This window comes from Amblyomma mixtum, chromosome 8 (assembly GCF_055824585.1).
Source record: "Amblyomma mixtum isolate Tamu chromosome 8, ASM5582458v1, whole genome shotgun sequence".
Classification (NCBI taxonomy): domain Eukaryota; kingdom Metazoa; phylum Arthropoda; class Arachnida; order Ixodida; family Ixodidae; genus Amblyomma; species Amblyomma mixtum.
Genome location: NC_143019.1, coordinates 114,943,033 through 115,015,121, shown reverse-complemented (window position 1 = coordinate 115,015,121; position 72,089 = coordinate 114,943,033). Strand labels below are relative to the sequence as shown.

Here is a 72,089-nt window from a genome sequence, read left to right as displayed (position 1 = left end):
GTCTTGTGACGTAAAATTGAGGCCGTATCCAGTGAGACGGGAATAACTGATATTCCACGCTCTGATGTGTCAGGATATATTTATTATCACTGTGTGACAGTTAGCAACTTCTTACGAACCCTCTAGCAAGTTGGGCCCCATATGCAGCGGCTCTGCGCAGGTTTTCATTCAGGGAACGGCTCCGAGGTGAAGAAGCTACATCCGTACGACCTGGAGCTATCCTTGTGGTTCTATTTATTTCCGCGCTTTAGTAAGCGCACACTTCTTATCGCCCGAATGCTTGTGCTGTCATACCAGTACGTTGCTACCGCAAACGTGTTCTGTAAATAGTGGTAAGTTTCCATCATAGACCTCAATTCGTCGGCAGCAGAAAAGAAAATATATTTTATGGCGGAAGAAAGTTTATTGTCTCAGTACAATAAGCAACAGGATATAGAATATTCTTACAAATTGAGGTAATTGCAAGTATTGAGTAGTGGTTAACAGAGCTCTTTTTGAACGTTAAAAGGAAATGAAAGGCACTTAGAAATTCAGGTTTTCTTATCATAATAATGAAGATAGTTTAAATATGGAAGGCTCTTCATTCCCTACAGTAATACTACAGGAATGACAATTCTTGCTTGTTTAACGTAAAAGAGGAGAAATCGCGAGCGTGCACGAAACTGTCGACACAGCCTTGTTTTATCATGCAGGCTTTGAACACAAGTGAGCCCATTATCTTGTACTTACGAACTAATTCGAGCTTGTATGAAAATTGGGAGTGCGTGAATATTACGCAGTATCAGCGCCACCGTCACAACACATACTTCTTTCAAGAAGATTACCTAAAGGGAAGCACACGGTAAGTGCATGCACTGCCTACTGAATGAAAGAGAACAAGCAAATGTAGGAAATAAGGTATCTGCCCAAAAAGAGGTAATAGTTACCTATTCTTTTGTTAACGTGCTCATTCTTCACAATTAGACTGACGCCTGTGTCACGCTGACTTGAATGTAATGCAAAGTTTGTCATTGATATAAGTTAAAAGTCAACACCCGCTGTGCAATTCAGTGCTACCCCGCGGTAGTTGAGAAGTCAGCATAAACTAGCTGACATTCGAAAACATTAAGCACCCATAGATTTATAGTCATAATGATAACTTCATTTATCCGTGATTACCAACGGGCTGAGCAAAAAAATGACGAAATCAACGTGATTAGTCCCCGCTTCATACAATACTCCTGTAGAAGCAGCACATGTTTTGTTTGTGGAGCGTACTTCGTCGAACCACTCTATGGTTTTTCCTTTATGCGTATATCGGCGAGTGGCATTGTCCCGCAATGATTTCGTTAGCCTGTTAAGGCCCACTAAGGACATTACTGCAACCGCTAACCGAACCATGCTTCACAGGGGTCATACAAGATTGACTGGAACAGTGGAAAAAACAAAAGAAGGCGACCCGGGCCCCATATTACGAACAAGGCAGCTGTATCCATTCATTGGTAAGGAACACTTCACGGCAGCTGCATGCTGCATTTTTCCAGGCACATATTTACACAAATGTATGCCGACGTCAAGCGAACGCGTTTTTGTCCTTTTTCAGCTCCTTGCTATGGCTGGTGCACGAACTTCTCGATATTAAGCACTGTATTGGCATTAATTAACCCGCAAAAAGGAATTCAGATATAACTGGTACTTTTAAATTTATTAGTAAATTGTGATCGCTTTAAACTCCATATAGATGCCGTTCTCCCACGAGGTTAATGTTTACTGCAAGGGCTCAACATCAAAGGTGTTACTGAATTCTAGATTCAAAGAGTAAGGTCCTTAAATCAGTTCTCCAGGTATCCTATAAGACTTCCACGTCAAAATAGCAGTGCCGTTCAGTTCACTTCACAGTCACTGTTAACATCACGGTTTGCGTCATCAGGCCACATCTTGCCTGTACACAGCCGCAAAGCACCAGTGCGTACCTCACCATCATGTCTGTTGTCACAAATATTCGGTTGTTCATTCTTCTGCAACATTTTGGACGCCGCAAAACTCTCCTGCGCAGGTCGAATAGTTATTCAGCACTCCGCTGAATGGTGCCTTGAATGTACTATCACGACGGAGAGAAACGCGAACATTGCGGAGCCTAGGCGCTCCGCTGTTCGCATTTCTTTTAAACGCGCCTTTACCTCGATGGTAGCAAAAACATACTAGAGTTGTTTATGACGCTAGCAGGCTCTAACGTCTTTTTCTTTCCAGCCAGGTAAAATCGCTAAGAAAAAAAATTACAACAGCGGAGCGCGGAGCACCGCGTTCTTCGCATGTCTTTAAATCGCGATAGCACGTCACTAGCAGAGAGTTGTGTACCATTCGCATAGAAGAAAGAACGGCCGAACGAAATACTTCGTTCGCATAGTTTTCGTTTGCAAGACTCTGCTAATGCGACTGCGTCAAATAAATTCCAGAGGCCCGTGCACTGTGCGATGTCAGTGCACGTTAAAGAACCCCAGGTGGTCGAAATTTCCGGAGCCCTCCACTACGGCGTCTCTCATAGCCTTAGTCGCTTTGGGACGTTAAACCCCATAAACAAAACTAAACTCTAATGGAGGCGGCACGTCGACACGCGCAACTGCCGCCTAGAGGAAATGCAGTGCCTAGAAAAAAACGTCCACGTGAAGGCAACGATGCGTCTAAAATCTAAAAACTTGCCCCAGACTTAGAGTGCAGCTGGCCCCATCTAGAAGTCCTCTAAAACATTCTGTAGCAATCAAACAATAACTTTCACATACTCTATAAGAGCTGATTTCTGATTTTTTGGGGTGCTTATTACTAGAAGAAATAAGCGACGTTATATGCAAAAATGAAACACAATTAAAGAAAAGAATAAATGATAACCACATGCCTTCTGAATGATACGAGCCCGTGATCTACGCATGTATTATTCACTCTTTTATCAAATCAGCAACATTTGCGGCTATCACTCAATCTACTTTCGGGTGTATTTATGCTACACTTAGCCTAACTACAAAGAGCTCCCCATCAACAAAGTTCGCCATGTCAACCGAATGAAGCATTAAGCGGAAACGGTACTCCTCGATTTATTTTACACTTTTTCAAAATGTCACAGACAGATAGGCAGGGTTATATTTGCCACAACGTCCAAGCGCCAGCGGAAACGGCCCGGCCGGCGAACCGACTAGCGAGCGAGCTCTCGGGCGAAGAAGAGCGCGTGCTAGCCTCCTGAGCGCGACTACTAGGCGGCGCCAGTAATGCGTTGCGGCATTCCACGCAGATTCCTCCACACGAGCCTTCTTCCTCAGTGAGCGGCGATGCGCTCTTGCTTCAGCTGTCAGCTTGTCTGACATCCTTTTCTCTCGTGTAGTGTCTCTAACAGTGCCAAGCTCAACCAGACTTTGAGGCGGAAGTACCCCGAGCTCTTCAAGAACTCGCTCAAAGCTGGTGTGCCCCCTATTGAACCATAGGACAGCTAAGGCAGTAGCCATCTCCACTACGTACCTCGAGGCAAACCTCGTTTTTGGGCAAAGCGGCCATATTTTGCTGTTTAGCGACTCAGCACCATTTTGAGTCTTGCCCTGAATGCAGCGGGTCAGCAACTACTCATCTGTGAGCCGCTTGTAAATGGGAAGTAGTACTTTTCCCTGTACCTTGGGCAGTAGTGGTGTGTGTGCAGGTGCAGGCTCACCCAAGGCTTCAGCACGCTGATGTTTACACCAGGATGTTGCTCCTTCTGGGCAATAGTTATGGCTACTGGCACCATCAGATGAGCATGAATGAAGATAAGAGGCCCAAATTCCTCTATACATCCCCTGGACGCTGCCCCTGTTACTAGTAATCGCAACCTGGTAATATGTTTGCAGCTTCTGGATTACTGGCTCCTTCAATTTTTCATCCTCTTGGCAGGGGTTCTTTCAACTTCCGAAGAGCAGTTCCGAGCCGCTTGGCCACATGATTAGTGCAATCTTCTTTCTCAATTGTTGAACCATTATACACATCAGCCTCAACGACTGCTGCATAGGCTTTGGAATTTCCGAAACTACAATGGGGTATCATACAATTGACTCCTTTGCCAAATGCGCACTGAAGCTTCGGTCTCCATGGCATATGCGATGTACAGTCCACATTTTTCTCGCATACTGGGCCATGAAAAGCCTGCCAGACTTCCTCTTCCTCATCTGGCAGGGCCCTGTGCCGGCTGCATGAAAGGCAGTAGTTTGAAAGGACTTCAAAATCCAGACAAAGACCGGTGACAAGGGAAACAACAGTCCCTATGCCATTGTGGCTCTTGTGTCCTCGTTTCTGCCATGTACCATCATACATCACGGCAATTTCGTCCCCGCCGGCATCAATCTTTGTAACCTCACGCGATTTGCAGAGATTTTCGGCAACGGCACTCATTGCAGCGTTATGCACTTTGCGGCTGATTGCTGTGAATGATTTGTGATCTATAGGCTTGTGCAATCCAATAACAGTGGAGAACCGAGCCTGCTGTTTGTGGCCAGTTTCTATTGAGCGGGCAGCCACAACAGCTTCCACATTGATGGCAAAGCCTTCACGCGAGCTCCCACTGTCGTAGGCGCGGCTCGCACTCTCGCTGGCGTCCCCACTTGCCGTAACTCGCCGCGACGTGTACGCAGCAGACAGAACGCTTTCTGGGCACGCACAGTTGTCACAGTGGAGCTGCAGATACGAAGCTAGTCCCTTGCGTTTCGCGACTACTTTTCGGACGCCTTCTCGGACGCGGAGTTCCGACTGACGACACGTTGGGCAAACTGCGCCACTCACGACTATGGTCAGAGCTGTCAGATCACTAATGACGCATGACCCTTCATCACGTGCACTTTCTTCATCTTGGAAAAGCCCAATCTTCTTTTCCGACGCACTCACATACTGTAACGCCGCTTCAAATTCCCGGGAGGAATCGGCGTCGCTGTTGCTAGGCCTAGCAGCCGCGGGCGCCGCAGGTAGACTTGCCGCTGGACGAGTCTTCGCTGTCGTCTTCCGCCGACGTCCTCTGTATTTGTTCACGGAACGGCTTTTCACGGCACAATGATTGCGCTTGCTCGGTCCTGCTTTATCCATGACGAAGATAGGAACGCCGAACGATCGCCACTCCGCTGCGCACGTCGATGAAGCATGGACCCAGCAAGTAGGCTTCACCACACATACGGACGCTTCGGCCAATGGCGAGCCCCGATCCGTACCACGTGACTTAAAAGCCGGCTGCAGCGCCTGAAAAACGCGGCGGTCTCTTGCATTTTTATTAGTTCTTGCGCTGCCAGAGCGCAAGGAATTATGGTCGTTGGGAACATGCGGCTTGGCCGATCTCCTCACGCGCCACTGCGGAGCGCGTGAGGAGATCGGCCAAGCCGCATTTTCCATGGCATGGCCGCAGTGGCCCGCTCTGCGCAGTCATTGCGCAGTACAGAGGCTAGAAGGTTTTCCTAGTGTCGTGAACGGCCGCCGTTTCAAGGGGCCGCTGTGAAACCGGTTTGGATGCACAGCGTAGGTGGCGCTGCAGCTGCCAGGCGTGCGGCTTTTGGCGCGCTATGCAAGCCGCGTCGTTCGCCCAGCCAGTTGGCAAGTGCGCGCGGGCGATTTGTGACATAGAATGTGATGCCACACATCACGCAATCACATGTGCATCCAAAGGCATTCGAAAAAATGCGAGTAAACCTTGCATTTCAGCTGTTCAGTCAGGAGGTACTAAAGGGTATTTTCTTTTACCGGGACCATTTGCAAAGGGACAACGTCAGAAACATAGAACCGACAGAACGGTTTGTAAAACTAATGGAAAGTAATTTTTATAATGTCATCTAGAATCCCATCAAAAGGCCTTCGTGCTGATTCAAGAACTGCACAGTTTTTGAATGAGTTCATTTTTTTTTCTCAAGGAATGGGAGGAACATGCTGCACAGTATGGTGTCGGCTTTTTAAGTGCAAGAACTGCCCTTGGGCTGCGTGTAACGCTGCAAAGCACACTGTCGCTTGTAAAATACCTGACCACGTCGCTGCAATACAAGTACTTGTTGACTGCAAACCTAAGCCAAGACAGGATGGAGAATGTATTTGGGATTGTGCGCCAGTGCTTCGGTTGCAATAATCATCAAACTGTGGGGCATTTTTTGATAATTATCAACAACCTTTCTTTCTACAGCCTCGCAAAGCCTCCAAAAGGAGCAAACGTACCTGCAGAAGTCGTGACTGCCCTCTTGCAACCATCTGATGTTCCCAAAGAAAAAAATGAACGAATAACTGAACTTGTCGATAATTTACTGGATGGCGGAAACTTGGCTTCTAGTGCAGAGCTGCTCGAGGAGCACAGCAGCCTGAGCGATCATCAGGGCTGTGTAGACAAAAAAAAGTGACAGCAGACTAATTTTTTATGTAGCTGGGTATGTTGTAAGAAAAATCCTTAAAAGATTTCCTTGCCCCGAATGTGCAACTTGTTTCAGAACTTCGCCTCTGCAAGCCGAGTCAAACAACAATGCCTCACTTACTCGAAATTTTGACCATGGAGGCTTAGTTTATCCATCAAGGCCAATTGAACAGCTCATAGCTAAGGTTGAAGACGCATTTACGGTGTTTTTCAGCCGCAATGAGCTACACGCAGATAGCATGGTCAGCTTTCTGCATTTTCTTCAGTGACGTGAGCTTAAAGGTGTGGGCTGCGCGGAGCATGGACGTCGAATTACGACAGAAGTGGTCAAGTTTTACGCCTTGACTAGGATGTATTTCCTTGTAAAGTAGGTAAACAAAGAGCGCGGCGCGCAGCGAGAAAAGAAAAAGTTGCTGAAAATGAGGCGCTGTCAGTAGCCTCGCACAGGCCACTTCGCACAAAAAAAGGCATTAGTACGTTGTTGTCATGGAACCTTGTGTAATAAAGACGTTCCACCCTGCAATTTGTGCCGCTTCCTTTTCTCATTTCGGTATCATGTACAAAATGCGTTTTTACGCTTCTTTACGGCGCAGTAGGTGAGGCCCGACGTGACGCTTGCATTTGCTCCTGCCGCGGCAAACTGTCGGTGTTGCAGCTAGTCCGTGTCGAATCTAAATGAGAAGAGAACCTATGCCAGTGTTTGCACCGTCTTTAACACTTTAACGCCTTGTCAAAGCAGTGATAGCAACCCACACACGATCAACCGACTGAACCAGCGAGCACTACCCATAGGGGCTTCTTGCGCCCGCCCGCACGCCAGCGGGCGGCAGCGCCATCTGCCTTGAGCATAGCAAGTTATTTCAGCTGCGCCGGCCCGGTCGCGACACTAGGAAAACCTTCTAGCCTCTGTACTGCGCAGACCGCGAGATGGTCAAAGATAGCTCACTTTCCGATTTCAGACAGCCACTTAGTACTCTTTAAATGCGATTTTCCCCATTTTCTCGTCCGTATTATGCACTGATATTTACTTCCATGCAACTAGAAGGATTAAACTTGAAAAAGCAAGTAAAAACAAAAATATGACAATTATCGAGAAAAAAAACGCGCTTTTCGACCCGCATCTCCCCTTAATTCATATGAAAATACCCTCTTGTACATGAAAGAACGCATACAAATTTACTTGCGCGCAGAGCTAATTAACTACCAGAAAGAGAGAAATCTACAAATTAGTGATATCTTGCTCAGTACCCGTTGGTCCAACACTAAACGGAAATAAAGCAGCACGGGTGGCTAACTGGTTATCGTGCTTGGCTGCTGACTTGAAAGACGCCAGTATGTTCCCGTCCACGGCGGTCGCATTTCGATAGAGGCGAAATGCTAGAGGCCCGTTCACTCTGCGTTGTGAGGGCAATTTAAATGATCCCAAGTGATCGATTTTTCCCGGAACACGCCGTTGCGACGTCCCTCGTACCTTGAGGCGCTTAGGGACGTTAAAACCCATCAAAAATTAAAAAAGGCAAACACAGTTTATTTAGTACCTGGAGTACAGTTAAGAGCAACGAAAAGTTTTCGATCACGACGTCCATCAACTTGGTCGAACGTGTGATGCTTTCAGGGAAAGCGCGCGGTCTTTTAGTGACTAACTACGCTCTACTTATATGCACGGTAGTGAGAGCGCAGGAAGATGGCGTCTTGACACACACAATGTGAACAGGAGAAGGGAAAGCCTCAGGGTGCTTGGCAAAGTTTGGACAAAAGCACTTCTCCGCGGCCCATACAAAGACAAGCCTTCTTGTCAAAGCGTTCACAAGCACCCTGAGGCTTCCGCCTCCTTTGTTCAATTTGTGGGTGCCCTCTATTCATTAACAGCCGCCGTTTAAATTTAAATGCATATTTTCATGTGCTTTAATGACTGCAATCCCACTAGCATCTCCTTGTTGCAAGAATCAGTGCGACTTGTATATCTAAAAAGGCGTTTGAATATTTTCTCATAACACGCCATTGAAACCAATTCGTAAACAACATTCTGTTTGGAAGATTTACAGAAGGGGAAGAAGTACATGTTGCGTTACTGGAATGAGACCGACAAATGCTTCATCCTTCAATTATTACGACAAGGTCCTGGTAAGAGAAAATTTCACAGCATTTGCTCCCACTTTATACTTATCCTTTTCTATTGTTCCAGTTGCCTTGCAATAAAAGTATTTCAATATTTTCACGATGTTAAAGTGGTTCTATAATTCGCACGAATATCGTAACTACATGTTTTCTGCACATGCAAATACTACTAATGCAGCGCTTTGGAGAACCGTTTTTCGAATGGGATTTGGCCTCTCGGGCACGCAGTTTTCAAGAGATGCCTGAGGGACGCAAGGAATTTGATATCTCAAGATGACTTTTGAATGATACAGCGGTTCCTGGACAACTGCAAACACTTAGTAAAACTCTTACGGTGACGTGTTTGCGGCTGATTAACAGCGTACTTCTGACTTCCACATCACTGAAGCGTCATTCAGATACCCTTGCCTCAGAGAAACAAGATTTTAGTCATCTGCCGCATGACTTCTAGTGAGGTGGTTGCATTAATTTTATACGTCGCTATAGAGTATGGCGATGGTGCTCTCATTCGCTAGTAGATGACATGGTCGTATGTTTTATGAACAGGTGCTTATTTACATTTAACCTCACGTGATGCACTGCTGCTTAAATATCAGATTTTTGGTTCACAAAAATGGATGCTGTCAACTAAAACAATATCAATTTGAGATTTACAACCGGTGGCAATATATCGAAACTTTCTAGTCAGGAAATGTTCAGGCAGTTACTGAAACAAAGCCGCCACTGGTTGATTTCATGCGTGGTGTAATTATATATTTAGATTATTCATAACATGTTTACCTCAGTAGCAACGTGCTACAATACTCTAGGTCAGCCACTGCTTGCTACCATCGATGACACAACCCGAGATATATTATAATCATAACTCTAGAGTGCACATGCGGGATATTTAATCGAGCGGTTGGCTACCAAAGGTATCGAATACGGGTAACTCTACCAACAACTTCGAGCGACAATCTGAATGTCGTATTCGTTTTGAAGAATAGAGTAGAGAGGAATGTGAAAGGCCCTCTGAATGCCTGTCATCACGGCTAGAAGCGCTACCGCGAGCCGAAAGATAGATCAGGTTGTAATTGAAGACTTAGGAGCAGATAAAAAAAGCGAAGTAGATGCAGGAAAGCATTTTATTCAAATTTTCTTTTTATATTCTCCATGTTCTCACAAGGCTGAGCGCATACTTACCATGCCGCGCTGATCTTACCGCCGTTTTTTGTCATTTTTTCTCCTCTACACGCTATGTAATTGTCCAGGCCATGCACCCCGATCTCCCGTTTAAGGGTCACAAAAGCGTACATGCTACAGGAGTTTTCCGATCGCAACAAAATTTTTATAAGGGCCAGCAGGAGGGAGGAGGCAGTGCTATATCGAACGCTGACACCAGAATTGCTCGGCCGAAGCTAGGATTTGTTTTTTGCAATAAAGAACGGACATTCCTGATTTAAGAACAGTTTATTGATCTACCAACCTGTGTTATCTACCGGAGCAGCCTCGCAAAGGTACCAGTTCCTTATACGACAGCCTATTGAAGCACCCGCGATATATTGTTGGCTCATGTCAAGTTTTGCTCAACCTTCCGAACTTTTCCTTCTGACGACTATCCTAGTTTGGTTCCATATTGCTCTATAGAATAAAATGCAGCAGGTACGTGAATATATTTCAGCAGACAGGTAGATTTTTATTTTGCAGTCATATTTTATTTTGCAGTATTATAATTATAAAGAGGGCACTTAAGACTGCTTGCGGCCTGTAAAGAAGAAAGTCATCATAAGTCATCGTCTCATTGTGTGATTGTATTTGTTTCACAAGCTTTCTGGTTGATGTTCGGTCTCATGTTCACCCTAGATTCACGCTGTTCCTAGACGACGTTTGCGTGAGTTTAGGAAGGCAGAGCCAGAAACATTTCGTGTTGTAAGAAATTTTATAAGAGAGCCGTTGTTAATTTTTCACTTATTGCATCTTAAATACCACTCTAATGCAAAACCTTTATTTTGATACGACGTTTTGATCGGTATGATGTTTATTAAGGCGAAATATTATATGGGTGAAAACTATTGCATTTACAAAGATGCCAGCAATGAATAGGAAACCGGCCACGAAACAAAACACATCTAAAAAACTCACTGAAGGGAGCGCACAAACTAATGTAGAAGCACATATATTCCAACACGCTTGAGGGGAGACAATCGTAATTAAAACGTTCGTACAACACTGCTTGCAATCAGGACAGTTATTGAATCGCTTATGTCAGAAGTTAAAGGGCAAGTTGTATTCAAAATAACAGTCCATTGTACGGTTTTCCGTGGGATTCCATCACACGCTTCTGGAAAGCCATCTCAAAGCATTATAGAGAAGTACCTCATCCTAGAACTGATGAGGCAGCGTGCTCCCGTTTGATATTTATTTATTTATTTATTTATTTATTTATTTCACATACTGTCAATCCCATTGGGATTTTTACAGGATGGGCATATAGTAAGAAGGTACAAAGCGAATACAAATGGAATGGTATACATTAAAAACACTGTTATTTTCAAGTAATTACATGAGTATGGGAAAAAAATACAGATAACAGAAAATAAAACACATAACGAGAGAATATTTTTCACAGAAAAGGGTGCAATTTTATACATTGTAAGTAATATGTTCATAAAGATGCTGTTACATGCAGTGATACGAGTGGTCTGTTGTACTTGAATAATTATGATTTAATTGTCTATTTAATTATCGCTGAACTGTTCTTCTACCAAAGTTACAAATTTCTGCAAAGATGTATTAGTAGTAATAGAGGGGTTCAAACTATTCCATTCTTTTATGGCAAGCGGGAAAAATGAATATCTGAAACAGTCGGTTCGGAATGCGTACTCTTTAAGGGTTAATGGGTGCTTATGCCGGGATGGTCTGGATTCATCTACAGATATATATAACGAAGTATCTATGTTTAATGTGTTATGAACTAATTGGAGCAATAATTTTAGTCGTGCTAGTCTGGCGCGTTTCTGTAAAGTAAGAATACATGCTTGATTTAGTAGTTGGGATGGTGAATCACTGCTCCTGTATTTGTTAAAGATAAATCTAATTGCCTTTCTCTGCACTCCTTCTAGTTTGTTAATGAGTTGTTGTGTGTAGGGAAACCAAATCGTATTTCCATATTCGAGAACTGATCGTATAAATGTGTTGTATGCTAACAGTTTGGTCTCCGGTGGCACTTCTCGAAGCCGTCTTCTAAGGAAGAACAATCGTTTTAAAGCAGATGATACTATGCTGTTAATATGTGATTCCCACCTTAGATCATGTGAAATGATTAATCCAAGGTATTTGTGTTCGTGAACTCGGGTGAGCGGTATGTTATTGATGCTGTACACATATTCGGACCTTTGTTTTTTACGGGTTACAGATAAGAAGGCTGTTTTTTTAATGTTCAGTTCCATTTGCCATTTGTGACACCATATTACCACTTCTTGAAGGGCGCTGTTTAAATCATCGTGGTCATTTATAGAGTTAATTTCGTTGTAAAGGATGCAGTCATCGGCAAAAAGTTTAATTTTAACATGTATGTTAGAGGGCAGATCATTAATGAAGATGAGAAATAAAAGTGGAGCAAGGACGCACCCTTGGGGTACTCCCGACGTAACGAGCGCAATAGAAGAAATATCATTGTTAACTACAACATACTGAGATCGGTTAGTTAAGTAGTCCTCGATCCAGTTGATAATAGGGCCGTCACCTAAAGTTGATGTAAGTTTGCTAATTAGTTTTTTATGGCTTACTCTGTCAAATGCCTTAGAGAAATCAAGTGCAATCAAGTCAACTTGCTTTTGGTTATCAATGCTCTGGAATAAATCATGTGTTAGTCCGAGTAATTGGGTGATAGTTGAAAGTCCCCTTCGAAATCCATGTTGAACAGGCGATAAAATGTTATGTTGCTCAACATAACTGGTGATATGCTTTAGTATAATGTGTTCCAATAATTTTCCTACCGTGCACGTTAGTGATATTGGTCTGTAATTTGAAACGTCATCTTTGCCTCCTGTTTTGTGTATAGGAATAACTTTCGCGATTTTCCACCAAGAAAGCGATTTCATACACTGCTTATACCGGCAGTCTCACTATGAACCAAACAAAATAAATTCCTCCTGTATAGTGACAGAGCCATTTTGCACATTCCAAGAAGGATCTGATACTCTAGCCAGCCAAAGCCCCGTGAATGGTATAAGGGCGAGGGGAACCGCCCAGAAATCACATTTTTTATACAATTTCTGTATACAATTTCTTATACAAATTATTATACAGTTATACAATTTCATACAAATACAAATTATACAATTTCTGTAACACATACGGCAGCCACATATGCAGTTATCGAGTGCTCGTTTTATAGACTCGGAAGAGGGCAGATTATGAAACGCTGAATTGAAAAAAAGATTATATGACTTCATTTTGGTTAGATTGAAAATACGCATTTGAGACAGTAATTTGAGTGTTCGCGCAAAGGTAGTTGCTTCCTAAGGTAGTCCGCATAAGCAATATATTCGACCAGCGTCGTGACACCCAGTGGAAACAGCAGCTGCACTCCCTAAGTGCAGTAAAATATGTGCAGCATTCATCAGTGTAATGTAGCTGAACTGCCATACGCACCCCTGGTTGTAAAGGAAATAACGCAGCGCTCTTATCTACTGATAACGTGGGCGAGTGACACATCACGCAACCTAGCTAGATTCCAACTCCATTCTAACAAGCTCGAGTCTAACTTAAGTTAGTTTTTCTATTTTCTATTTATTTCGCATGTAAGACTGCCATCAGTTTCAATAATCATAGCTTAAGCTATCTGCACTCATTTGAAAGGAAATTCGATTAGATATCCGAATTCTATGGCACCAGACTATAACTAGATACATATTATCCGTTACGCACTTTCGTTCGTCTTTTATTGTACTTGTTGCAGTTACGTGTCATTTGGATGATTTAAAATATCAGAACTTTTGCTCAGAACTTTCAGGAAGTAAAAAGAACTAATACGTAAATGTGAATCCAAATCAAAAATGCACAAGGCAGCTAAGCTTCCCGATGCAATGGAGCACTCGGTCATCGATGGTGATGATGAGGATAAAAAGGATTTAATAAAAAATCTCTGCCTCTACCATAACCGAGAGTAGAGTAAGAATGAAATGTTTACGGGCATAACACATTGGTTGTAGATGGTACTATTCAAAATCTTGAAATGGGTCTAGTGTTCAACACACCACCGCACACCGCACCACACATACTGTGCACTGATCCATGTGGACGCACTCGTTTCCTGTGAGTGTCTGGGGAATCTCTTCCACCCTGACTCGTCACCTGTATCCGGTTTCTGTTTGCCTTTAATCTTTGTAATCTTGGTTTTCATTCCTCGGTTATTTGTACCACTTTGCCTATTTGACACTGGTGACGTCACCACAGGATTACGTCACATATAATTGATGACGATGTAGCGACAAATTACTAATTATTGACTAATTGCTGATTAATGACTAAATCCTAATTAACTTCTAAGTAATGACGCTTAAGATGCGCCTTTAAGAGTAGAACGCGACAGTGTGTTGTAGCGCTGCCAGGCAGTCCACGGAACGCCACCACCCTATCGGCGCGTTGTCTTGCCCTTTGAACGCGACGCTTTTTGAGGAAAAGATCCCGGCCGCGGCGGCTGGAATTTCTTTGGAGGAGAAATTCTAGAGGCCCGTGTACTGTGCGATGTCAGTGCACGTTAAAGAACCCCAGGTGGTCGAAATTTCCGGAGCCCTTCACTACGGCGTCTCTCATAGCCTTAGTCGCTTTGGGACGTTAAACCCTAAACCAAACCAGCTTTTTGAGGAAAAGATATTACGCAGTAATTCTCTTTTATCTCGGCGGACACCCGAACCGCACCGTACAGGAAGGGAGGAACGCCACCACCCGTTCGGCGCGATGCCTTGCCCTTTGAACGCAAGGTTTTTTGAGGAAAGGAAATGGCGCAGTAATGCTCTGTCGTACTCGGTGGACACCCCAACTGCACCATAAAAAAGGGAGGAACGCCACCACCCGTTCGGAGCAAAGCTACCGGCGCTTGTATGCCAGTCCTGTAGGAGGGCTTAGAGAGAAAAAACTTTATTGTACAAGGAATTCGGGGCACGCCCCACGGTCCCCGCACGACCCCACTGCACTCAAGTGAGGTTCTCTAGGTCCCGCGGGGGAGGGTTTGCAGGGCAGAGACGAAGGGTTCTGGGCATAGGGCGCATGCCGGAGTGGGGAAGGAGGGATGATAGTGGGCTAGGGTAATGGGTGAGGAAAGAGAGTCTGAGTCTGCGCCAGAGCGTTGCTTGTTTGTTATCTAGGGAGGAGTGGGACGGGAGGTAGAGCTGGCGTCAGGCTCTGTAGGCCTGCGTCAGCTCGCTGAATGAGTGCATGCGCTCCTTCGTGAATCCCCGATCCGAGGGCACCTGAGCCCGGTTTAAAGAACCTCGGGCTAAAAGGTTGGCGGCCTCGTTTCCGGGATTCTCGGAGTGCGCGGGCACCCATATCAGCTCCACTTGGCGGGGCGGAGGTGCATAGGGCGAGTCCGGTATGCCAAAAGCAGGGACATGGATTCGGCCTCGAGCAAAATTTCGAATCGCAGTTTTAGAATCACTTAAAATGTACCGGGCTTCCGTGAGGGTGATAGCAAGTGCAATGGCGGCTTCCTCTGCAGCTTCTAGGAAGGTGTCTGGAGGGACAGGTAGTGTTGGTGGTGGTGAAAACTTTTAATTTCTGAAATAGAGTTTGGGAGCCACAGAGTGGCCACGCTACATGGTCGGCGTCCCTAGTCCGGGACACCGCATGACAATGCCCCGTCTCTAGCCCGTTTCACCAGAGCCCTTTGGGACTCAAGCGAGGAGCAGTTGAGAAGGGCAGTCTCCCATGCCTCTCTGGAAGGGGTAGGGGAAGGGGGGAGGTGGGGATTTTGAGTACATGCCCACACCATGTGGAAGATATCACAGGTCTCCCCACAGTGTGGGCATCGCCCATCCGTGTTAGGATCGTAATGCTTTAAGATTGCAGGACAGAGTAGAGTACCTGTCTGCAGGCGCCTTAAAGTTCGCTCCTCCGTCTTACTCAGCCCCTTTGCAGGGGCCGGGAAAAGGCGGTGGATGTCGCTATAATGCGTTATAATTTCCTTGAATCGCAGCAGCGGCTGGTTAGTCTCCGAGCCAGAAGAGCTGGGATGAGGAGCCCGGTGAGTAAGCGCTCGGGCAGCCGCGTCAGCGGCCTCATTACCTCGTAAGCCCTGGTGGCCAGGAGCCCAAATGATTCTTTTGGGTGTTGGATCAGTGGCAGTCCGTCTTAGAATGCAAGCAGCTAAGGGGGAGATCTCCCCTGCCAAGTAATGATCACATGCTTTTCGGGAGTCCGTAATGATGATTCTCGAATTGGCGTGGGCGGCAGCAAGCGCTATCGCTACTTCCTCGGCTCGCATTGAATTCGGGGCTCGAAAAGAGAGTCCATCAACGTGCATTTCCTGGTGAACGACAGCGGCCGTGTAAAATCCCGTGGGCGATGGGCCTGCTACGTCTACATAATATACACCGGGTCGGGAGCCGTGTTGTCTCTCAAGAGCCCGAGCCCGCGCTTGTCGCCTGTTTACGTGCATGTCGGTGTCCATGTTACGAGGGAGCGGGGAGACCCAGAGCATATGGCGCCACAGTACTGGGATACGCTCCGCCTCCTCTGGAGTGCAGTCGTGTTGGATGTGTAAGCGGTTTAGCAGGCGGCGCCCAGGGGCCGTCTGCATGAGCCGCGTGTATTGGTTCACGAGGTGGGCCTCCCGCAGCTCCTGGTAGGAGTTTAGCACCCCCAATGCCTTGAGTTTGGCATTAGAGGTAGCCACCGGGAGATCCAGGGCTCGCTTAGTTGCCTTGCGGATGACGGCGTCTATTCGCGCCTCGTCTTGCTTAGTAGTGCGGAGATATGGCACGGCGTAGAGGATCCGGCTAGTCACGAAGGCATAGACGAGCCGAAGCGCGTCCCTGCCCCGCAGACCGCCCCGCTTGTTGGAAACGCGGCGGATCATGCGCCCTACCTGTTCGCCTACTCTCTTGAGTTTCAGAATGGTGGAGTCCGGTCTGAGTCTGTGGTGAATGAAAAGGCCCAGAATACGGAGCTCCTCCACCTCTCTAATAGGACCTCCTGACAGAGAGATGTGAATTGCTGTCCTATCCTTTGGGTTCGCTCTGACATGCAAAAGCTCTGATTTCGCTGGAGCACATTGGAGCCCACAGTCAATGGCATACGCATCGACTATGGAAGCGGCCTGCTGAAGGCGGGCCTCCATGTCCCCAAGGCTCCCCTCAGTGGTCCAAATTGTAATGTCATCTGCATACAACGCGTGTTGAATGCCTTCCACTCGGGCCAGTTGGCTTGGGAGGTGCATCATAGCTATGTTGAACAGGAGCGGTGATAACACCGCTCCCTGAGGGGTACCCCGTGTTCCCATCATGTAAGGGCCGTATTCCTCGCCCTCAATCCGAAGAAAAGCCTGGCGATTAGTCAAGAAATCTCTTACATACGCGTAGGCCCTAGCCCCACAATCGGTAGAACTCAAGTTGGCCAGGATGCTTCCGTGTTTAACATTGTCGAAAGCTCCTTTCAGATCAAGGGCGAGGATGGCTTTGTCATTGTGTTGCATAGTTGTGGGTCGTATTACATCCCTGTGCAGCTGGAGAAGGACATCCTGTGCAGACATGTGGGGGCGAAACCCGAACATGGTAACTGCAAAGAAGCCCTTACCCTCCAGGTATGGAGAGAGGCGATCCCGAACCATCGTCTCCATAAGCTTGCCCGCACATGAGGTCAGTGATATGGGCCTCAGGTTGTCCGTATTCACGGCCTTACCTGTTTTAGGGATAAACGTCACAAGTGACGTTTTCCACTCGGGAGGGAGTGGACGCCCGTCCCAGATCTGGTTGATGTATTCTAATAAATGGAGGTAGGCTGAGTCCGGTAGGTTCGCCAACAAGTTCACTGTTATGTGATCCCTTCCCGGAGCCGTACCCCGGCGCATTTTTGCTAATGCCGCCTTAAGGTCGTGCAACTCAAAAGGGGCATCAAGTGTTTCATTAGGCCTGCCAGAGTACATGTACTCAGGCCCAGGCGGGTCCTCCGTACGACAAAGATATCTGTCGCACAGAGTGTCCGCAAGTTGCGCCGTCGTACCTTGATACCCTTGCAGAGCCCGCCGGAGCTGCTTTTGCGTCTCCCCTCTCGTTTGAGAGGGGTCGATTAGACTGCGAAAGAGACGCCACGTCCCCTTCGAGCTCATCTGATGAGCTGCGGCGTCGCAGCGTGCTATCCAATTTGAATCTGAGAGTTCGGCAGCATACGCTGCAGCTTGCTCTGTGAGTTTGACTATGCGGTCGCGTAATTTGCGATTAGTTTTCTGCTTTTTCCACCGTTTAGTTAAGCTCCGGCGCGCCTCCCACAAATGCAGGAGGTGGGTGTCCACTGCGGGGATCTCTTCGGTGGTTTGTAGTGTTGTGACGTGTTGTTTCTGAATGTTGTATATGTGGTTAGCCCACTCCGCGTAGCCGCCGGAAAATAGTACGGGAGGGATAGTGTGATTTCGGAATTTGTGCCAATCGGTCAGCTTGGCCTGACCCCATTTTTTGCGCGCTGCCTTCGCCATGAGTGTAATCCGGAGAAGGAGGTGATCGCTGCCTAGAGAATCTCCCAAGTTCTCCCAAGCAGCCGCTCTAGCATTTTTGACGAGAGAAAGGTCTGGACACGTGTCGCGGGTTACCGAATTCCCCACTCGGGTGGGATACGCCGGGTCCGTGAGCAACGTGAGGCTGAGGGTGGAGATGAGCTCCGCCAGCTTACGTCCTCTTGCCTGTTCGAAGTGGTAGCCCCAATGAAGGCTGGGAGCATTGAAGTCTCCAACGATCACTAGAGGCTCTTTGGCTGCCATTTTTATCGCGCGAAGGAAGATTTCATTAAAAGTTACGCGCGGCTTATGCGGAGGGCAGTATATGTTGAGGATATGTATTGACGGGTCGCGGCGTCTGAGAGGCAGTACCCGGACCATTGTATATTCTTGCTCGGTACTCAAGTCTAAGTCGACCTGAACCCCGGTGTAAGCCTTATTCACCAGGATGCACGTAGAGGGGCCCCCCTGAAAGGTGCTGTAGCCTGATAATTTAGCGTCTATGCCGGGCTCCTGCAGGGCAACGAGTGCCGGCATGTCACCTAGGGACTGCAGGTAGAGCTGGAGGTGTGACCGTTTTTTCCAAGCCCTGAAACCCCTGCAGTTCCATTGAATGATTTGGAATTTTTCAAGGTTTTTATCATTCCTATTAGATGTGCTAGCCATGTTCTATTTATTTACGGGGGAGCGGTCTAGCTCTGGCCGGGAGCCAGCGCAACCCCAGCGAGAGGCCGCACCGACCCAACAGCTGCCGAGCCTGAACCGTGTTCCTTCGCTGCCTGGCGGGAGGCTGTCTTACGTTTGAGGTGAGGGGAATCGGAGCTAGTGGCGTTCTGAATTTGGGTGCTGACCCAGGGCTGCACGGCTTTAAGGACCGAGTCAGTGACCTGGGCCATAAGGTCGGGAAGTGCTTGCGTTAAAGCTGCCTTGAACATGTCCTGGAAGGACTCGCGGACTGCTGACATGATTTGATTCGGGAGGGCCGCCACTTGCTCCTCCAGTTGCTCGGTTTGGCGCTGCAGTGCCTCTAGGCCGGCGACGCGACCAGCTGATCCAACTACCGTATCCCCGCTCTGCCGCGAGACGCTAGTGAGGCAAGATGTTACGGATGATCCGTCATCCTCGTCATCTGGCTCAGCTTCTTGCATTGGTTCGGATGACCCGGCCTGTTTGGCCTCTAATTCCTGAATTTTGCGCGCTAGAATTTGGTTCTAGCGCCTGAGCTCCTCTACCTGCTGCTGTAGGGCGGTTTCGGTAGGGGAGGGACGGGTAGGGGAGGGACGGGTAGGGGGCCCAGAGACTGCCCTACTCCAACTGCTCACCTGTGATTGGACGGGTGCCAAGGGCGGGAAGTCCCTGGCGTTGAGGACCGGGGGCACCGCCTGGGTCGCAGACTTGACAGGTTTCGATGTGCCGGGTTTGGCCTTGATTTCCTGATCGGCTGGCGCTTTCTTGGCCTTGGGCGGAGGAGCCTGCTTGGGCCCCGTCTTTGTCTTCGGTTTCGATCCGGATGGGGAGCTCGGTTTGATGGCTTTCCGGAACCGCCCAGCACAGCCAGGAGCTCCGGTAGGGTGGCCGCCTCCGCAGATGAGGCAGCTCGGAACACAGGTAGTGTCAGGAGGGCGGATAAAGAGGAGTCCACCACAGCTGCTGTCGCTTCATCACCCGTGCAGGCAGCGTCCACCCATACGGCGTCCGGCTCGGGGCCGTACGCTCGATGGAGCGCCTTCGAACGGGCTGTGCGGCGCTGCTCATGGTGGGACGCGTGCATATTGCTCGGGAGCGGCCTGATGAGGAGCTCCTGGTGAAGGGGTCGTGGGATGGCGAGGAGGGTTGGATCGTTGGCCGGTATTTTGATTCCGAGGGAGTCCAGGATATACCGACCTGTGGAGGTTTGTGTGAGCCTGATGTATTGGGCCGGTCGATAGGCCTCCACCAGTTCCCCGATCGTGTTGTGTAGGCCCAGGCCTAGTAATCTGTCTGTGGGTGTGTTGAGGGGAAGATGAAGTGCTACCTTGAATGCATTGCGAATCAAACCATCCAAAGCATTTATGTCATGTTTGGATTGTTGTAAGTATGGAGTAGTGTACAGCACACGGCTGAGGAGAAAGGCGTGAATGAGGCGACATAGGTCGCGCTCCTTCATGCCTCTGTGATGTCCCGAAACCCTTCGGATGAGGTGCGATATCGCGCCAACAACCTGCTTGAGTTTCTTGAATATGGTGTTTTTGCCATCGTTCTGGATGTGCAGGCCCAATACACGGAGGGTGCCAACCTCAGATACCGGGTCACCATTCAGTTCAATGACAATGGGGGAGCGGGGACAGCGGTTGTTCTTAGGATGGATGAGGAGTAGTTCGGACTTCTCTGGGGAGCTAGAGAGTCCGATGGTCCGTGCATAATTTTAGGTGAGTGTGGCTGGTTCCTGTAAGGTGTTCTCTATGCCGCTGTCACTGCCGTGGATGGTCCACAGGGTGATATCGTCGGCATAAAGAGTGTGTTTCAGGTGGAGAATAGTTGCCAATTTTCGAGCGAGGGGGATGAGGGTAATGTTAAAAAGAAAGGGGGAAAGGACGGACCCTTGAGGGGTGCCGATACTCAGAAGCGTGTAGGAGGGGGTAGACAAAGGGCCGAAGTGTATCTTAGCTGTGCGGTCAGTGAGGAATGCTTGAATGTAGGCATACGTGCGCACACCCATATTCAATGGGGATAGGGCAGTCATGATCGCCTGATGTTCAATGCGATCAAAAGATTTGGAGAGATCAAAAGCTAAGACCGCCTTGGTGTGACCTGGAAGAAGCGGGTCAAAAAAGTCGTGAGTGAGTTGCAGCATGGCGTCCTGTGCGGATATAGGGGGACGGAATCCCACCATGCTATGCGGGTAAAGATGGTTGTCCGCCATGTGACTTGTGAGTCTCGCTAACACAACATGCTCGAGGAGCTTCCCGAGGCATGCGCTTAGCGAAATCGGGCGAAGGTTTTGGATGGTAAGTGGTTTGTTGGGTTTGGGTATGAATATTACGTTCGCGTGGCGCCAGGACTGCGGGAGGCTACCCTCCCTCCAGCATTGGTTGAAGTATTTCGTAATCTGGGCGATCGATCGGAGAAAAATCGTGGTTTGAGCTAGTTGGTCGATCGATCGGTCGTACCGATTACGGAGCATGGAGGTTGTGATTTGATCTGCACCAGGTGCGGAGTTCGCGCGGAGAATCAGGAGGGCCGCTCTGACTTCCGTCTCCGTGATGTCGGTGTCGAGTGTGGGATTTGCTTGTCCTGTGTAGTGGGGTAGAGGTGTGGGGGCGCCTGGAGAGGTGTGCATGGTTTGAAGTGTGTCTAGGAGGGGGTCGGGATTGTCAATGTGTTCGTGTGTGAGGCGTGTTACGTGGTGTTTTGTTGCTGATTTGGTGTGTGTGGGGTCAATGAGGTATCGGAGGAGTTGCCATGCGCGTTTGGTGGACAGGTTTCCTGCGATGCCGTCACATATCTGTCCGTCTCGTTAAATCTCGTACGGTGCCCGGATGCTCTCGTTTCAGTGCCCGGATGAGTGGAATTCAGTGCCCGGATGTTGGCTCTCCCTCTCTGCGTGACGTCACCACACTGCCGACAACGAGAGCTAAAAGCATTTCATGCTTAATATTTACAGGCAGGTTCACAGGGAAGCAGCCTCTAGTGGGCCGCTCCCCTTATAATACTAGGTGGAGTCCCTTACTCAGGGGCGCCATTGGTCTGTACCGCCACGCGAGCTCGCTGAACCAGGGCTTGTTGGGCCATTATTTCCAGGCAGCCGAGCAGCGTCGCGTCTCAGTCCTCTCGAGTAAGGAAATGGGTTGGGGGTGGAAGAGAAAGATTTTTCTGGCATGCCCAGACCATGTGGAAGGTGTCAGCCACCTCCCGACAGAAAGAGCAGAGGCCAGAGAAGGAAGGATGGAAAAGTTTGAGTACTGCTGGGCACTGTAAAGTGTTAGTATAGAGTAAGAAGTATTCTTTCGCCCGCTTTTCCTAGCTAGCCCCTTTAGAGGAGGCGGGTACTGACGGTGCAAGTCCCGGTAATCAGCGGATATATCTTTGAATGATAAAAGAGGACAGCAGTCATGATCCAGAACGGGAGGATCTACGTCGGAAGCCCGGTTTAGCGAGTGCGCGGGCAGCCAAGTTGGCGGCTTCGATCCTTGGTAAGCCCTGGTGACCTGGCATCCAAATGAGAAATCGGATCGTGAGGTCCTCATCTTGAGCTGCTCTTCGAAGTAGTCTTTGCGCTGTAGGCGTTATCCAGCCCAGCTCATAATTGCGTCAGACCCCTCGCGAGTCGGATAAGATCAATTTAGATTGAAGGTGAGAGGCAGCCAGGGCGATTGCTACCTCCTCTGCGTGGATTTCGCCAGGGGCCTTAAAAAAGAGGCAGTCCACCTGTCTCTCCTCGTGAATGGCTGCGGCCGTGTACTATCCTATTCTGGAATGGTGTGGGCTCGCAACGTCTACATAGGAAACGCTTTGTTTGGAGCCACAATGGCGGTGCAGGGAATTCGCACGCACCTGGCGCCCTCCGTTGTAGTATTCTCAATCCATTTTGGTAGGAAGAGGTGGAACACGAAGGGCGCCTCTCCATAGTTTGGGCACTCGTAGCCTTTCGTCAGTGTTATGGTCGTGTTGTATATTGTCACGCGTTCCCGTCGAACCTCCTCCACAAGACACCACGGCCGATGATAGCTTCCTTGGAGCGGTCAGCACGTCTGAGCTCGTTTCCAGACAGCGTGCCGACGCCGAGCTGCGTCTGCTCATCGAACATCTCGAAGGTGGGTGCCCTGAAATACCACGATACCTAGCTCGTGGACTATCGTCGTTTTGCCTGTGGAGAGGGGTGCTTTATAAAAAAAACTCTACTTCAAGTCCGACAACTTACCTGCTCGTCGTACCGTCTGATCTACGGGATGAAGTCCTCCTTGCCTGGTATGATGAACCAACTTCCGGCCACCTTGAAGTTACACGCACCTTATCCCGAATCCGGCAGAGCTATTACTGGCCCAACCTAACTTCAAGTGTCAAGCATTATGTCCGGACATGCCGGCAATGCCAGCGGCGGAAAAAACCCGCGCTCAAGCCTCCTGGACTGCTTCAGTGCATCGAGCCGCCACAAATACCATTCGACAAAGTCGGTATGGACCTTCTGGGGCCATTTCCTCTCTCGTCGACCTGCCACAAGTGGATCGTAGTCGCCACAGACTACTTGATCCGCTACGCTGAAACGAAGGCCCTTGCGCGAGGTACTGCCGCCGAAGTTGCCCTCTTCTTTATGCACGACATCGTGCATAGACACGGCGCCCCATCGGCCATCATTACTGACCGAGGCAAGGCGTTTACAGCCCGACTCCTACGTGACATCTTAGCGCTTAGCCATACTGCTCATCGACCAACAACAGCGTATCATCCCCAAAGCAATGGTCTAACAGAACGGCTCAACAAAACATTGGCGGACATGATCTCAATATAGGTCGATGTTGAACACCAAACCTGGGATGAGGTCTTGCCGTACGTCACCTTCGCATATAATACCGCGACGCAGGAAACCACCCAGTTCACCCCGTTCCGTCTCGTGTATGGCAGAGAGGTCCGCATGATGCTGGACGCCATGCTGCCGTGCGGGGACGCAGAGCTCCCCCCTGAAGCGAGCCACTTCGTCGAACAAGCAGAGCAGGCCCGTCAGCTGGCCCGCTTGCACATCAAGGACCAGCAATCCGCCGATGTCCGACACTATAACCTTCGGCACAGGGACGTGCACTACGAGCCGGGCGACCATGTCTGGGTGTGGACACCCGTGCTCCGCAAGGGATTGAGCGAAAAGCTTATAAAAAGGTATTTTGGCCCGTACAGAGTCCTGAGCCGCCTGAACAGCGTCAACTACGAAGTTTTCCCCCATGGAACGTTGATCGTCGGCCCACAGCGTCAACAGCCTGAAATCGTGCATGTAGTGCGCTTAAAGCCGTACTTTTCGCGTGACTGAGCGCTGTGTTCACGCTGTGTTTCGTACCTTTTTCCCCACGTGTGAACTTCATTCTCCCCGCATGTCATCTAGCGCGCATTGTATAGTTCACCTAACCCCTGATCTTCTTTTTTTTTTGCTCCTCCTCCTCTCACTCTACACATCCCATTCCACATCGAGACGATGTTTGCTTTCGCGGGGAGGAATAATGTCACGCGGTTAACGCGCCGCACGGCCTCCGCGCTGAATTGAAGACGACGACGAAGCGGCGGCGGGCTCTCGAGCCCGAGGACATCATCATCATCATCATCAGGCGCGCTGTTCTGTTCTGTGTCCTGGAACCTGGCTCTATAATTAAAAGAAGACTCCCAGTCTTGAGTTCTTCCCGACGCCTACCTGCACGGCTTCTCTGGCCGTGACAATATATAGCCGGCCCAGAAGGCGACGGCCAGACACATTCTGGGCTAAACGGATGTATTGATTAGTGAGGTGCGCCTCGCGCAGCTTCCATTAGGTGTTCACCAGAACGAATGCAAGGAGCCTCACATTGGAGGTAGAGATCGGGAGGTCGAGCGCCCTCTTGACCATCTTGCAGAGAGTAACCTCCAAGATGACTTCATCATAATTGCACAATTTCTGGTATGGAGTCGAATAAAGAATTCGACTCATCACAAAAGCATTGGTGAGTGGCACCGAATCCTTACTCCTGAGGGCCCCACGCTTGTTGGAGACGCGGCGGACCATGAGGCCAATTGGTCGCCAACTTTGGCAGGCTTGGCTAGCGTTGCGTCAGCGCGACAATTTTGGAGAATAAAGAGTCCGAGGACTCTGGTTTCAGTGGCTTCGGGTATGGGTCCAGTAGTCAGAGAGAGAGGTATTGGGGTCTTGCATCGTGGCGAGGGGCGGAGGTGCACGAATTTTGATTTTTTACGAGACCACTCGAGACAACAGTACGCAGCATAGCGATCCATTATGCCAGCCGCTGTTTGCTGGTGGTCATCCAGTTGACCAATATTGCTCTCTGTTGCTCAAATGGTGATGTCGTCAATGCATGCTGTACATCTTCAACTTCAGTCATTTGGGCAGGGAGATGAGCATTGCCAGATTAAAGAGTATTGGGGACAACACTCCGACTGTGTTTTGTAAGTCGTCACTGCCGCGAAAGGTAGCTATGACCACTGGAGAACGGGCGAGGGCTTTGATAAGACAAAGAGCGAAATTAAGCCTTAGACGTCATGCATGCTGCCTAGCAGTGTCTAAAGGAAGCATCTCCGTGTGACGGCACGTAATGCATCAAAAGCAGCCATCAGAAGCAACACAGCTAGCAAATAAGATAAATTATGCGGACCACTGACTACCGCGCAGATGCCCGTCTCTCACTTTCCCAGATTCTGCTTACACAACACCGAGCAAAAAAAAACTACATCGTTGAAGGCAAATAATCAAGGACTATAGTATAAATAACTACTAGTTCTATCACATGTAGCGTTCAAGCAACGCTGTTCCACAACTCCAAAGGTCGCTGCCGTATTTGATTTACCGTTGTGATTTACTGTTTGCGTTATGGTTGTGATAGTTCACCGCTCAAGCAGCGCTGCACCGTACTGCGCAGTCCTGTTTTGTCGTCGTGCGTTTTTCTTCCTGCTCTTTTCTGCCGCCATGCGGTTTATTCACTGTACATTTGCTAGACGCGCCTTTAATCAGCTTCATACGTGGAAGTGTTGTGACGGAGTGGAATTCACCAAATCTTGGCAGTGTCCCCGCCTCGTACGCCCCGGCGTGGTTTCGACTCGCACCTAGACATAAAATTTCTTTTCTTATTATTTCCTTATGACTGACAATTTGAGCGGGCACTTTTGCGTACAACCTCTGTCTACTATTTCTGTCCGCGCTACTCATGAGCCAAGAAATGCTTTCGCCTTAAAATAAATAACGTGCGTCGCAAAAAGCCACAACTCTCTCCTTTGCTTCGACGACAGCTGCTTGAGTAACATATACCCTTAATTCACGTCAAATATCTCCCTCTTCCCTGATGCGTTGCGCTCCAACCGCGCTGCCCTAAAGGCATGGTTAAGGTGTCCAACAAAAGCTTCACCTTGACAACCACAAATGCTGCTAGGTCAAGATAGAGAAGATCAAACGATCGAAAATGCTTGAAGCATCTTGCTCCGAGTGCTGTATCTCGCGTGCTAGCATATTTAGCCACACTTTCGCGTGTGAAGCGTGGTAATTTTGACACCATTTCTTTCCGCATCCACCTCTTTTTATCAACCGATGCGCTTTTTGTTTCAGGGATGATATGTGAGATGTACCAATGGGATGAAAAGATTGATGAGCGTTGCGCAAAAGCTTACAACCGCAATCCAGCAGAACGCCGTTGCTTTTACCGTCCTTGTGAAAATGAGTACTATAAAATATGCGATGACCCAAAGCCTGTTATAGTGTACAATGTGGTAAAGTGCAAAAATAAAAATCCACCCTTAGCGGATTAGAATGTAGTTTCTAGCATGGTCACTCACTTGTTGCGCGGCATCCTGCGAGAGTATAATGCACTGGTTTCAAGCCACACGACCAGACATGTTAAGTCACTCAAAGAGCTGGAGCGAAAGAGAGGAATAAGCTCTATTTTAGAGAGAATCCACCAAAAATACCATGCACTGCAGGTTTTTCCGGCGACAGTGATAAAGATCCCTTTAAACGTAAAATAGCGATGCCCGTCGGCGTCCTGCAGTGATATCTACCTCACAAGTGCATCTATGCAATGGAATTGAGAGTAAAGAACACTACATGTAATGCGAATGAAACGTCGCCGCATGTCTAAAATTATGTAACATTATAGAACATTTTCGAAATTTTTGTCGTAACATAAACCTAGAATCCTCGGGTTGTGAGTCAAATGCACACAGCACTGACCTCGCAGCCACCCGTGTTCTTCTTGGGAACGAGCCAAGTTTATGTGCATGTCATGTGGTCCTTCACGTTTTGTGGCACCTTATGGCTGTCTGTTAATGAGTACCTGTTTAAATAGAGAGGTTCTAATCGTGGCAGCTGTAAATAAGGGAGAAGCAGAGTGAATTTTGGAGCTTCGCGGTATCTCTCCTTTGAGTGGCATACTGGCGCTGTCATGCGGTGGCCAACTTAAAACCCACGTGATCGGATGTTCGCCGCGGCGCCAACACATGGCGCATGAGTAGTATAGAGACCTCCAGTGCGGAACCTACGTAAGAGAACAGTGGTCGTGTTTCGGAGTGATATGCGAAGAGAACGCCTGGCCTCTGAAAGGAGTCATTACCCTCAATGCTCAGCTTAAGTATCCTCCAAATTTATCAGTCTTTCGAACTGCAAGACGTATTTTATGTAAGAACTAAATCTAGCACAGCGGCACCCTTCTCCCCTTCCTCTTCATTTAGAGTCAGCTATGAAATGTGATTCGCACATCAGAAGACACAGCTAAACTGCTTTAGTAGGACGTTCTTGTGTGCTATTTCGTTCACTTGCCATGAAAATTCCTTGAAAACCTGCCTAGAAGAACTGATTTGGTTGATGAGTGAAGTAAGTTGGGCGAATTTCTGTTTATTCATAATTCAGTGCAGGAAACATGGTAGAAGGGAGAATAGAAAAGACAGGTGAATCACAAATTGGTTGCACTCCTTTTTTGGCAGATCATGTTTTCATAGAAATCATTTGGTAAGCAGGCTAAAACTCGGCCAAGATACTTAAGACTGCTTACGTGTGAGAACGCGCAAGTCCGTCCGCTCGCTTTGTGAACGCAGTCTCCGCGCGATGCGAAGTGATGCAACCCCATGGCACGCAACTGGCAATTCTACTTCTGCACTGCTCAACGCAGATGCCGCCGCAGTGCCGCTTAAAATTCGTAGATCACCTGGGATCCTCGTACCACTCGTGGCTTTCTCTGCTTGATATTCACAGATCCATGGGAATCCTTGTACTGCTCATGGCGCAGTGGTGCAGTAGTTAAGCAGTGCACCACTGCCTGCTGCTGCTGCCGTCGCAGAGATCTGTGCGATCCAGATTGTGCCGGCACTCAGATGGCAAGTGCTACCATCGGTGGGACCCCACGCGACCAATCATTAATTGAACCGCCACCTGCCAGGCTGCATGAGTAACGCCATCTTTTATGGGCACCGTCCAGTGTTAACTAACACACACACACGCACACACGCACGCACGCACACACGCACACACACACACACACACACACGCAAGCACAGACGGCTTTTCGCTGAATGGGGCAATCAAGGCTTACGCCTTAAAACTCTTTCTAGTTGGCGAGAGAAGTCTCTGCTAGGAATTGCACGTTGGCAAAAATGCAGTGCACTACATAAACACATATGCATACTAAGCAGCGAGGAAAGGGGAATGAGGGGCTCGTTATAAATATGAGAGAAGCCAACAGCCACAGAAACCAAGGGGCCCAGGGGATTTTTAATTTATTTATTTTTTGGTGTTGATCAATTTATATTACTGAATATGTTATCGCTTCAAGCTAATTGATTAGAAAAGCAGATGAAAAAACAACCAAATGCCGCCGGTGGAATTCGAACCCACGACCTCCGAATTACGCGACCGGTGCTCTACCGCTGAGCTACGGCGACGGCCGTCAAACCTTCTGCTTTCGGGGGTATTTATGTCTACAAATAACCTAACCTTGGGAGTGTTCACCAGCGCCACCCACGTTCTTAAGCGGCGGACGTAGAACGTCCTTAGTTACCGCTGATGTGGCGTAGAACGTCATCGAACGACGAGGGTGGAAGCTGTGTGAGAACCCTCTTATGCTTCCTAAGGCATCAAGGCAGCCAGAACCGAGGCCCTCGTTAAGCAATTAAGCAGACGAGGAAAGGGGAATGAGGGGCTCGTTATAAATATGAGAGAAGCCAACAGCCACAGAAACCAAGGGGATTTTTAATTTATTTATTTTTGGTGTTGATCAATTTATATTACTGAATATGTTATCGCTTAAAGCTAATTGATTAGAAAAGCAAAAGAAAAAACAACCACATGCCGCCAGTGGGATACGAACCCACGACCTCCGAATTACGCGTCCGGTGCTCTACCGCTGAGCTACGGCGACGGCTGTCAAACCTTCTCCTTTCGGGGGTATTTATGTTTACAAATAACCTAACCTTGGGAGTGTTCACCAGCGCCACCCACGTTATTAAGCGGCGGACGTAGCACGTCCTGAGTTACCGCTGATGTGACGTAGAACGTCATCGAACGACGAGGGTGGAAGCTGTGTGAGAACCCTCTTATGCTTCCTAAGGCATCAAGGCAGCCAGAACCGAGGCCCTCGTTAAGCAATTAAGCAGACGAGGAAAGGGGAATGAGGGGCTCGTTATAAATATGAGAGAAGCCAATAGCTACAGAAACCAAGGGGCCCAGGGGATTTTTAATTTATTTATATTTTGGTGTTGATGGGTGGCGCTGGTGAACGCTCCCAAGGTTAGGTTATTTGTAAACATAAATACCCCCGAAAGCAGACGGTTTGACAGCCGTCGCCGTAGCTCAGCGGTAGAGCACCGGACGCGTAATTCGGAGGTCGTGGGTTCGGATCTGACCGGCGGCATGTGGCTGTTTTTTCTGCTTTTCTAATCAATTAGCTTTAAGCGATAGCATATTCAGTAATATAAATTGATCAACACCAAAAAATAAATAAATTAAAAATCCCCTGGGCCCCTTTGTTTCTGTGGCTGTTGGCTTCTCTCACATATGCATAGTGCTAGCCGTCCACTAGTTTTGGCCAGGTCCTTTGGCATTTGAAAACGTGGTCATCTTAGTACGCAATTGTTATTCGAGATAACCAGCCGGGATTTTCTACCCGGTTAACTCAGCCTCATGCCTCATATGCCTCATTGCCACGGGCCAATATGGCCAATATGGTGACTCAAATTTCGCCGTCGCTTAGAGCACCAATATTCTAAGAGTCACACCTTTTCTCGTTCTCCTTTCATCTACTCCTGATGCCATTTTTCCGTTCTTCCCCCAACATTTTGTTTCCTACTGCCCACGCACACCATTTTTGCTCCTGTCATCGGCGCGTACAATGGAAAAAAGTGCACTTTTTATACTCAATCCCCTTTTGCTTCCAGTAACTTTCCTTCTTGTAGATCGCGTCGGCCGTATTTAGCTCATCCACCGTCTGTTCAGCTGTGACGTTGATAATTGTTCTCCAAGTGGCCTGGCTGACGTCCCAACACATACCCGTGCGACGTCAGACCCACGTGAATGCAATATTTTAAATATTGCTCGCAGCTGAATAGAAAGCGCGCTCGGGCCGAGCCACTATAAACGTCTTCTTGGGCTTCAGCACCACCGCTCCTGTTTTGGCACCACGCAAGCTTCTCTGGGTCGACGACGAGTGACGGTTCCAGCCTCAACACCACTGCTCGTCATCGTCTGCACCACTGCCTGCAGCTATGTCATTTGCTGAGCGCTGTGTCATCGCTGGAAAAGTCGACGTCATGTTTCGCGCAGTATAATTCAGCCGTCTGTCGTCCACGGTGTCACATGTTGCCTTCGTGAAGAAAGAGCATGGTGCAAGTTTTTTTTATGGACTATCTTCGTCTTATTAAATTTAAGCGTAGGGACGTTTGTCGTGCCCCGAGCACCGACGATCCTCTCTATAGTTTGCAATACGCAACATTCTTTAGGTTCATGGCTGTTCGCAATGGATTCTGCCTACCTCACATGGCTGCACATGGTTGCCCGTAGGCAGCGTTTGCCAACCCGGACTGAGTCTACGAATTCAGCGTAATTTCGTTTGCACGCTTTAACTCCGCAGAGAATGATGAATAGCTTGTTGCGCAGCCCTAAATCATATATCGATGCCCGCAATCCGGACGATATCGTCGTCTTCGCCAGTTTTCCGACGCACCCGACAAACCTGACACCTGCGTTTCTTCATCTAAACTTGAAAATATGTCGCTTCGGCACCTCTAAGCAAGTAACCCTCAGTCACGTCGTACGTAGAGATTGCGCCCTACACGACCTTGGCAAGTTTCTGACACGACCTTGAGGTTTCTCAGCCGTTCCTCACTTTCTGAAGTTCACCGCTATCAAGATATTGCCACATATCAGTGTAGTGTCCGTTCGTTCGCGCAAGGCCGCAGGAAAGGGGTGTTATCATATTTGTTCGTGACGCGAGAAGCGAAAGAACTAATCTCGATTGATCACAGCCATGCCGAGCTGCGTCTACGTGTTTCCAGATTACTCTAGGTCATCTCGACCTGTTATCTCGAAGTTTCCTTGCCGGCTTTAAATTGAACGATGCCGCGAGGAGCGGGCATTCGTAGTTCGACGACTGACGAGCACGTTTGTTGCTTACGCCGCCGCCGAGTGATTCAGTTCTTTTGCGGGCGAAAGTCAACCCAAATAAAGAGCTTCATTTGCAAGCCTTGTTGGTGTCTTTCTGACCGCTGGACTGCCGTCACTACAACGTGACATCTGGTGGAGGTGCTGAGTACCCTTCTATATTCCGGACACCCCCTACAAGTCGTGACGCCAGCCCTCTGAGTCATTCACCGCAAGAACTGACTCCAGTCCACCGCGCAATCCGACGCCTGCTAGGGGCGCACCTTAGTTCGCGACACTGCCGGACCCTACCCGGAAGCGAAAACCAGTAGCAACGTCCACCGTGAGCTTGCCCCATACGACGACTCCAATCATTCTTCACCAGCCCCGAGTACCACCAACATTCGACGCTTCGCCTGGCGCCGACCCCGAAGAACCGCTGGAACAGTTCCACCGTGTGGCTGTGTTCAACAACTGGGATGATGGTACGAAACTTAGGTACGTCTTCTTCGCCTTGGAGGGACCAGCAAGAATCTGGTTTGAAAATGAGGAAGCTAGCCTCACGAACTGGAAAACCTTCAAGGAGCAGCTTCTGAAGATTTTCACGAACGTCGTGCGAAAGAAGAGAGCCCAGCAGCTGCTACAGTCTCGCATACAACATCCAAACGAGACCGTTGCAATGTACACTGAGGAGATGAAGCGTCTCTTCCGGCGTGCCGACGCAGACATGAAGGAAGAAGAAAAAGTAAAGCTTCTTATGCGAGGAGTCAAAGAGCAACTCTTTGCGAGCCTCGTACGGAACCCACCCAAAACCGTCGCGGAATTCGTCGAAGAGGCATCCACCATGGAAAAAAACTCTTGATGCCAGAGCCCGCCAGTATGACCGCCAGCAGCGCTTTTTGTCAGCAAGCTGCATGGACACCGCTAACAACGATAACCTGCGGGAGGTTATACGTGAAATTGTGCGAGAAGCGGTCCGACGATTGCTGCCAACGGGAACGCGTCCGCACCTTTCATCGCTCACAGACGTCATCCGGGATGAGGTTCAACAGTCCTTCGGTGTGACGCCGACAACCACGCAGCCTCTGCAGCCGACAGCCATGACTTACGCCGCAGCTGTGCGCCGTCCTGCACCTCGACGACGGGACCCAAGCCCCAATCGCCCTCAGCCAGCTGCGTTGGACCGCCACCCTCTCGCCCCAACCCGCCCGTCCTACGAGCGTCGCGCACAGAAGAGGAAATGCGACGAGTGGAGAACTCCCGACCAGCGGCGCCCACTATGCGTCCACTGTGGCGAAGCCGGTAACGTCCTCCGGCAATGCCCATACAGAAGACTGGGCATCCGAGGGTTCTCTTACGACGCTCCACGACCACGACCCGGCCAGCGACCAGCCGACATCGAGGAGTTTTTGCGTCGGGAAGGATGCTCAGCGCCGAGCCGCCTATGACGTTCCCCGTCGCCATCTTCACCACGCTTTGTATCTCCTAGCCGAGGTTACACGATGCGTGGACGCTCCCCCAGCCCTCGAAGGTTAAACTGAATAAAGCAGCCTCTGGAGGTGAGGTTTCTTCTGAGCGCAAGATCAAAGATCCTTCATCGACGAAAACACAAGACTACGACGACTCAACTACGACGACAACACTGACGACGACGACGCGACCAGACTTGAACCTTATACCACCGCCAAGAGAAGTAACGTCGGAGTACGCCCACCGCAGTCTCACTGTCCGACAAAGCCGAGATCGTACACCGAAGACAACGTGCAATACGAAAACTCGAACAAGTGACCTTGAAGTTATGGTCGACGGTCACACGGTTACTGCCTTGGTGGACACCGGAGCTGACTACTCCGTCATGAGTGGGCCACTCGCTCTCTGACTCAGGAAGGCAACAACAACTTGGGATGGCCCGCTGATCCGCACCGCAGGTGGCAACCTGGTTACGCCGTCAGGACGCTGCACCGCGAGAGTTACTGTAAACGGGAGAACCTATGCGACAACCTTCCTGATCCTACAGCAATGCTCGCGAGACGTGATTTTGGGAATGGACTTCCCGAATGATCAGACTTCCCGAATGATCATCGAGCGATCATCGACCTTCGATCTAAATCGATCAAGCTTTCCACGGACAAAGCCATACCTGTTGCGACGAGCGCGACTCATCACGTTGCCTTAAACGTCCTCGACGAAGCATTGAGCGTGCCACCCCGATCAAGTGTCCTCGCCTGCATAGGTACTGGAGACATCGAAAATGCCGAAGGCGTCATCCAGGGGAACACCCAGTTACTCCTGGATCGAGGATTGGGCGTCGCATGGGGATTCGCCAAAAGCCGAAATGGCCAAGCCCAGGTGCTGCTAACCAACTTCACCGAAGTATACCGGCATCTAAACAAAGGTACGACGATTGCCTTTCTCGACGAGCTGCCAGACATCAGAGACATATTTGCCCTACCCGACCAACCCGCAGAACCATCTTACCAAGGCCATCAACCCACGTTCGACATCAACCCGGCATTAACCCGGAGCAAACAAGACCAAATACGCAGTCTTCTTCAAAGGTACAGCGATTGCTTCTCATCAGCATCGAATGTGTAACGAACCCGCCTTGCCAAGCACCGCATTGTCACAGACGAATAAGCCCGACCACTGCGGCAGAGTCCCTACCGCGTATCGCCGATAGATCGCCAAGCTATCCGCAAGCAAGTAGAGGAAATGCTACGTGACGACGTCATCCAGCCATCAAGGAGCCCCTGGGCAGCACCAGTTGTCCTAGTGAAAAAGAAAGACGGCACCCTTCACTTCTGCGTCGGTTACCGCCGCCTGAACAGCATTACGACGAAGGATGTCTACCCCCTCCCCCGCATCGACGACACATTAGATCGGCTACGCAAGGCTAAGTACTTCTCATCGATGGATCTGAAGAGCGGCTACTGGCAAATTGAAGTCGACGATAGAGATCGCGAGAAGACTGTGTTCATCACACCAGACGGACTCTTCAAGTTCAAGGTGATGCCATTCGGCCTCTGCTCTGCCCCAACGACGTTCCAGCGAGTAATGGATACAGTGCTCGCAGGCTTGAAGTGGCAAATTTGTCTAGTCTACTTAGATGACGTTGTTGTCTTCTCCTCAAGCTTTGAAGACCATCTCAGAAGGCTTCAGTAGTGCTGGAAACTATCCAGTCTTCAGGACTAACACTGAAACTTCGCCTACGAGGAGCTGCTGTTCCTTGGTCACGTCGTAATGCCGCACAACGTGTTAATGAGGTGCGTCCATTCATGCATCACTGTTGACAATAATGAAAAGGGGTTTATTGAAAGGTGCGGTGCGCCCCTTGAGTCCTTCCTGGAAATTTTGTCGTTCTGTTTGAAGTCTACAGTAATTGGTTATGGTGACCGTTTTTTCGTGTAGCGCGCAGGGGTGTGCATTGGGTCTAGGTTAGCTCCTGCTCTTAGTAGCATGTTTTAGGCTGTGTGAACAAGAAGATAGAGCTAAATTCAGCTGACCTGTTTCGGAAGGCCTTTCGGTACGTTGATGACTATTTAATCATGATCGACAACTGTGACAGCTTCGTACGCAGGGTAATAGACATCGTGAAAATGTTTCAGGATAGCCGTATGGGCCTCAAGTCCACGCACGAGATTCCAAGTGTGGGAGAGCTGCAGTTTCTGGACCTTCGATTGATTAAGAACCCGGACCATCTTTGTTGGAGTTACCGTCCGCGTTCCGCGAAAAGCTTGTTGAATTTTGCGTCAGCACATTCGAAGATCATCAAGGATGGAATCGCGGTCTCGTGTTTAAAGTCAGCAGCATCAAAGTCGTGCCACCATCGCATCAAGGAAAGCGTCGAATATCAGGTGGAAAGATGGGAAACAACGGATATTCACGCCACGGGATCGGCAGAGCCAGCAAGAAGGTTATCCGCTGGGTAAAGGGCCAGCGGAAAAACTACAAGACAGAAGAAGACAGCAAACCCGTGATTGTACCGCATGTGCATCGACTTTCACATTGGATTAAGAAAGTTGCTGGCAGGTATGGCATTCGTGTCATGTTTTCGGCTCCCAAAAAACTGTCAACGTTATGCCATGCGATAGAAGCTAAGGCAGAGCAGGGCGCGAAGAAAAGAAATGGCGGTTGTGTTGTCAGACACAGAACACCGTACGTAGCGTGCAAAGTGGGCACAGTGTACAAGGTCCCCCTGTAGTGCGGAAAAGTGTACGTAGGCCAGAGTGGTCGATGTTTGAATGTGCGGTTAATGGAACATGCCGGAGATATGGAAAAAGGTGACACTTCAAACAATATGGTTCTGCACTGTCGAAGCTGCAGCGAGAACAAGAAGAAATGTTCTCCCATTTTTTCCAAAACGGGTGTTCTTTTTCGTCACCGAGATCGTGTAACGCGAGAGATAGTTGAAGCCAATCATATCGCGGAAATGGGGCATACATGTGTTAGTGACCCGTCGGTTGGCTTGTCTAGCAATGAGATGGGTTTTCTGAAACAGCGAGGCAATCTTTTCTTGCACATCGGTCGGCATGTGGCCTGTGATTACTCTGGGTTTTGTTTTCGTTTTTGTTGTATATGTAGAAGGTTCCGAATAAAAATTCTTGTAGTTGCGAGTAAGCGCTGCGTCCCCTCTGTGTCGTTTTTAGGTTAGCGCCTGGATTTTTGACAATCACGTCGTAAGCAAGGATTAAGTTCGCCCAGACCCTCAGAAGGCGGTTGCGATCGCAGAGTTCCCACAGCCTAATGATAAGAAAGCTATACGCAGATTTCTTGGATTGTGCGCGTATTACCGGCGATTCGTCAAGAACTTTTCGCGCATCGCTGAGCCTTTGACCCAACTTACCAAGGCGGACGTGCCTTTTAAATGGAAAACGTCGCAAGCCGAAGCTTTCAAAGAGCGGAAGTGCCGCTTACAGTCCCCTCCTGTGCCCGGGAACTTTGATGAAAACGCCGAAACCGAAATCCATACCGATGCAAGCAGTGTGGGCTTAGGAGCGGTCCTCGCTCAGAAAAATGGAAGACAGGAGAAAGTTATCGCGTACGCTAGCCGTTCACTGTCGAAAGCCGAGGCCAACTATTCAACCACCGAGAAAGAATGTCTCGCCATTATTTGGGCGACGTCTAAATTTCGACCCTACCTGTACGGACGACCATTCAAGGTTGTGAGCGATCACCATGCTCTGTGCTGGCTTGACAATCTGAAAGATCCCTCCGGCCGCCTTGCTCGTTGGAGCCGGCGCCTTCAAGAATTCGACATAACTGTGGTCTACAAATCTGTCCGGAAGCATTCCGACGCAGACTGCTTGTCGCGAGCCCCCGTCGACGCAGCACCGGACGAGGAAGACGGCGACGCTTTCTTAGGACCGGTAAGCGCCAGCAGTTTCGCGCGGCAGCAGCGCTCAGATCCTGAGTTGCAAAGCCTATTTGATTATTTGAGAGGCAAGACCGCATCGCCTCCCCGAGGGTTCAAACGCCAACTGTCGTCCTTCGTCTTTCAGAATAATGTCCTCCTGAATAAGAACTTTGCGCCCAACAGGACACTGCATCTTCTTGTCGTGCCCAAAAATCTCAGGCAAGAAATTATGCAGGGCATGTCATGATGAGCCGAATGATGGGCATCCCGGGATTGCTCGCACGTTGCACCGCATCCAGGAGAAGTACTATAGGATGCGGATAGCTACCGACGTTTCCCATTACGTGAAAATGTTCCGTGAGTGTCAGCGACGAAAAACGCCTCCGACTAGTCCAGCCGGACTCCTGAACCCGATACCACCGCCAACTAAGCCCTTTCAGCAAATGGGGATGGACCTCCTCGGCCCCTTTCCGACTTCAAAATCAGGTAACATGTGGATCATCGTGGCCACCGACTACATGACCCGCTACGCCGAAGCAAAAGCGTTGCCTAGTGGTATCGCAACAGAAGTTTCAAAATTTTTTGTCGAACAAATTCTCCTGCGACACGGCGCCCCCGAAGTGCTCATCACAGATAGAGGAACGGCATTTACAGCGAAGCTGACGCAAGCCATTTTAAACTACAGCCAGACAAGCCATCGGAGGACAACTGCCTATCATCCACGAACCAACGAACTCACAGAGCGTCTGAACAAGACCATCGCAGACATGCTCTCTATGTACATCGACGCCGAACACAAGACGTGGGACTCAATTCTGCCCTACGTGATCTTCGCCTATAATACTGCCGTCCAGGAGACAACCATGTTTACCCCATTCCAGCTGGTATACAGCAGGAAGCCCAGGAGGACACTCGACGCAATGCTTCCGCACGTTTCCGACGAAGACAACCTCGACGTCGCCGCCTACTTTCATCGCGCCGAGGAAGCCCAAAAACTTGCGCGGCTTCGCATTCAAGACCAGCAGCACGCAGACGCCCGACGCTACAATCTGCGCCGACTAGACACGCATTACAAGCCAGGTGATCGTGTTTGGATATGGACGCCAGTTGGCCGCCGTGGATTGAGTGAAAAGTTGCTGCGACGCTCCTTTGGCCCGTACAGGGTTCTCCGTCGCATCGGTGACCTCGACTATGAAGTCATCCCCGACGGCACGACAGCATCCCAGCGACGCCGCACACGCCCGGAAGTCGTACATGTCGTACGCCTGAAGCCATATTATGAACGCTAAAGGACTCGAAGTTTGGATTCTCCGTGTTTATTTTCATTTTCAAGCATCGAGACGATGCTTCTTTGGGAGGGGGTAAGCCACGTATCATGGTACTGTCCGTCCGTTCGCGCAAGGCCGCAGGAAAGGGGTGTTATCATTTTTGTTCGTGACGGGAGAAGCGACCGGACAAATCTCGATTGATCAAAGCCATGCCGAGCTGCGTCAACGTGTTTCCAGGTTACTTCACATCATCTCGACCTGTTATCTCGAAGTTTCCTTGCTGGCTTTAAATTTAACGATGCCGCGAGCAGCGGGCATTCGTAGTTCGACGAATGACGAGCACGTTTGTTGCTTACGCGTACTGACGTGCTCGGTGCAGCGGCACTGCGCATGTGCTTGAATGATCAGACTTTAGTTCAACTGTTTTGTTTCGTGTTTTTGTTCCTTTCGAAAAAATACACCTCTCTTTCTACGCCGCCGCCGAGTGATTCAGTTCTTTTGCGGGCGCAAGTCAGCCCTAATAAAGAGCTTCGTTAGCAACTCTTGTTGGTGTCTTCCTGATCGCTGGACTGCCGTCACTACAACGTGACAGAAGAAGATTCTTGCGCAATACACCTATTTTCATGATTCTGTTCTCAATTTCGAGTCGATCAGAGCCCAAATGCAGCTCCTGTATAGGCATAGTGATCTACGAATAGACACCGGCGTTTTACAACGGCTTTTCTATGCTCCGCCAGGTTTTGACTTCCTTGTAGATATTGTTGTGGCCTGTAGACGCAAACGACATGCTCCGTTCGTGCATGGAGCGAAAAGAGATCGAAATTAGGTGACGATAACGAAGTTTCTTGGTGGCTCTGGGGCCAGCTTGCCCCGGATCCCAGCACTGAGTAATTACTCCCTTATTACAAATATGCGCCCCATTGGGGGATTCCACTGAGCGTTCTTCGCCCTACCATAAGCTTGCCGTCCAGGTTTTCTCAATTGGTAGAGCGACTGCTCCAGTGAAGCGACGCTTCCGGGTCCGACCCCAGGACCAGGACGAGTTTTTCTTTCACTAAGCAGTTTCTTAGAAAGCTGTGTAACATTCATTTGTAGCCGTATGGCTGTGATCGGGTGGACGTCAATAAGTAATTACTTCCTTATTACAAATCTGCGCCACCTTGGGGGATTCCCTTAAGCATTGCACCGACACAGTTTCCCCTTCGAGTTATTGATCAATTTGCTCTCTCCCTACCATAAGCTTGCCGTCCAGGTTAGCTCAACTGTTACTGCGACTGCTCCGGTGAAGCGGTGCTCACGGGTAAGAAACGCGGACCAGAACGAATTTGTCTTTAACTGCGAAGTTTCTGAGACACCTGTATAGCTTTCAATGGTAGCCGTATGGCTGAGCTTGGGTGGATGTAAATGAGTAATTACTCTATTATTACAAATCTAATCCACCTTGGTGGATTCCCCTAAGCATTTGACCAACACTGTTCCTAATTCGAGTTATCAATTCGCTCTCGCCGTACCATACGCTTGCCATCCAGGTTAGTTCAATTAGTAGAGCGACTGCTCCGGTGAAGCGGTGCTCTCGGTTTCGAACCCTGGACCAGGACGAATTCTTCTTTCACTATGAAGGTTCTGATGAAGCTGTGACGTAATGCAGTCATGCACACGCGCCTAGCCGGACAGAAGCCGCCCCCATGTCTGTTATCTAACCGCTTGCCTATATAACCGCTCGCCTTCTAGAATAAAGCGTCATTCATGCACCATGCTTCGTCGTGTCCACATGGTGTCAGAAGTGGCCGGTCAGCGACCGCGCAACGCAACCGGGCAACGTAACCGACGGCAGAAGCACGGGAATACGGGAGACCCGGGTAATCGCATCGGACCAGAGCCATGAAAGCCCCCGAGCAGCACCGCCCCCAGCCTGCCGCCCCAGTCACTTCGCTGCTGCCACCACCGAGGGCCCTGGATACAGCGGGAGATGTCCGGCATAGCTGGAAAGCATGGAGGCAAGAGGTCGAGCTGTTCTCAACTGCAACCTACTTGGACCAACAACCGAAAGAAGTACAGGCAGCCATTTTTCTCATCAGTATTGGAGAAGACGCACGCAAAACGTACAGCACTTTTGTATTTTTGACTGGAGAGGATAAAAGCGACATTGCTGTACTGTAGCGAAAGTTTGAAGCGTTCTACAAACCAGCAGTAAACCTAGCCTATCACGAGATTCTATTTGGAAAGCGGGACCAGAAGGAAGACGAACATTTTAATGATTTGTTAACGGAGCTACATGTACTAGCAAAAATCTGTGAATTCGGTGAGCTGGAAGAACGCATGCTAAGAAGCAGAATCATTCTCAGAATGAGAGAAGCAACTTCAAGAAACACTTCTTTCAGAAAATGCTTCCTTAGCCAAAACTGTTGAAATATGTCGAGCTCGGGAGCACGGCAAAGAGCAAAGTGAAGAAATACACTCCAGCAAGAACCGTCAAGTGGAGGTCAATGCAGTCCTCCAAATGAAAAGTCGCTGTAACAAATGTGCTCGTGTTCACAACAGTGAAACATGCCCTGCAACGGAACGCACGTGCTTAAAATGTGGCAAAAGAAATCATTTTGCAGCTGCGTGCAAAACGAAGCGCGCTAACCTCTGCGTGAAAGAGCAAAAAGTGGCGTCACTAGAAGCGAATTCAGACGGACAGGCAGATAATTTCTGGGTGGAAACTTTATCGCAAAGCAGCAAGAAAGACGACCGCTGGACTGCACTCGTGAAAATAGAAGAAACGCCCGTTGCCTGCAAGCTTGATACAGGAGCCAATTGCTCGGTCACATCACGCAGCCAGCTGCAGAAGATAACTCAAAAGCAACCCGAAAACTGCGCTGTCGTGCTGCACACGTTTTTTGGCTTTCAGAAAAAAGCAACGAAACGTAGTCACCTTCATGTGGCCGGACCCGAGGGAACATTTGAAACGACATTCTTCGTAATGGAAGACGACATACCCGTGACTCTTAGCGGCTCAGTTGCCGAGAAGCTGGGCTTGATTCGCCGAATTGCTTCACTGGAGCACCAAGAGATGTACGACGTAGTCAAGCCGTATGAAGACGTCCTCTCCGGATTAGGCGAGCTCAAGGGTGTCGTCTACCACCTGAAGCTCAAGCAAGGTTCCCAAGTAGTGGTCAAAGCAGCACGCCGGATTCCATTCGCAGTCGCGGACAGAGTAAAGGCGGAACTGGACCGCATGGAAGCAGCCGGAGTAGTTTCCAAGGTGACCGAGCCAACCGAGTGGTCCAGCCACATGGTTACCGTCATAAAGAACGACAAGGTACGCATATGTCTCGATCCATCTGATTTGAACAAAGCGCTGCTGAGGGAACATTATCCTATGCCAACGCTAGAAGACATTGCACCGTCTCTGTGTGGAGCACAATACTTTTCGACTTTGGATGCCGCTACGTGATTTTGGCAGATAAAACTGGATGAGGAAAGCTCCAAAATTTGCACAATGAGCACTCCGTACGGTCGTTACAGGTTCCTACGTATGCCTTTCGGCATTTCTTCGGCTCCGGAAATACTTCAGCGCGCCATGCACAAAGTACTAGAAGGTCTCACTGGCACAGCAGTCGTAATGGACGACATTCTAGTCTCGGGTCGAACTAAAGAAGAGCATGACGCAAATCTTGTCAATGTGCCGACAAGATGTCAAGAGCACAACTTGAAACTGAACAAAAAGAAGTGTAATTTCTTGCAGGAATCCGTCAAGTACCTAGGCCACGTGTTGACACGCGACGGGTTGAGCTTGGATCCAGGGACTCTGGAATATATCGCCACGAGAGCCCACCGCCGCTTCGTAAAAGACCAGCTCTTTTCCGGCCTCGTGCGGAACCCGCCCAACACCGTCGCGGAGTTCCTGGCCGACGCCGTGCACATGGAGAAATTGCTGCGGCAAAGATCCCATCAGTACGACCGGGAACTGCGCCAAACGTCGACTCTATCAACGTTGGACCGGTGCGACCATGATCCCAGGACGAATCCGGACTCCCTTCGCGAACTCATCCGTTCCGTGGTCCGCGAGGAGCTGCAGCACCTTCAAGCCACCTTTGCCCCTCGCGTCGATTCCGTCACCAGCGTCATCCGCGAGGAAGTCCGACAGGCACTCAGGTCACAAGACGCTGCAGCTGTGCCGGCGCCGCAACCGACCCCATACGATCCCGCGCCGTACCCGACTCCTGTCCAGCCAGTCACGTACGCGGACGTCGTGCGCCGCGCGGCCCCATCTTCTGGGCCTGTGCTCCTATTATCGCCGCTTCATTAGAAACTTCGCCCAGCTCGCCAGTCCTCTGACGCTCCTAACCCGTGATGACACGTCATTTTCCTGGGGCAACGAACAACAGAGTGCCTTCGACGAGTTATGACGCCTGCTCCAATCACCGCCCATCCTGGCACATTTCGACGAAGATGCCGATACGGAGGTGCACACGGATGCGAGCAACGTCGGTCTTGGCGCCGTTCTAGTTCAGCGGCAAAACGGTGTCGACAAAGTAATTGCCTACGCCAGCCGCGCACTGTCGCGTGCTGAGTTGAACTACTCTACCACGGAAAAAGAATGTTTAGGGGTAGTCTGGGCCGCCGCCAAGTTCCGCCCATACCTCTATGGCAGACCGTTTCGTATCGTCACCGACCACCACTCGCTGTGCTGGCTGAAAAATTTAAAGGACCCTTGCGGCCGCCTAGCACGTTGGGCATTACGCCTGCAGGAATTCGATTTCACCGTCACCTACAAGTCAGGCCGGAAACACACCGACGCTGATACCTTGTCACGCGCTCCCGTCGAACCTCCTCCGCAAGACACCACCGACGATGATAGCTTCCTTGGAGCGGTCAGCACATCTGAGCTCGTTTCCAGACAGCGTGCCGACGCCGAGCTCCGTCTGCTCATCGAACATCTCGAAGGTGGGTGCCCTGAAATACCACGAAACCTAGCTCGTGGACTATCCTCGTTCTGCCTGCGGAGAGGGGTGCTTTATAAAAAGAACTCTACTTCAAGTCCGACAACTTACCTGCTCGTCATACCGTCTGATCTGCGGGATGAAGTCCTCCTTGCCTGCCATGATGAACCGACTTCCGGCCACCTTGGAGTTACCCGCACCTTATCCCGAATCCGGCAGAACTATTGCTGGCCCAACCTAACTTCAAGTGTCAGGCATTATGTCCGGACATGCTGGCAATGCCAGCGGCGGAAAAAACCCGCGCTCAAGCCTCCTGGACTGCTTCAGTGCATCGAGCCGCCACAAATACCATTCGACAAAGTCGGCATGGACCTTCTGGGGCCATTTCCTCTCTCGTCGTCCGGCCACAAGTGGATCGTAGTCGCCACAGACTACTTGACCCGCTACGCTGAAACGAAGGCCCTTGCGCGAGGTACTGCCGCCGAAGTTGCCCACTTCTTTATGCACGACATCGTGCTTAGACACGGCGCCCCATCGGCCATCATTACTGACCGAGGCAAGGCGTTTACAGCCCGACTCCTACGTGACATCTTAGAGCTTAGCCATACTGCTCATCGACCAACAACAGCGTATCATCCCGAAACCAATGGTCTAACGGAACGGCTCAACAAAACATTGGCGGACATGATCTCGATGTACGTCGACGTTGAACACAAAACCTGGGATGAGGTCTTGCCGTACGTCACCTTCGCATATAATACCGCGACGCAGGAAACCACCCAGTTCACCCCGTTCCGTCTCGTGTATGGCAGAGAGGTCCGCATGATGCTAGACGCCATGCTGCCGTACGGCGACGCAGAGCTTCCCCCTGAAGCTGGCCACTTCGTGGAGCAAGCAGAGCAGGCCCGTCAGCTGGCCCGCTTGCACATCAAGGTCCAGCAATCCGCCGATGCCCGACACTATAACCTTCGGCACAGGGACGTGCACTACGAGCCGGGCGACCACGTGTGGGTGTGGACACCAGTGCGCCGCAAGGGATTGTGCGAAAAGCTTTTAAATAGATATTTTGGCCCGTACAGAGTCCTGCGCCGCCTGAACAGCGTCAACTACGAAGTTGTCCCCCATGGAACTGTGGTCGCCGGCCCTCAGCGTCAACGGCCTGAAATCGTGCATGTAGTGCGCTTAAAGCCGTACTTTTCGCGTGACTGAGCGCTGTGTTCACGCTGTTTCGTACCTTTTCCCCTTACCCCACGTGTGATTGTAAAACATTTTATTCGCCGGGAAGAGCTTGGCAAGAGGTCGCGTTAAGTGGTCGAGAGTACATAGCCCTCGACGACTTTGTCAGCCCACTCCACCGCCAAAACTTGCGTTCTGGGGTCAGAGCTAGCCAGCACGGTCTCCCACCGCTCGAGAGAAGGAGATGTAACTAGATCACCCGGAGGTGGCTCTATTTTGCAGTCCCACAGGATGTGATCGTAGGTAGCACGTTGGCCACAGTGTTTGCAGTTTTGGCTGTAAAGATCTGGATAAATGTGCGCGAGGAGTGATGGGGTGCCTATCGATCTCGTCTGTAGACGACGCCACGTAACCTCTTGTTCTTTAGTAAGTCTTTTGTCTGGAGGGGGGAAAATTCTCCTCTCTAATTTAAAATGATTGGTGAGATCATGATATGTGATCATGGAGTCCTTCGTGAAATTCAGGGAGCCAGACTCATCCACTGCCCGGTCGACGAAACCTCGGGCTTTATTGTGGGCTGCCTCGTTCCCCGGATTCCCCGAATGGGCTGGGACCCATATCAATTCGGAATAATTTGGTGAGAATTTGGTTGCGTTAAGGATTCTAAGGGAGGTGTTTGTAATTCGCCCTTTAGCGAAATTATTGATACCCATTTTGGAATCGCTGAGGATGATGCTCCCTTGGGTATGTGCTAGGGCGAGGTCTATAGCCGCCTCTTCTGCCGTTTCAGAGGATTTCGTTTTGATTGTCGCCGAGACGATTTCGTCGCCATTCTCGTTCACAACCACAATTGCAAAGGCATTGGTATTTTTGTATTCTGCCGCATCTACATAAAGTGTTGCAGCGCACTGTCTGTATTTGTTATGTAAGGCTTTGGCTCGTGCTTGTCCCACGTGTGAACTTGACTCTCCCTGCATGTTCATCTAGCGCGCGCTGTATAGTTCACCTCACCCCCAGTCCTTTTTTTTTTTCCTCCTCCCCTCACTGTACATACCCCATTCCACATCGAGACGATGTTTGCTTTCGCGGGGGGGAATAATGCCACGCGCCCAACGCGCCGCGCGGCCTCCGCGCTGAGTCGAAGACGACGACGAAGCGGCGGTGGGCTCTCGTGGCGCGCTGTTCTGTTCTGTGTCGTGGAAGCTGGCTCCATAATTAAAAGAAGGCTCCCGGTCTTGGGTTCTTCCCGACGTCTACCTTCACGGCTCCTCTGGTCGTGACAATATTTTCCACGTGCAGGCACTTGCAACCGGAAAGAGCTACAGACATTCTTGGGTATGGTGAATTTCGTTTTCCGCTTCATTGCTAATATGTCAACGCTCACAGCTTCGCTCCGAGAACTTTTGAAAAAGAATGCCGCATGGGTTTGGGAAGACAGACATCAAAAGAGCTTTGAAGCACTGCGCGAAGCACTAGCAATGGCTCCCATATTGGCATATTACCAGAAGGGCAAACCAATCACCCTATCTGTAGACGCCAGCCAAAACGGAATTGGCGCTGTGATAATGCAGGATGGACACGCCTTAGCTTACTCATCTCGCTCGCTGACAGGAGCGCATCAAATGTACGCGCAGATAGAGAAAGAGATGCTAGCAATCGTCCACGGCTGTGAAAAATTCAAAGGCTACATTTTTGGGCAGCCAGAAGTCATTGTAGAATCTGATCACAAGGCGCTCTAAATTGTTTTCATGAAGCCATTATGCCAGTACCCTCTCCGCCTGCAGCGTATGCGTCTAGACCTACAAAAATACCACATAAATGTCAAGTTCACTCCGGGAAAACAACTGTTCATCGCTGACGCGTTATCGTGTTTTCCTAATAAAGCACAGCTCGTACAACAGTGCGCGCATTTCTACGTTAACACTATCGCTTGTCTTCAAGCTTCAAACAGGCGCCTGGAGCAGGTTCTGCGGGCGACGGACCGTGACCCAAGCATGGTGAAACTTCGCCAGTATGCAAGCACAGCATGGCCCACTGACAAGGCTGAAGTCACTCCCGAGCTACGCAGCTACTGAAGCTTCCGCGACGAGCTGCTTACTGAATCCGGCCTTATGTTCCGGAGCAATCGCGTTATCATTCCTGCCAGACTGCGCAGTGAGGTACTGGTTTCACTTCATGCTGCGCACACAGGAGAAGAAAAAATGAAGGCACGCGCCCGAACCGTTGTCGTCCGGCCAAGTATAAACAGCGATATTGAGGAAGTAGCTCAACGCTGCTAAACATGCCAAAAGTACAAATCAAGAAATGCGCGACTACTGCTGTTAAGTCACGAGATACTAACTCTGCCCTGCGAGTCAGTAGGAGCTGATATTTATCATCACGACGGTGCCGAGTACTTAGTTGTTGTTGACTTCTACTCTTTCTTTTTTTAAATAAGGCTTGTGCAAGCGCCGTCAGCTAACAACGTTATTGCAGCATGCAATGACATCTTTGCAACACTGGCTTCCCAAGGCGACTTTGCACAGACAACGGACCATCCTTCAGCAGCCAACAGCTCAAAGATTACGCCGATAAGATTGGCCCGCAACACGTCCGGTCTAGTCCGTACTATACCCGCTCGAATGGAATGGCAGAAAGAGCAGTACAGGAAACTAAGAAGCTGTTAAGGCGGTTCCATTTCGGCAGCACTGAATTTTGTGCAGCATTGCTTGAGTGCCGAAATTCACCTCGGAACTCATCTCTGAAGTCTCCTGTGCAGAGGCTCATGGGCCGACAGACAAGAACGCTGCTTCCTCTACCAACCAGCCACCTACAGCCACAAACAGTGCCACCCAAGACCGTGTGACGAAGGCTAGAAGACATCAGGAGCAAGTAACGCTGCTTCTACAACAGAGGTACACGGTCTCTTCCAGAGCTTCGCACTGGCTCGACGGCAACTATGTACAACGTGCCCTCAAGATCATGGTCCCCTCTCACGGTCGTACAGCGGGCTGAGACTCCTCGTGCCTACATCGTCAAAACGGAAGGGGGTCAACAGTTTCAGCGCACAAGAGAACACCTCAATCCGGCTCCTCCTCCCTCGCCTCCAGACCACGAGACACCCGCGCCGCTGCCAGCTGTGCGAGCCCAAGATACCACAGGGACATCCATCTGAATCTATACAACTCCGCAGGAGTGAACGGAAGCGCCAACCGCCAAAAAGATACCCGGCGCCAGAGTTCTAAAACGCTGCTTGTTTCGACTATAAAAAAAAGAGGGGAGATGTGACGTAATGCAGTCATGCACACGCGCCTAGCCGGACAGAAGCCGCCCCCATTTCTGTTATCTAACCGCTCGCATATATAACCGCTCGCCTTCTTGAATAAAGCGTCATTCATGCACCATGCTTCGTCGTGTCCACAAAAGCTGTAGAGCTTTCCTTTGTAGCCGTATGGTTGCACTTGGGTGGATGCCACCCAAGCAAGTTGGTTCAACTTTGGACCGACGTCACAGCCTTGGATGAGCAAAAAGCGCCCCTGCATCGTCACCTAGCACACTTGACAGTAGGAACAAATGAAAGTGTACGACGTGTTACGCACACTTGCCTTTCAACGCAGGCGTATTTCCTGCGCAGCCGCATCGGTCTGGACGCTGATCGAGCACCGTGACGAGGCACCGATCAGCTCGAACCCACTCAACACCAGGAAGTGTTCTCATCGCCTACGACCTGACACGTTGGTTCAACGTTGCACCGATGTCACAGCTTTGAATGCAGAAAAAGCGCCCCTGCATCGTTGCCTAGCACACATGGCAGTAGGGACCAACGAGAGTGTACAACGTCTCACGCACACTTGGCTTTCAATGCAGGCGCTTTTCCTGCGCAGCCGCAGCTGCGTGGGCGCTGACTAAGCACCGTGAATAAGATCAAGCAGCTCGAAAGCGCTAAACGCCAAGAAGTGTTCTCATGACATAGGTCATGAGAACACTCGGTTTTATTTATTAATGCTTCTGGGATATTTCGCTCACGGTAAGTGACGCCGACGACGACACCGGCTTTTCTGTGACACGGGGCCCTAACGGTGTCGCGTTAAAATTGTTGCGGCCCCGGGCTTTCCTCACAATAGATGCGTTGATGATCAAGTTGCTTTGATGTAGATGATAGTGAAGCGCTCTATAGACGTTCCCAAAATCACTTTATTGTAAGGAGGCTGCCAAGTAGACGGTATGATGGGGTTAGTCAAGTCTAGCTCCGTTCAGCAGCCTGCAGAAGTGAAACACATGAGGTGAACCAAAAGCAGAGTCAGTTAGGTGCACGTAGAATGGCCAACCAAGAGACAGAAGCAAGTAAGACAAGGGAATACAAAAGTAGTGACAGCACAGGCAGAAAATTAACTGAACTAAAACATAGATGTGTATGACGTTGTTGTCAGTGGCGTTTCAGCACAGTGCAATGGCTCATCATAAATTCAGGAAGTCACTCGCTGGAAGGATCTTTAACATAATCGAAATTAAAAGAACCTGCATAGACACAGAAAGCCAACCATTCAATACAAAGTGCACTCCTTTACTCTGACGCACTGTACTCAGAGAACCTCCCGAACAATATCTTGCAAGCAGGCTTTCTCGTACCTGCACGATGCGGCTGGATCAAAGTGGTTGATGATGTACATATTGCATTATCCCGCGGAAGCATAGAAAAGATACTGTTGTCTTGGAAATAGCTATATCATTTCAATATACGCCAGAGATGGGTTAAATCTGGAACTTTGCCATCAGAGCCAAACAGGGCCACATCAGAAAGATAGGACAAATATCGATGCGTGTGTATAAGGCTCCTGACACTGCATGACCAAGCAGCTCCTTCCTAATCTGTACGATGAAGCTCAAATGATAGCACTGCAGGCAAGAGATTACTTCCACCACTGTACAAGACGCATTAGTTCAAATGCTCACATCAGAACTGGAAAAACGTCTTACCCAAGTCGTGTGAACAGCCCAGTGTATGGTGCTGCGATTAATTTGCAGAGAAAAAGCCCAGCTTCTTGCTCCACTGGCGAACAGCTGTATTCCTAAAGGTAAAAAAAAACAATAGGGCTTTTGAAACGAACATCAGTCAACAATCTACGCCTACAAAGGAAAGCATGAAGTGCAAGACCAACAGTATCAGCTGCAAAGTGTGCTTACCTAGACCTGAGGAGTTGAGCACGCAAGAAGGTCATCTGAAAACCACAGCTGAAAAGCCTGTGCCCAAAAATAAATGTACAAAGCGAAGCAGGGACAAGACCAGCCGAGCCCATTGCTATATTTTACCAACTAATACAAGTAGCTATGCCTGCGAAGGCCCAGCTCATGAGACCGCCAAACAGGCTGCGCACAAACACATCAGCACCACCCAGTAGACTACCTCAGTGCCAGGGCTCGCGATCGCAATAAAACAAAAGCTTTAAAAGTCAGTGCAGTAACACATCCGGATTCTCTCAGTTCCTTTTTATCCTATGAGTCAATAAGCATCCGCAGACCTCAAGCAAGTGAAGAAGCTTTCACATGCTTTAAAACCTGAGCATATGAAAAGCCATGCAGCAGAAGAAATAGCTCAGGACAGCCCAGAATAGACACTAAAATCAGCCGATCTATGTTATTGTACGAAGCCTTCTTCGATATTTTAATCATGATGTTTAACAAAATACAGGTCAGCTACGATATATTGCTTGAGTGCTTTGCTTGGTTTACGAATGCCGTTATTGAAGTTAATGAAAGCAATACAACTTGCGCTTCATGACCACTTCTAGATTGCAGGGTTTAACGTCCCGAAGCGACACATTGACTTTGAGAGACGCCGTAGTGGATGTCTCCGGGTTAATTTGAACTACTCTCGGTTCCTTAATATATACTGACACCACACAGCACAAGGGAATTTTGTATTTCGACTCTATCAACATACGGCCACCGCGGCCCGCATCGAATAAACCGCGACCTTTGGATCAGCACCCGATCACCAATGCAACACAGCTATCGCGGCGGGCTTCATGGTTAGTTCACGATTATGCAGACTCCTGATTTCACTCCGCAATTGTAAGATAACCAAAGCCTTTGACTGATGGAAATCACAGCAAGTTTAACTAGAACACTCATGAGTCTAGAAGAGAGTTGTTGGAAAGAATAACATCCTGCCAGAATGCAATCGAGTACAGATATAATCAATATGTATGCAAAATATCTTCGCCTTTTCTACTTAGTCTAAACAGAGCAGTTTGCTTTTGTCACGTTGCCAGCACAAATGATGACAGATTTTTGCTATGGTATTTCTTGACAGCCTTCTTAAAGAAAGCAGCTCGTATGTGAATGGAAACCAGCTGTACCCGCTTAACAAATGCGCAGACACATGCAAACGCACTGTTTTAATACATTCACGCCACACATCGGTATGTAAGACACTGGCTGGTACTTCTAAGGAGCGACACACTAGCAACCGAAGGAGCGACACACTAGCCGCCGGTTCAGTCAGGCGCATTAGCGGCTTATACGCTATAAGACCGATGCTTTCACCTATTAAGAGAAATGAAGGCTGACTTACTTGCGGAAAACGAGAGCTGATGTCCCCTCTCTGGATCTTGTTGAGGGGATTAGGGTTGATGATGATTACTGAAGGGTGCTTGTCGTCTTGCAGATTCGAATTGCTCAATATCATTGCTAGAGGACACTTCTGGAGAGGTTAACTTTTTATAACAATTAAAAGCAAAAAGGAAGAAACACGCAAGGAGAAAACATGTTTACACTTTACTGACTCGTAGTTCTACGTAACGAAACCAGCCCTCGTTCCTGCCGAAAAAGCTGGTTTTAAAGCCTATGTCCCCACCCTCGGTGGGGAGAGTAACCAATCAGGTAGCTGCACAAACATCCACTCAATAAATTATTGGGGAAAGGAAAACATCACCAATCAACTATTTGGAAAGGACAACACAACCAATCAATTATTGGGGAAAGAAGGTAACTCATCGCGACAAACACTGTACACATATGTACACTTTCTACCATCACGACTTTGGAGAATTACGCTTTCCTGCTGCGAGCTTCGCGAACACTCTCACTTTGCCATGATGCAGATTACTTCAACGTCCGGTTGATCCAATCTCAAGGAAATCCACTTCAACCTATCTGTTCCGCATCATCGCTCGTCATGCCTGCAGTTAGCGTGGCAATATCCTGTTCACCGCGCTTCAAGCTGTCAACGCACGCCGCTGCAAACATGGGGCAAAAGCTAGGCACTGTGACGCGGATCCGCCTCGCCGCAAGCACGTGCACACGGGATGCGACCTAATGAATCCGTCCCTGAAGGAAGTTTGACCTTTCCCGTAATCCTCCGCTATCCGGCGCCCCCCCCCCCCCCCCCGTTATCCCACTGGGTTGAGTATGACTCATCCCCTTCTCTGCAGTTGTGCGGAGGGCACAAGCGAAAGAACGTAATGGGCATTCCACTAACACGAATCGGAGGCGACAAACAATGTACAGAACCGCGAACTTCACACCTCCAAACCAATAATGTCACACGGACGCTTGTCAGTGATACATGGTAAAGTTCAGCCACGGTGTCCGACAACAAAAGTGCATACACACACACGCACACGTACGCCGGCTGTCCAGTCAGTCCGCCAACACGCACACATACGCGCACATAGCGGTTAGTTCAATCCGCACAAACGAGGCCGGAATTCAATCTGCACATTCCAAAATCCACCATTCAAGACTAGTGTATCAAAGTGGCAGAAATAATTTCTAGCCTCCTACATCTCGAAACAAACATGTTTCTTTTGGGCTTTGTCGAGAAGACTGCACCAAAATTCCGGATTATACGGCACACGCGGGTCGCAAAGGCTGCCGCCGCTATTCGGTCTGCCTTGTCAATCTCCTCAAGATTGACAGAGGTCACCCGCTCCATGCGCTCTACGAAAACTGCTGCCGTCGCGTGTGCGATCGGCCCTTTGGAATTCACATCAGGGTTACTCCTGTCATCAGCTACCTCGCGTGGAGTTTTACATCGAGTTTCAGGTCGCTGCTCCCTTTTTGGCTGTTCTATGAGAAAGGGCGCCTCACGTGCTACAAACCTCCCTGCACCTTCAGCTTGATCTGCTGTCACTGCATACAGTGTCAGCACCGGCTGGCTGACGACGTCGTCTTTGGCAGGTAGCTTACTTTCGCCTGCATAGAGTGCTCTCGCTATCAGATCTAGGTTTTCCTTTTTATGGAGCGTTACTGCTACCTCTGCGTGAGCGCCAACCTGCTCTGGCTGAATGCTGAGCTCCTGTTCGCCAGCAGGTGCCTCGTGGGCCTGCTCAATATTTGCTTGCTCTGACAGCAAGTGCGTCACAGACGTGAGTGACGCCCCTATTCCGTCAGCCATCTCTTCTGGCAAGGCACACAGTGTTAGGACCTGCTGACTAACCATTGCACCCTCCACAGCTGTAGATATCGGCTCGCACGTTAGACCAGCGTCTGCTACCTGGAAAACCACACCTTCCCATTTTGTTTCATCGGAGCTCTCACCCCAAGAAAGTGACTGAATCGTTCCTCCTGTTAGCGTTATTTCGGTCCCTAAAACGTTTTAGAACTCTGACCTTTGGTACGCAAATCTCCGCATTCCTGGTCATTTTCCTTATCTGACTGACTGGCTTTATCAACAATCATCTCCGATTGAGAACATCGCTTATCAGGCACCAGGATCTCCACATGGGCTACTCTTTTCCGCTCGTCTCTCCTCACCACATGAGCATAGTGTTCTTGCTTCGAGTTCGGACAGTCAATTCATTAAATGCCCACATTTCATGCAATCAAAACATTGAACTGCAGCAAATTGGGTCTTGCTGTCAGCTTTCGCTCCCTGGTTTAATTTCGATTGCATCTGTGCAATCATTACCTTTCTTCGCTCAATTACGAGTTTCAAATTCTCAATTTGAAGCAGCTAGCTGCTCTGCCTTCTGCTCAAACTCTATGCGTCGCATAATGCTCTCCCAATTATATTGTACAGCAGCCATCTACATTTTCCGTACTATCATTTCTAGTACGAAAACACTACACCGACATGGTGAATTCGGAGTAAGCAGAAAGGTCTCCTACCTCACTGGTAGCTTTCCTCTGCCCCGGCAGTCTCGTCGCTTTAAGTGACGACAGCGGGCTCCTCGATGCGGATGAGTTGAGCCCCGGCTGTCACGGCAGCTCGCTGACTTGAACATCTCTGACGATGTCGCCTTGCAGCTTGAAGTTTCTCAATGCGATAGCCCGGTTCATTCAGCAGCTTGCTGACGTCTGCCTCGTTTGACTCGCTGGTCGCCTGGTTCCTGTCTTGAACCTCAACGTGGACATCTGGTTCCTTCCGCAGCTCACCGACTTGGCACCTCCAAGACACGTCGGTCGCCTAGCGCCTTCAGCTCCTGGCTGACTTGAGCCTCCTACGTCCCGCTAACATTGACCAGCAGTCTCCGAAGCTTCCAAGGTCACTCTATGACACTGACTCACGTTCCTCCATTAGGACGTACTGCTCTGCAGCTTGTCCACTGACATGAGCTTGTCAGATACCTCGAGCCGAAACACGTAGCAAATCCTGTCTCGTCTGCGCCAGTTCATGTCCCCTCTGTGGATGATCTTGTTGAGGGGAATTGGGTTGATGATGATAGATGCTTAAGGATGCTTGTCGTCTTTCAGATTCAAATTGCTCAATCACATTGCTAGAGGACACTTCTGGAGAGGTTAACTTTTAATAGCAGTTAAAAACACAAAGGAAGATACAAGCAAGGAGAAAACATATTTACACTTGACTGACTCGTAGTTCTACATAACGAAACGAGCCCTTGTTCCTGCCGAAACAGCTGGTTTTAAAGCCTATGTACCCGCCCTCGGTGGGGAGAGTAACCAATCAGGTAGCTGCACAAACATCCGCCCAATAAATTATTGGGGAAAGGAAAACATCGCCAGTCAAATATTTGGAAAGGACAACACAACCAATCAATGATTGGGGAAAGAAGGTAACTCATCGTCACCAACACTGTACACACATGTACACTTTCTACCACCACGATTATGGAGAATTATGCTTTCCTGCGGCGAGCTTCGCGAATACTCTCACTTTCCCATGATGCCGATTACTTCAACGTCCGGTTGACCCAAGTTGAAGGAAAGTCCCTTTAACCCATCTGTTCCGCATCATCGCTCCACATGCCTGCAGCTAGCGTGACAAAATCCTGTTGACCGCGCTTCAAGCTGTCAACGCACGCCGCTGCAGACATGGGACAAAAGCCACGCACTGTGACGCGGATCCGCCTCTCCGTAAGCACGTGCACACAGGATGAGACCTAATGAATCTGTCCCTGAAGGGAGCTTTACCTTTCCCGTAATCCTCCGCTATCCGGCGCCCCCCCCCCCCCCTCTTATCCGGCTGGGTTGAGTATGACTCACCCCCTTCTCTGTAGTTGTGCGCAAAGCACTAGAGAAAGAACGTAATGGGCATTCCACTAACGCGAACCGGATGGGGCAAACAATGTACACCACCGCGAACTTCACTACGAGCTTCTCATATCATTGGAGCCCTGGTAGTAAAAGATATCGTGGAGAAACTACTAAAAACAGCGTGAAGCGCTAACCTGAATGAAACAAAGGGCAGAAAGCAATGTTAGCAGCGTTGTCTTAGCGCGCGTAGCAGGCAACCGCTAACGACTGCAATGACAAGTGGCAAAATGAAGTACTAAATTCTTGATCTCGAAAACAAACAAAGGAACAACATGAAAGTATAAACAAACTGCATTTATTTATTTACTACATCAAAACATTTATTTTCACTACAAATGGTTAAAACCACGTTAACAGAGTGCAGTCTGTATCGCCACCCAGCGGAGCGACACCAAGCATCAAGCAGCGAAGTTCAGGACGTAAGGAAGATAGTGCGTAGAAGTACAATATTTTTTAGTTGAGCATAACTGCTCGCGAGCGGGCTGGGCAAAGGCAGTGTTGGCGTCAATAAGCTAACTGAGCGGAGACGCCGCATGGCAGAATGCACTGCACCGGTCCAGCCGGGCGCTGCCGCCGACCAGCCTAGGCGGACTAACGAGGCGTTTGCAACATTAAGCGAATTTTATCACTCGCATAACTACCGTCCGCTTTCATGGCAAGTATATGTAACATACTTCCAGCCTTACGAGTTGTTAAAGCGATTATAGCGTGAATTAGGGCTCCGTTGTAAAAAAAGCGCTTTCAGAATTTGAGTACAAAGAGCGCTCTTTGGCCCGGTGAGCCTGCTCTTCGAAACGTTAAGCAGGAACACCGAAGAAACGCGTAGCAGTCTAATTTATGTACCGCCATTGCTTTTATCCACGATTCTCGTGATCTACAACATGTTCAATCCATGGCGACAAATCTCTCCTTAATTTCAAGATCGTATACGCGCATCCCCTTGACGTGCTCTTAAGCTTGACATTCTATAAACAATTCTAAGACAGCGTCTTACTACTGACGTTTCAGAGAAGTTTCTGGCCAAACGCCTTTCTGCAGACATTTAAGAGAAGCCTCAGTCAGAACTTGTTGCTCTCGATCTCAATGCAACGCATGACGTCATTAGTCATTTGGAGTTGCTTCGAGATGGTTCAAGACGTTTTATGTTTTTGGGATGCAATGTAATCGAGCACTACTTTTTAGTTCGCAGTGGTGTAAGCAACACCATGATTGTGGTCGTACTCATCGGCGTACTCCGGGAAGGAGGAGGAGGAAGAACATTTATTTCCGCCGAAGATGGCGCGGCCTCCGGGTCCGCCTCCGGGTCCGCACGCAGGCGTCCGGGGAGGCAGTATGTCGCACCGCGGCCGGAGGACATCCGATCCCGTTAGGAGAGGAGGTCTTCAGCCTCGGCCGCCAGGCGGACGGCGAAGCGCTGAGTTTTCTCGTCGGAGCTTCTCAGCGTGGTCTCCCATTCTTCGCTAGTTTTAATCGCGTTGCACCCTGGGGTACGAACGCATCTCCAAATTATGTGATCTAATGTTGCCACGTGGCCGCAAAATTTACAAATTTCGGTTTCTGCACCGTCCCTCTTCCGCCCTCTGGCACCCGTCCAACTCCTCCACAGGGGCGAGAAGAAATTTCGAGCTTGGAGTCTTCTCCAGTCGTACGACTCCTTTTTACTCAAGGATCAATCCGGTGGCGCATATATCCTCCGGTCTTTCTTCAGATTTTCGGTTACATCCCTAAACGTACCAATACTTTCTTTGCTTTTAGATCATGTTGTGGAGGCGTCCGCAGCACCCCGAGGTAATGAGGAGCGGGCGAGCATGTGGGCAGCCTCGTTGCCGGCGAGACCGGTGTGTGCTGGGGTCCAGATTATAGTCACGCTTTCGGCGAGAGACGACTCGTTCGTAATTTTGGCAGCAGGACTGCTGACTCTAACCTTGCTAAAATTCCTAACCGCCGCTTTGCTATCGCTGACGACGTGTTTCACGCCTGGTCGGCGCATTTCCTTTCGTCAAAAAAATACCGAAGATATTTTGGAAATTCTAAACTGTGCTTGGCGAAAGCCTTGTGGTCAACCCAATACCGCTTCCCCGAACCGCTTGGCGCGGAATCACTGAGCCGCTTCGGAGCCATGCGTCTTACTCACTCGACTGCAACGAGACATCTGGCGAAAGAGCGGTGGTGTAGCTGCCACCGCCGACGAGCGCTCTCGCTCTACCGCTACTGTGTGACGTCACGGTTGCTATGAACCGCTGCGCGCCCCACTGGCGCGGCGGTTGCTAAGGAGGTGAAGAGGTTGTGCATTACTCTTACCTCAGCGTGTTCTGGATGGGTCCGCTCGCTAGGGACAGTTCGATTTTTTTAGTGCACTTCAGCGAAGGTGGAATGAGCACAAATTCCGATTTGGCCGGGGAGCACTGAAGGCCGCAGCAGCGGGCCTAAGCTTCCACAACCTCCGACGCTTGCTGCAGGTTGGCTTCAATGTCTCCTACCGATCCGTGCGTAGCCAAGATTTTGATGTCGTCAGTATATAGCGCGTTCGTTATCTTGCATCCGGGTATAAGATTGGCGGGCGCAGAGAAATTTCCTAATGTACTGGAACGTGTTGTGTCCACAGTTGGTATGGGAGAGTTGCGTCAAAGTTATGTCTTGTGTTACATGGTCGAAAGACCCCTTCCCATCTAGGGCGAGTACTACCTTGTCATTAAGGAGGTATTAGGGATTCAGAATGTCGCGGTTTAACTGAAGCAGGACATCCTGCGCGGTCCTGTGCGGGCGGAACCCGAACATGGTGTCTGCGAATACGTTTCGGTTTTCCAAACACTCGGACAGCCTGTCACGCACCATAGTTTCCACCAGCTTTCCCGCACAAGACGTGAGGCATATGGGGCAGAGGGTGTCCATGTTTATGGTTTTGCCGGCCTTAGGAATGAAGGTGACCAAGGCGGACACCCATTCGATTGGGAGGAGTGCCTCACCTAGCCTGACTGAGTTTATGTATGCGAGGAGCACTTTGTAGGCCGGGTGGGAAGGTTGGCAAGCATTTTCACAGTTATATTGTCTCTTACCGATGGCGTTCCTCGTTTCATTTGACTCAAGGCTGCCTTCGTGAAGCCGGAACGGTTGATCCAGTTCCGCGTTCTGGGAGCCTGCGTACGAGTACGTAGACCCTCGGGGGTCCTGTTGGATACAGAGGTATTGAATGCGTAGTATGCATGTGAATTTTTATGTATCTCTGCTACAGCTCTGGATAGCCCGTTCGAGATGCTAGGCGCCCGTTTCTGCGTTTCGCGGCATCGCCGCCACCGGTACCGTTGCCGTCGCCGTTGTCCGGTGTAAGCAGCAGTGGACACGCTTTTAGCTGCGAAAGCTATGGAGTGGGAGCTTGGAAAGAAGGAAGTGCATGTGGAACCTACCCCCCCCCCCCCCCCCTTAGCAACCGCCGCGCCAGTGGGGGTTGCAGCTGTGCATAGCAACCGTGACGTCAAACAGTAGCGGTAGAACGAGCGCGCACGCATCATCGGTTGCAGCTACACCGCCGTTCCTTCACCAGACGTCTCGTTGCAATCGAGTGAGTGAGACACATGGGTCCAAAGCGGCCCAGTGATTCCGGGCCAAGCGGTTCGGGGAAGCGGCAGTGGGTTGACCACAAAGTTTTCGCCAAGCACACCTTAGATTTTCAAGTGTCTTCGGTATTTTTTGAGGAAAGGAAATGAGCAGTATCTTTCTCCCAGAGCTGCGAAACCAATAGTGGGGTTTTGGAAAGCGCAGGGTAAAATTTGTAAATTGGTTTTTGAGGAAATGAAATGAGCAGTATCTGTCTCACACATCTCGGTGGACACCTGAACCAGAGGTAAGGCGCATAACTGCCCTCTTGGAACAATGGACATGTCAATCGTGCTTTAAGCTACGTGGCGGTAGTGACAGATGTGCGCTGCATGCTTTGGCATTGACAACGTTGCGCCAGAAACGCTGCCACCAGCCAGGGTGGCAGGGTGGGTGGGGACTTTAATGTAGACATAAAGACAAGCGGGAATTTCTTACGACTTATGCGTGAGAACATACCGTTCCTCTCGCTCGTAACGCCTCTCACAGCTGTGACAACCTAGCGAAATACTTGCACAGACCTCGTCGTTAAGAACCAGGCATTGGTAGAGCAAGTCGAGCATATATCCATCTATTTCTCTGTCCACAAAGTTTCCTTCATGACAGTCAAGAACTGTTAGTGGAGTGTTTCTTGAAAAAGGAATATTTGTTAAAAATAACAAGTTGTCTGCAATTGTACATACATATCTTTCTCGAATTCTTTGCCTGAATCTGTCAAAAAGCTAAAACAGCTGATGAGCTGCAATGAAATTTTGCATTAGGAAGTAACGTAATGGCCGTCAATTTTTTGTCTCGGCTCTGGTTTTAGGCAGATAGATCAAGGCGCAAAGAGACGCCAAGTGCTCCGGCTAGGCATATGTCTAGACGCTGTGTTGTACCGGTCGATGCGAATTTTGAGTTTCCGATTATATTTTTGGTGGCGCCTTCTGCGGACGAGACTCTGCCGCACCTTCCAGAGGTGCAGGATGTGGTTGTCCACCTCCGGCGTGGCCTCCGATAGTTGAACTAGAGTTTCTACCGTACGAAGATGTGTAACCAATTCTTGTGGCCACGAGTGGTAGCCTTTTTTGGTGAATAGGTGCAGAATTTGTGAATGTTTGCTGGAAAATTGTCCAGCCGGGCAGGCGGGCTTGGGCGTGGGATCTTGCCAATGGTTTGGTTGTAACGCTGGTGTAGAGTATGCAATGGTCACTGCTGAGGGTTTCCTCGGTGTGGGCGCATTACGTGTGTATTGTGTTTTTGGTGAAGGTAAGGTCCGGACACGTGTCCCGAGTCAAGAAGTTACCCACCCTCGTTGGAAGTGCAGGGTCGATGTGAAGGGCCAGACCCAGCATGCGCGCAAGTTTCGGTAGCTTGCGGTCGCGCTTCTTTTCACGCACGTACCCCCCCCCCCCCCCCCCCCCCGAGTGTGCTAGGAGCGTCGAAGTTGCCCGAGATCACCAGGGGATCCCTGCGCAGCCTTCACTGCGCGGCTGAACAGGGCTGTGAAGGTAACAATTTTTATCTTGGGAGAAGAATAGATATTAATTATATGTAAGGGTGCATTTTTTTCTGTGATCATCGATAGGAATATGCAGTATTGAGGTCAATATCAACCAAGCTTGCTCTAGAAATTTTCTGCGCGCAGATACAGGTAGAGGGGTCCTGCTGGAAAGTAACATTATTTGTAAGGGTTGCTCAACTCCCTGCCTCCTGGAGGGCAACCGCAGCAGGAAGTGAATCGAATGTTGACAGGAAAAACCGGAGGTTCTCCCGCTTGGCGCGGGGACGGAATCCCCGACAGTTCCACTGGGTCATTTGGATGGGGGTGGCCGAATTGGTTTGAGGACAGCGCCTAATTTGAGGCCTGTCCGCCATGGTCAGTTAAGTGAGAGGGCTATTGTAAGGAGGCTGCTACGGAGCCAGCGCTCGCGGTGACGGGGCCATCCTCTATTCCGGAGAGCGAGCAGCTGTCATCGCGTTCTAGTAAAGTTTCCACGGTGCGACGCGATATTTTGGGATAGTGGCCAAACACGTCTTTGGTTAGACCGCCGACTCGTCGGACGCCACACGAAGAGTGTGGGATGTGCTGTGCGACGATTGTGCGTACAATTTCGGTCATCTTGGCGATCGCGGAGTTCCGCGGAAATTTGACTTTTCAGGGCATTGAAACGGGCGTCCATGCGGGCCTCTAGACGGGCGTCAAGTGCAGCTTCCACGTTCGGTGTTACGTTCGGTGCCGTGGGCTCACTCTCCATTGCCTCGGTACCGGGGTGAGAAGGGGGAGTGATAGGCTCCTTTGACTGCGATTCTAAGAGTGCAATTTTCAGGAGCAGCATCTCAGTTTTGCCCTCAGGAGCTGCTATTTTGGTTAGCTTGGCACTGCATGGTGCAGTGGGGGAGGAGGCAGGAGGGAAGGGAGGAGGAGGCAGCCCTGTCCGTACCGCTCACCTGCGTTCCTTGTTTCATGGTGTTGACCTTAGGCCCCGGTCTTGCCGTGTGGTAGCACTGTCGACTGCTTTCCAGTGTCGCTGTGTGGTGGCGGCTGCGTCGACGGGCGCTTGCCGGCTCCTGTGGTGGGTGTAGCCGGCTTCTCGGTGTTGTTGTCCCGGCTTGGTAACTCACCGGGGTGGCCAAGATGGTGGCTCTTCTTCTTGGCAGCTGTTTTTTTTTTTTGACGCCCTTAGGGGCGGCCACGAGGTGCTTGCGGAATTTCGCCGCACACTCCTCGCGAGTTTGTGTCGTGTGCACCGCCGCATACCAAGCACCGGGGCATACTCTCGTTGGGAGCCCGCCCCCTTCCCCCCCCCCCTTTTTGAAGGGGCTTGTTTCCCAGTGAGACCGCACGCGTTCGGCTGTGTGTTGGGACAAGCATCCATTAGGTGGACAACGGCCCCACACCGGCAGCAGGCTGGGATCGTCCGGTAGTAGTTTTGCACAGGGATGAGCATGTTCTCATAGTGCACAAAAAACGGTTTTACCCTCCCGGCGAAGCTGATCCGAGCTTTGTTACAGCAGCCGAATTTACTTACCTCTGCGATGGAACCTGTCCTCCAGTGCACCTGCTGCCGAAGCGATTCAGTAGCGTCCGAGTTGCTGGCAGTGATGACACCATGGCAGACATCGCCTCCGTCTTGTCGAAGGTATCCGTGCATTGTAATTGTCCCATGCTCGATGCTAATGGAGATGTCCCCGAGAAGCCGATCAGCTGCCGGCGGGTTCGGGGTGTGAATCACAGTGAAGTTTTGTTCACGGAATGGCCGAGCCGTAACAGGTCTTGCTACCTCGGGCCCGAGGTAGGCCGTATTAGCGGCGCCGTAGCGATTCTCAGAAAAGCTTGGTGCAGCGACATATGTTTGCGTGTCTTGAGCTCGACCACGAAGTCGTCTGGGCCCGGTCTTGGGAGGGGACCGGGCTTTCAGCTGGGATGGGCCTTGCTTTTGCGTCCTGCAGCGCACGGGGCAGGAGAGAGAGAAAAAAACTTTATTATGGCGAGGCACGACGCTGCGTCTTACCAGCTTGTGTGCCGGAGGCCGGAGCAGCGATGGACGCCGCCAGCATGGCTTGAACTATCGAGTGGCGCGCGGCAACTTCGTTAATAGATTGACGCCGGAATTTCGGAATAGCTGCGGAGTTCTCTCCTTCTGATGCTGAAACGGTCCTCCAGATCATGCCGTCGGGATCGTAACCCCTCACGAATGAGGCAGGGGCAGCCTTGTTACCTCGGGAGGTCGGCTCAACGCCGACGCCGTTAGGCCAAACTGCGTCTCCCGGTTGGACGGGCGTATTTCGGCCTTAAAATCGGCAAACGTGGGCCCACCTGGCAAAATTTCGAATCCAAGTAGTCCAGATTGCTTGCTGTGTCGAACGACGTCGATCTTGTAGGGGTGAAGAAGACTGAGTCGTGGCTCCAGCCGAGAAACGACGAAGCCGACAGGCCACACGTCTTAGTCCGGCGCACGCTCGGGTGGGTGTTCCCGCGCCGGCACCGGCGGCTGCTCTGCGCCACGTGACCAACCCATGCGACCAACGGCGCCGCCACGGAGCTCAAGGGGTGCCAGGCTGAAGGCTCGAAGAGGAGGCGTAGTGTAGCTCTCGCTACAAAACTACAGTTGTGTGTACAAAGCACACGGCTAAAATGCTACACGATACCTAAGTAAACAAAAATTCGGAAGAGAACCGTCAAAGCTAGAGGACGACGCTGGCATAATATGCTCCGGCAAACAATTCCAATCGTGAACTCTTTATGGGAAAAACGCACATGTGTATTGTTGATTCGGCAATAGTGTTTTATCGTTATGACAGTTTATGTAATCGCATGCATCTCTAAGACACCCATGTGTTTTCATTTGTGTGAGAACGCCGTGCAAGCAATAGCCAGGTCGATCCCAGTTACTTCGATGCCATTAATCTTTAACCTTTGTGCACAAACATCGGATTAGTTGCGTTGCAACAAAGAGTTTAACCGGGACCAAACTATGTCATGACGACGTTCTTTAGTGTCTATAAATGTCGAGTAATAATCATTTCGAGTTGATCGCAGTTTCTTCGTAGATTTATTTCGGAACTGTTTTAGTGACCAAGACAGTCAGGGGCGCGTACCATCATCAAGGATCTATATACCTTTTCTTTTGCTTTAATTTCTTTCACCCGTAATTAATTGCCTCGCCTAATATCCCGCAAAAACAAATTATTTCTTTCCGCAAGGCAGGTGTCGTATAAGGCCTACGACTGTTACGGGACAGATATGTGTAACATAACAAGTAATTATTGCTCCATCATTCGCATTCATCGCCAGCCTGACTACTCCCACTGCCGGGCAAAGGCCTCTCCCAGGTATCTCCAATTAGCTCTGACTTTTGTCAGTTGCGGCCACCATCCCCGCAAACCTCTTAATCTCCTCCGCCCACCTAACATTCTACCGCCCCCTGCTATGTTTCCTTTCCTTTGGAATCCACTCCGTCATCCTTATGGACCACCGGTTACCTTGCCTTTGCGTTACAAGCCCTACACAAGCCTATTTCTACCTCTTGATTTCGAAAAGGATGTCATTAACCCGCGTTTGTTCCCTCACCCACTTCGCCCGCTTCCAGTCTCCTAATGTTACACGTATCATTTTTCTTTTCATACCTCGCTGCGTTGTCCTTCAGCTGAAACCTCTTTGTTAGCCTCCACATTTCTGCCCCATAGGTGAGTACCGGTAAGATACAGCTGTTGTAGACTTCTATTTTGAGGGATATTAGCAAACTGCCATTCATGATCTGAAAGTACCTGACAAAAGCGCTCCACCCCATTCTTAATCTTCTAGCTATTTCCCAGTCATGATCCGGATCAGCGGTCACTACCTGCCCCAAGCAGTCATATTCTCTTGCTACTTCGAGCAGCTCGCTGCCAATTGCGAACTACGGTTCTCTTGCTAGACTGTTGAACATTACTTTGGTTTTCAGCATGTTAATTTTTAACTCCACCGTTCTGCTCCGCCTGTCTGACTCATTGATTATGCTTTGCAGTTCATGTTATGTGTGACTTAGCAAGGCCATGTCATCAGCGAAACGCAAATTACTTAGGTATTCTCCATTAACTGTTATCCCCAACTGTTCCCATTTCAGGCCCCGGAATACCTCCTGTAAACAGGCGGTGAATAGCATTGGTGAAGTCGTGTTTCCCTGCCTGAACCCTTTTCTTATTGGAATTTTATTGCTAACTTTATTGACTTTATTACAGTCGCAGCGATGGCGTATAGGTAGAGCATCCACCTCGCGCGCAAGAGGACCAGGGTTCGAATTCAGGTTCCACGCAATTCTCAACAGGGTTTTAAAAAAAATTCGCGTGCTGATGGAATTGCATAACCAGGCCTGGAGTGCGTCTTGATCTCGATGACCAGAAACAACAATGCACTTGCTCGCCAGAACAGGATTTGGCGACCACGGTGCAGTACCTGGCCGCAACCAACAAACCAATTAACATCATTCGCATTGCTCATATCAATAACGTGGGTCTCGTAAACTTTGTTAAGAACATTCCGGAAATCCTGTAGTGCTAATTCTATTTACACTGGTAATCGAAAACTTTCGGTTGCTTTAGTATTCGTGCTGGCACCTCCATACAAAAGTACGCCTGTAGATCAGCGCTGATAGGGAACGATAATGCACCCGGCTTAATTTTTTTTTCGAGGGGGGGGGGGGGGGGGGGGCGGGGCATAAATCACTAATCAACAGGTCGAAGGTAGATTAACTTCCAATGATTATTCTAGCTTGGAGTACAATTATACTGGTAAAATCATTTGAAGTGGAAATGTTGCAAAATTCTTGTGTATGATAATCATCGCTGCTCATGTGAATGTTGAAGTCACCTCAGGCATCAAGCATGAATCCTCAGTGTACTCCAAACGATAAAAAGTGGTTATAAAATGTCAGGAAAGCGGCAGCGTTCCCGTTGGGTAGGCGATAACAGACTGAATCGATAAATTTTCCCACAGGAAGTAATAGCTTGTAGTGCAGTGGAATTACGCTGTATGAATCAAGCGTTTCACCATTGTCGTGCGCATTTAGCAGTATTGCCAATCCCACGCGATTGCCAACAGGCCTGTTTAGGTAATACGTTTTGTAGTTGGTCATTCTGAAAATATCATGTGCATTGATGCTCCATGTTTCACTCATAATTATCTCTGTGAAATTGAAATTAAGTTCCCTTAAATATTCTTCTAGAGATTGTGTTTTATTTTCTACTGATCTTGCATTGATGTGAAAACCTTTAAGCATTGCGAGCGAAAAGCAGGAAGCAGTGCGGTTTAATTTATCAGGAAAGTAATGCCGGCTTTGCATTTTTCTGATTTTTTTAGCGCCTGAGCAAGCAAAGCACTTAATTATACTGTTCTATATTGCATTCATCATTGATATGAATGGCATGCATTCGTTCACTTTTGCGGACAACTTTTCATTTACACATAAGACACAGAGATAACCAGTGCTTTTTGCCAGTCCTTCACACGTCCAACCAGGTCTCTGTTACACACAGTTAAATTTTTTTAGGTGACAACAGGCGGGTGTTCCCCTTTTCGATTGTCGTGTGCTGAAAGCCGCCGAGAACCTCTGGTCCGTTGTCTTGTAAAACGAGCGATTATTCCTTGCTTGTTATCTTTTCAGGCATACAATCTGTGCAATGTATGAAAGTCTGCTACTGTTAGAATCAGGACTTCAATTAAGGCGGGGGTAGAAATTATTTAACACAGAAAGCAGAGTTTCATCTGGTGCTAACAGAACAGCGTGTCTCTCTAGGTTAAAGGGACACTGAGGAGAGCACTATTAATATATTTTTTATAGCAAAATCCGATAGTTCGGCATGTCATGGCTTTGTTGCCACTTGGCCGGCAGCGAAAAATGCATTTATTTCTAAGAAATTTCGATTCGAAGTTGAAAAGGTTTTTCCCGCCGCTGTGATTCAAACTTGGGATTCGGCTATGACGACAGAGGACTAAGTGACGTGAAACATGACGTGACATGACGTGATGCAGACTCCGTGATTTCTGGCCGCCAGCAGTGCGGCCTAGCAGCAGCCGAAAAGAAAGCTACCGCCGGCCGCACGTTGAAGGCATCTATCGGCTATTGCGGCCGTCGCTACAGTCGCTTCGCTTACGTTTGCACCGGCGTTTTGCGAGCGTTACGATGGATCTCGTTCTCGAAGTCGTCAACGAAGTTCTCGCAAATAGACACCTTTAGCATACCGTGTACCTTGATACCGCTAGCGGAATACCGGGAGCCCGCCTAACGCCGGCAAGCAGGCGCTGATTGGTCCCGATGCTTCAGGCGAGCGCGCAGCTGCCCGGCACGTGGCGCCATCTGGCGACGTCAAGGAGATTTGCGCATGCATTGGCTGCGCCTCAGTGATTTGTGCTTCTCGTGTCCTAGCGTTGCTAGAACCATTGGTTCTAGCAACACTGTTTTGTTATATGACGTCATGACGCTTGTACTTGCGAGTTTGGCCTGTGGCGGCGATACCTGTATTTTGGTTCTTGCTCTTTTCTACGTTACAAGAGCTTTGTTGTCAGTATGAGTGGCGTTTTTGTAATCAGGAGCTGGTATTCTGTCGATACAAGCCAACTTCAATTTCTCCTCAGTGTCCCTTTAAGTTTTCTGCTGCGATTCTCGAACTAATTAACATCTTGCTGCAGTCGTGCTCGCTCTAAATGTGCCATATCGTATACCTCTTATAATTCTGATAATCTTTTGCAGCGCCTTGATTTCGTTCTCTCGGCGAGAATCCTGTCTCTAGAAGTCGTGAAATCTATCGGACAAGTGTTGAACGTATTGCTCAATTTCATTCACTTTTTTTGTTAGCTCTGTGAAGCTCTCCACTTTGTGTAGAATAGCGGTGAGAGCGTCCAGAACATCAGATTAAGCGTTGTTGCCTTCTCTGTTGATCACGGGAGCCAATCCGTCGGCCTTTGCTACAGCGGCATGCGTTTCTAGCATTAGGGAGTTCCGCTCCACAAGGTTTCCTTTTTACTCCAGTGCACTGGCCATAACGGTATGCGTATTGACATTCACTACAGATCGCACGCGGCACGTTTTCTTGAACAGTTGACGCGCAAGAAGAACACGTGCTAGAAATTTTTTCACAGAATCTGGCCCTTCAACGCCACATCAAACAACCGTCACGAACAGTGAACTTCAACTCTGGCGGCAGCAGCAGTAGACAGAAACTTTTACATTTCTTTCTGCGGCTATAAACGTTTCTTTTTACGTTAAAATTTCTTTTTACGCTTCAATAAAAGTTCTAAACAATTTTAGACTGACCTCGTTGGCTTGGTTTGGTTTATGGTGGTTTAACGTCCCAAAGCGACTAAGGCTATGAAGGACACCGTAGTGAATGTATCCGGAAATTTCGACCACCTGGGGTTCTTTAATATTGTAGCGTGCAACGCCAAAAAGAACACCCGCGCAGAGACGAAAAACCTGCGGCAGTCCCCCAGTGGTTCGAGAGCGCGCGAGAGAGCCAACTAACTTCTTCCTCTTCTAGCGCATGCACTACTTCCGTCTCTTCTTCGAATGCATGTATCACTGCCCCCCTCTTCTGCAGCATCGACACGATGCGGCTGGGAGAGAAAAGTCTGCGAAAGGGTAGAAGACAGCTGCAGTGGACCGCAGTTCAGTCAGGTAGCCGGTCGTGGTAAGGCTTCATGCGAACAACGTGTACGACTTCAGTTCGGTGCGACCGGCGCGATGAACAAGCTGTCGGGGCGGGAGCAACTGCATAAGTCACATCACTGATGCGGCGCACTACTTCGTAAGGGCCGAAGTATCGGCGCAGCAGCTTTTCAGAGAGCCCGCGGCGACGAACAGGTATCCAAATCCACACAAGGTCGCCGGGAGCATAACTGACGAAACGGCGTCCACAGTTGTACTTAGTGGCGTCAGCCTCCTGTTGACGGTGGATGCGCAGGCGGGTCAGTTGACGCGCTTCCTCAGCACGCTGAACGAAGGTATCTACGTCGATGTCAGCGTCAGAGTCGCAGTAAGGGTCGACGGGCAACATAGCATCCAACGGAGTGATCACCTGGCGACCGAAGACAAGCTGAAAGGGGGTCAGTCGGGTTGTTTCCTGCAGGGCGGTGTTGTACGCAAACGTTACGTACGGCAGAATGGCGTCCCAAGTTCGATGCTCGACGTCAACGTACATTGATAGCATGTCGGCTAGTGTGCGGTTGAGTCGCTCTACCAACCCGTTTGTCTGCGGGTGATACGCCGTAGCACGTCGGTGGCTCGTGTGCGTCAGAGTCATCACGGACTGGGTTAAGCGGGCCGTGAAAGCAGTTCCCCGGTCAGTAACAACAACGGCGGGTGCTCCATGACGCAAAACAATGTTGTGGACGAAGAACTGCGCCACTTCAGCAGCAGTGCCTTTGGCAAGAGATGTGGTCTCAGCGTACCGTGTGAGGTAGTCAGTCGCAACGACTATCCAACGCTTTCCAGACGAAGACTTCGGAAATGGGCCAAGGAGGTCCATGCCCACTTGATGGAAAGGGGTCTTCGGTGGATCGACGGGGTGAAGAAATCCGGCCGGTTTCAATGGAGGAGTCTTCCGACGTTGGCATTCACGGCATGTTTTGACGTAGGCCCGCACCGATGGGAGTAACCTGGGCCAATAATACTTTTGTCTAATCCGCGCGAGTGTACGGCTGACTCCAAGATGGCCGGCGGATGGTGCATCATGACAGGCACTCAAGATCTCAGACCGCAGCTGTGATGGTACGACAAGTAGGAACACTTCTTCGCTGTTGGCAAAGTTGCGCTTGTAGAGAACACCAGACCGTAAAGTGAAGGTGTGAAGCCCTCGAAGAAAAACACGCGGAATGGGAGCTTCACTGCCTTCGAGGTAATCGATGAGCGGCGCCAACTCCGTGTCCGCCCTCTGAAGCTGCGCCATTTGGGTGGTACTAACAGAGCCCAGGAAAGGAAAATCATTGGTGGTTTCTTTGGTATTGATTGGGATAGGCGCGCGCGACAGACAATCCGCATCCTGATGCTTGCGGCCAGACTTGTAAACTACTGTTAAGTCGTATTCTTGCAAGCGTAAGCTCCATCTAGCCAAGCGTCCTGAGGGGTCTTTGAGGCTCGCCAGCCAGCATAAGGAGTGGTGGTCGCTTACCACACGGAAGGGTCGTCCGTAGAGGTACGGTCGGAACTTGCAGATGGCCCATATCACTGCAAGACATTCTTTCTCCGTCGTAGAATAATTGGTCTCGGAGCGCGTAAGTGTCCGACTAGCATAATTGATGACCCGTTCTGCACTGTCTTGCCACTGGATCAGTACTGCACCAAGGCCAACATTGCTGGCGTCAGTGTGGATGTCCGTGGCAGCATGCTCGTCGAAATGGCCGAGTATCGGAGTGCTTTGCAGACGGCTGCGAAGCTCGACAAATGCAGCCTCTTCGTCGGTCCCCCAGAGGAAGGGCGTGTCGTCACGGGTCAGTGCGTTCAGCGGTTCCGCGATTTTCGAGAAATCTTGAATAAAGCGCCTATAATAGGAGCACAGGCCTAAAAACCGGCGAATGGCCTTCTTGTCAGTTGGGCGTGGAAAACCTGAGACGGCAGCAGTCTTGTCAGGGTCGGGGCGAACACCTTGTGCGCTGACAACGTGACCAAGAAAGCGAAGTTCCTCAAAGCCAAAATGGCATTTCTCGGCTTTGATGGTGAGTTGCGCGGGTTTGAGCGCTTGTAGCACAATGCGCAACCGCTCCAAGTGTTAGTCAAAGGTGGGCGAAAATATAACGACATCGTCCAGGTACACCAGGCAGGACTGCCATTTCAAGCCGGAGAGGACAGTGTCCATCATGCGTTGGAAAGTGGCCGGTGCTGAGCACAGACCAAATGGGAGCACTTTAAACTCATAGAGGCCGTCAGGCGTCACGAAAGCCGTCTTCTCCCGGTCTCTCTCGTCCACTTCGATTTGCCAGTACCCGCTTTTAAGATCCAATGACGAGAAGTATCTGGCGTTCCGCAATCGGTCGAGCGCGTCATCTATCCTGGGCAGCGGGTAAACGTCCTTTTTGGTCACGCTGTTAAGTTTCCTGTAGTCCACGCAGAAACGCAGAGTATTGTCCTTCTTTTTGACAAGAACCACAGGCGATGCCCACGGACTGGTGGACGGCTGAATGACATCGTCTGCAAGCATCTCGGCAACCTGATTCTGAATGGCTTCTCTCTCCACCGGGGAAACACGATATGGGCGCTGGCAGACGGGTCGCGTAGTCTCGTCAGTGATGATACGATGCTTGGCGAGTGGAGTTCGGCCGACCTTCGAGCACGTAGCGAAACAGTCCGCAAATTCTGCCAAGAGGGCCGACAGAAGATCCCTCTGAACCGACGGCAAGGCAGGATTTATTCTGACTGACTGAAGAACGTGATATGGGCCAGCATACTCCGGAGAGGGTCCTCCCACGTGCACAAACCTGGAACCTCAGCAACGTCGTGGAGGAAGGCAATAGCCATGCCTTTGGCCAGGTGCTGATATTCGTTGGCAAAGTTAGTCAGGAGGACGTGGGTGCGGCCGTCACGTAGTTGGACGAGACCTCTTGCAACGGCAAGTCCCCGCTTAAGCAGCAGTGGACTATGGCTGTCCGCTAGGCCCTCGTAGTCATGAAAGAGGTCGTTCCGCACGAGCACCAGAACACTGCACCGCGGCGGCACCGTGACGTCGTTCTCGACAATGCGCAGAGCGTTGCTGCAGGGATCGCGGGAGTCAAAGCGCGCCACGGCCTGTTTGGTCGAGAACGTGACACGTGCCTCCTGAAAGTCAATCACAGCGCCGTTCGACTGCAGGAAGTCGATCCCCAGAATCAAGTCTCTGGAACACTCGGGGAGTACGACAAATTCACCAACGTACGTAAAACCACTAATCCCAACTCTAGCCGTGCACTTGCCCACAGGGGAAATTAGGTGGCCACCAGCGGTGCGAATGGGGGTCCCCGTCCACGGTGTCAGAACCTTCTTAAGTTCTCCAGCGAAGGCACGGCTCATAACAGAGTAATCAGCACCGGTATCGAGCAGCGCGGTAATGTCAGTGCCATCAATTGTCACACGTAAATCGGATGCAGCGTATCTGATACTGTCGCTGCCTCTCTCTGTCCGGGTATCGTCGGCTCGAGGGTTCCGCGATGGAGGATCTTGACACGTCCCGACGTCAGCGGCCTTGCCTCCAGAGGTCGCTGGTGTTAGTTTTCCCGACGCGGACTCGGCGAGCGACGGCCACCAGAGCTACTCTGGCGGCCAGGGCTGGAAGAGCGATAACGGAGAGGCGAAGGGGAACGGGACTCGCGCCTTCCAGAGTAGGCAGGGTTCTGGCGTGCCCAGAGATGCTGTGCAATCTCATGCGGTCGTTCGCCGTTCTGAGGGCAGGGTGCGTCGGGATGGAAACCGCGAAGGCCCACTTGGCGGTACGGACAGGCGCGGTAGAGGTGACCAGGCTCCCCACAGTGGTAGCAGAGAGGCCTGCGGTCTGGTGTACGCCACAAATCCGACTTGCGAGGGCGTGGCCCAGCTGCAGCAGATGCGGTTGCAGAATACGTGGCGATGTTACCACGGAGGTCGACGGGGTCACACCGTAGCCAGGCACGCTTGCGTGACATGTGCCGATGTTGCTCACGCCAGGCGTTGGGGTAATGGGACCGTAGCCTGTCGTGCGACGTACAACAGATGCGTACGTGGGTCGGTCATCGAACCGGGATGGCGCTTCGGGGACAGGAGGTGCCTGCGCAGCCTGTCGCACCTCGTCCCTGACAACTTCGGACAGCGCTGCCAGCGGGGCAGGTGCAACCTGAGGCAGATGGATCCGTTGCAGTTCCTCCCGGACAACGGAGCGAATTAGTTCACGCAAGGTGTTTGCACTGCCGCCGAGACACGACGAAAAGCCTTCGGGCACCATGCAGTTGATGTCCCGGTTGTACTGGCGGGCCCGTTGTTGCAGCGTCGTCTCCATCGTGGTCGCCTCGGTTAGAAATTCCGCCACCGTGCGGGGTGGGCTGCGCACGAGGCCCGCGAACAGCTCCTGCTTAACCCCACGCATGAGATGGCGCAGCTTCTTCTCCTCTGTCATGTTGGGGTCGGCGCGCTTGGAAAGACGGGCCATGTCTTCGGTGTACATGCGCACGCTTTCGTTCGTGCGCTGATTTCGGGAGTGCAGCGCAGCTTCAGCCTTCTCCCGGCGGTCAGCGTTGGGGAACGTAGCCAGGAGACTCCGGCAAAACGTCTCCCAGGTGGGAAGTGTAGCCTCCTGGTTTTCAAACCACGTCCGAGCAGACTCTTCCAGGGCAAAGTAGACGTTATTCAGCTTGCGCTCGTCGCACCAGGCGTTGTA

General features: G+C 50.0%; 3 pseudogenes; 1 reads left to right on the top strand and 2 right to left on the bottom strand.

Annotated features, from left to right (window-relative positions):
- Positions 1 to 1,867: 1,867 nt before the first annotated feature.
- On the bottom strand, positions 1,868 to 5,070 carry LOC149334031 (uncharacterized; annotated as a pseudogene).
- A 34,981-nt stretch (positions 5,071 to 40,051) lies between these two features.
- LOC149334030 (uncharacterized) lies at positions 40,052 to 47,410 on the top strand (annotated as a pseudogene).
- A 12,410-nt stretch (positions 47,411 to 59,820) lies between these two features.
- LOC149334029 (uncharacterized) lies at positions 59,821 to 63,114 on the bottom strand (annotated as a pseudogene).
- Between the last annotated feature and the right edge of the window lie 8,975 nt (positions 63,115 to 72,089).